This window comes from Hordeum vulgare, chromosome 1H (assembly GCF_904849725.1).
Source record: "Hordeum vulgare subsp. vulgare chromosome 1H, MorexV3_pseudomolecules_assembly, whole genome shotgun sequence".
NCBI lineage: Eukaryota > Viridiplantae > Streptophyta > Magnoliopsida > Poales > Poaceae > Hordeum > Hordeum vulgare.
Window position 1 is genome coordinate 43742960 of NC_058518.1, and position 72089 is coordinate 43815048.

Consider the following 72089-nt stretch of genomic DNA (forward strand, 5'->3'; position numbering starts at 1 on the left):
GTATTGACTTGACTCTGAGATAGTAGCTTCATTGTGTGAATCATTTGTTGCTCATTTTGATCTCCCTAAAGAGAAGTGGTTTAAATATCATCCTCCTTTAGAAGTCAATGTAGTTAAACCCAATCCAGTTGAAGAGAGAGTCATTGCCGATAATTATCCTGTTGTTCCCAGTGCTTACATTGAGAAACCACCTTTCCGTGTTAGGATAAAGGATCATTCTAAAGCTTCAACTGTGATACGTAGAGGCTATATTAGAACACCTACACCCCCTAAGAAAATTAGAGTTGAACCTAGCATTGCTATTATCAAATATCTTTTGTCCGACGATGTTGAGGGACATAATATTCACTTCTGTGAAGATGCTGCTAGAATTGCTAAACCTCACGCTAGAGACAAACATGGGCCTATTGTTGGCACGCCTGTTGTTTCTATTAAGATAGGAGATCAATGCTATCATGGTTTATGTGACGTGGGTGCTAGTGTTAGTGCACTACATCAATTCTTATATGATGAAATCAAAGATGAGATTGCACCAATTGAGATAGAGCCTATTGATGTCACTAGAGATACTATGTGCCCTGTGGGAATTGTTAGGGATCTTGAAGTCTTGTGTGGTAAAACGAAGTATCCTGCTGATTTCCTCGTTCTTGCTACTACCCAAGATAGCTTTTGTCCCATCATATTTGGCATACCTTTTCTTAATACTGTCAATGCTCATATTGACTGTGGGAAGAAGACTGTCACTGTTGGCTTTGAAGGTGTGTCACATGAGTTCAATTTCTCCAAGTTTGGTAGACAACCTCATGAAAAGGAGTTGCCTGGTAAGGATGAAAATATTGCCTTAGCTTCTATTGCCGTGCCTCCTACTGATCCCTTAGAGCAATACTTGCTTGAGCATGAAAATGATATGCATATGGATGAAAGGGATGAGATAGATAGAGTTGTCTTAGAACAATATCCTATCCTTAAGAATAATCTTCCTGTTGAACTGCTTGGGGATCCACCCCCACCAAAGGGTGATCCTATGTTCGAGCTTAAAAAGTTGCCTGATACTCTTAAGTATTCTTATCTTGATGAAAAAGAGATATATCCTGTTACAATTAGTGCTAGCCTCTCAGAGCATGAAGAAAAGAAATAACTAAAAACTCGGAGGAAGCACCGTGCTGCTATTGGATATACTCTTGATGATCTTAAGGGCATTAGTCTCACTCTATGCCAGCACAAGATCAAAACTGATCCTGATTCCAAACCAGTTGCTGATCATCAAAGGAGATTGAATCCTAAGATGAAAGAAGTAGTAAGAAAAGAAATACTAAAGCTCCTGGAGGTAGGTACTATTTATACTGTTGCTCATAGCGATTGGGTGAGTCCGGTGCATTGCGTCCCTAAAAAGGGAGGTATTACCGTTGTCCCTAATGATAAGGATGAATTGATCCCATAGAGGATTATTCCTGGTTATAGGATGGTGATCGATTTTAGGAAATTGAATAAAGCCACTAGGAAAGATCATTACCCTTTGCCTTTTATCGACCAAATGCTAGAAAGACTATCTAAACACACACACTTCTGCTTTCTAGACGGTTATTCTGGTTTCTCCCAAATACCAGTTGCACAATCTGATCAGCAGAAAACCACTTTCACCTGCCCTTTCGGTACCTTTGCTTACGGACGTATGCCTTTTGGCTTATGTAATGCACCTGCCACCTTTCAAAGATGTATGATGGCTATATTCTCCGACTTTTGTGAAAAGATTGTTGAGGTTTTCATGGATGACTTCTCTGTTTACGGGTCTTCTTTTGATGGCTGCCTGAGCAACCTTGACCGAGTCTTGCAGAGATGTAAAGACACCAATCTTGTCTTGAATTTGGAGAAGTGCCACTTTATGGTCAATGAAGGCATCGTCTTAGGACATAAATTTTCTGAAAGAGGTATTGAAGTCGATAAGGCTAAGGTTGATGTAATCAAGAAAATGCCATACCCCACAGATATCAAAGGTATAAGAAGTTTCCTTGGTCATGCTGGTTTCTATAGAAGGTTCATTAAAGACTTCTCTAAGATTTCAAGGCCTCTTACCAATCTCTTGCAAAAGAATATTCCTTTTGTTTTTGACGATGATTGTGAGGAAGCCTTCGAAATACTTAAGAGGCCTTTGATAACTACACCTATTGTTCAACCACCTGATTGGAACTTACCTTTTGAAATCATGTGTGATGCTAGTGATTATGCTGTTGGTGCTGTCCTAGGGAAAAGAGTTGATAAGAAGTTGAATGTTATTCACTGTGCTAGTAAAACTCTAGAAGAGTGCCCAAAGAAACTATGCTACTACGGAAAAGGAATTTTTAGCAGTCGTGTTCGCATGTGAAAAGTTCAGGTCTTACATAGTTGATTCCAAAGTCACTATTCACACTGATCACGCTCCTATTAAGTACCTCATGGAGAAGAAGGACGCTAAACCTAGACTTATCAGATGGGTTATCTTGCTACAAGAGTTTGATTTGCACGTTGTCAACAGGAAGGGTGTTGATAACCCCGTAGCAGATAACTTGTCTAGGTTGGAGAACATTCTTGATGACCCACAACCTATTGATGATAGCTTTCCCGGTGAGCAATTGAATGTCATCAATGCTTCACGAAGTGCATCGTGGTATGCTGATTATGCAAACTATATCGTTGCCAAATATATACCACCTAGTTTCACGTACCAGCAAAAGAAGAAATTCTTCTTTGACTTGAGACATTACTTTTTGGATGATCCTCACCTTTATAAGGAAGGAGTAGATGGTGTTATTAGATGTTGTGTACCTGAACTTGAACAGGGACAGATCCTACAGAAGTGTAACTCTGAGGCCTACGGAGGACACCATGCGGGAGATAGAACTGCACACAAGGTATTGCAATCAGGTTTCTATTGGCCCACTCTCTTCAAGGATGCTCGTAAGTTTGTATTGTCTTGTTACGAATGTCAAAGAATAGGTAATATCGGTAAACGTCAAGAAATGCCTATGAACTATTCACTTATCATTGAACCATTTGATGTTTGGGTATAGTCATATCCTAGTTGATGTTGATTATGTCACTAAGTGGGTAGAAGCTATCCCCACTAGTAGTGCTGATCACAACACCTCTATCAGGATGCTTAAGGAAGTTATCTTCCCTAGATTTGGAGTCCCTAGATATCTAATGACTGACGGTGGTTCACATTTCATTCATGGTGCTTTCCGTAAAACGCTTGCTAAGTACGATGTCAATCATAGAATTGCGTCTCCCTATCACCCTCAGTCCAGTGGTCAAGTAGAGCTGACGAATAGAGAGATTAAACTGATTCTGCAAAAGACTGTCAACAGGTCTAGAAAGAATTGGTCTAAGAATCTCGATGATGCACTGTGGGCTTATAGAACTGCCTATAAGAATCCCATGGGTATGTCTCCGTACAAAATGGTGTACGGTAAAGCATGTCATCTACCTCTTGAGCTAGAGCATAAATCTTATTGGGCAATTAAAGAGTTCAACTTTGATTTCAAACTTGCTAGTGAGAAGAGGTTATTTGACATTAGCTCGCTTGATGAATGGAGAAATTAGGCATATGAAAATGCGAAGTTGTTCAAAGAAAAGGTTAAGGGGTGGCATGGTAAGAGGATACAAAAGCGTGAGTTCAATGTAGGTGATTATTTCTTGCTATACAATTCTCGTTTAATATTTTTGCACGCAAGCTTCTCTCTAAATGGGAAGGTCCCTATATTGTGGAGGAAGTATATCATTCCGGTGCTATCAAGATCAACAACACGGAAGGTAATTCTCCGAGAGTGGTAAACGGGCAGAGAATCAAGCATTACATCTCAGGTACTCCCATAAATGTTGAGAGCAACATTATTAATACCATAACTCCGAAGGAGCACATAAGGGATATTTATTGATAAGCCCATTTTGCATCATGCTTTCATGTTGATATTTACCGCTTTATGGACTGTTATTATACTTTGTGGTACCATACTTATGACTTTTCTCTCTTATTTTGCAAGGTTTATTTGAAGAGGGAGAATACCAGCAGCTGGAATTCTGGACTGGAAAAGGAGCAAGTCTGAGTCCTCTATTCTGCGCAACTCCAAATGCCATGAAAATCAACGTGGATTTTTTTGGGAATATATAAAAAAATACTGGGCGAAACAAGTGTCAGAGGGGAGATGCCAGGGGCCCACAAGCCTGGTTGCCGAGGCCTACCCCCCTGGCCGCGGCAACAGGGCTTGTGGGCACCCTGGTGGCCCACTGGCCCCCCTCTTTTGCTATATGAAGGGTTTCGTCCGAGAAAAAATCAGGGTGGAGCTTTTTCATGGATTCTCCGCCGCCACGAGGCGGAACTTGAGCAGAACCAATCTAGAGCTCCGGCAGGACGATCCTGCCGGGGAAACTTCCCTCCCGGAGGGGCAAATCGTCGCCATCGTCATCACCAACAATCCTCTTGTCGGAGGGGAGTCATCTCCATCAACATCTTCATCAGCACCATCTCCTCTCCAAACCCTAGTTCATCTCTTGTAACCAATCTCCGTCTCGCGACTCCGATTGGTACTTGTAAGGTTGCTAGTAGTGTTGATTACTCTTTGTAGTTGATGCTTGTTGGATTACTTGGTGGAAGAGTTTATTTTCAGATCCTTGATGCTACTCATTACACTTCTGATCATGATTATGATTATGCTTTGTGAGTAGTTACTTTTGTTCCTGAGGACATGGGATAAGTCATGCTGATAATAGTCATCTGAATTTGGTATTCGTTCGGTATTTTGATATGCTCTATGTTGTCTTTTCCTCTAGTGGTGTTATGTGAACTTCGACTACATAACACTTCACCATCTTTGGGCCTACAGGAAGGCATTGGGGAGTAGTAAGTAGATGATGGGTTGCTAGAGTGACAGAAGCTTAAACCCCAGTCTATGCGTTGCTTCGTAAGGGGATGATTTGGATCCACTAGTTTAATGCTATGGTTAGACGTTGTCTTAATTCTTATTCCGTTGTTGCGGATGCTTGCGAGAGGGGTTAATCATAAGAGGAATGCTTGTCCAAGTAAGGGCAGTACCCAAGCGCCGGTCCACCCACATATCAAACTATCAAAGTAACAAACGCAAATCATATGAACATGATGAAACTAGCATGACAGAAATTCCCGTGTGTCCTCGAGAGCGTTTTTCCTCTTGTCGTGGGTATAAGCTTGACAGTAGATGTGTAGGGTACGAAAAGGATGGGCAGAGCCTTAGCTTCGGTGAGGTTGTATGAGTTCAGGCTCCTCTGCGGTGGAGGTAATAGCCCTACGTCTCAGTGCTCTGGGAGCTTGTTGTCGAGTGGAATAGGGAATACAATGTGTTGCTAACCCTTGCACCAGTGGAGGAGGGTGGCTTATATAGAGTGCGCTGCCCTCCACAACGGTTCGGTGCACAGGGGTGGAGTAGTGGCGAATAAATGCCTACGTTACAGGTAACGTACGTCTTGAATGCTAATAAAGGTGTGTGGAAACGTATGACCGTTTCTCCTCAGGGGGGTTACGATGCACAGAGTGGAATCCAGTCGGTTAGTTTGATATGCTCCGAATGCTCGTCTCCGACTCGATGGTTGAAGATCTGTCACCGACTGGATGATGGGAACTTCTTAGTTCAGTCGGAACTGACTAAGGGCCTTGTCCCTTATGAAGGGTAGTCCTTGGGTAGGACCTACAGGGCAGGCCTATGACCCTACCCTAGAACCATAACCCCATCACCTCTTATAAGACTTTGTTCAGGCTTGTCCCTTGCTACAAAAGGGATTGGGCCACTTTGCTGCACCGTTGCTACTACTTGTTACTTGTTACTTTTCGCTTGCTACATTTCACGTCACTACACCATCACTTGTTACCGCTACTTTCAGTGCTTGCAGTTATTACCTTGCTGAAAACCATTTATCAGAGCCTTCTTATCCTCGTTGGGTTCGACACTCTTACTTATCGAAGGGACTAGGATTGATCCCCTATACTTCTGGGTCATCAAGACTCTTTTCTGGCGCCGTTGCTAGGGAGGAAAGCGCCTTTGGTAAATGGAATTTGGTAAGGAAACATTTATATACTCTGCTGAAATTTATTGTCACTTGTCACTATGGAGACTATTCCTTTGAGGAATTTGTTCGGGGTATCTTCACCATGAACGGAAGCACGAGGGGTTGCTCCTCAACCTGAGGTATCTACTGAGAATATCTTTTATGAAATTCCTTCGGGTATGCTTGAGAAACTGCTGGCTAATCCTTTTACAGGAGATGGATCATCACATCCAGACTTGCATATGATCTATGTAGATGAAGTTTGTGGTTTATTTAAGCTTGCAGGTTTGCCCGAGGCTGAGGTAAAGAAGAAAGTCTTTCCTTTATATTTGAAGGATAAGGCGTTGACATGGTATAGGCTATGTGATGATACTGGATCATGGGACTACAATCGGTTGAAATTGGAATTTCATCAAAAGTTTTATCCTATGCATTTAGTACATCGTGATCGGAATTATATTTATAACTTTTGGCCTCGTGACCGGGAAAGCATAGCTCAAGCTTGGGGGAGGCTTAAATCAATGCTATATTCATGCCCCAATCACGAGCTCTCAAGAGAAATTATCACTCAAAACTTTTATGCTCGGCTTTCTCATGAAGTACCATGCTTGACACTTCTTGTACCAGTTCTTTTATGAAGAAGGATATTGACCACAAGTGGAATTTATTGGAAAGAATCAAACGTAACTCTGAAGATTGGGAGCTTGAAGAAGGTAAGGAGTCAGGTATGAATTTCCAGTTTGATTGCGTTAAATCTTTTGTTGAAACAAACACTTCTAGAAATTTTAGCGCGAAGTATGGACTTGACTCTGAGATAGTAGCTTCTCTATGTGAATCTTTTGCTGCTCATGTTGAACTTCCCAAAGAGAAGTGGTTTAAGCATCATCCGCCTGTAGAAGTCAACATAGTTAAACCCAATCTAGTTGAAGAGAAAGTCATTGCCTTTAGTGATCCTGTTGTTCCTTGTGCCTACGCTGAGAAACCACCATACCCTGCTAGGAAAAAGGATTATTCTAAAGCTCCAACTGTGATACGTAGGGGTTACATTAGACCACTTGCACCCCCTGAGGAAATTAGAGTTGAACCTAGTGTTGCTATTATCAAAGATCTCTTAGCCGAAGACATAGACGGGCATGTTATCAAATTCTGTGAGGACTCCGCTAGAATTGCTAAACCTCACGCGAAAGACAAATACGTACCTGTAGTTGGCCTGCCCGTTGTTTCTGTCAAGATAGGAGATCACTATTATCATGGTTTATGTGATATGGGTGCTAGTGTTAGTGCAATACCCGATCCCTATATGATGAAATCAAAGATGAGATTGCACCTGCTGAGTTAGAACCCATTGATATCACTATTACGCCAGCTAATAGAGACACTATCTGCCCTATGGGAATTGTGAGAGACGTAGAAGTCATGTGTGGTAAGATGAAGTATCCTACTGATTTCCTCGTCCTTGCTACTGCACAAGATAGCTTTTGTCCCATCATATTTGGTAGACCCTTTCTCAACACAGTCAATGCTCATATTGATTGCGTTAAACAGACTGTCACTGTTAGTTTCGAGGGTGTGTCTCATGAATTTAACTTCTCCAAGTTTGGAAGACAACCCCATGAAAAAGAGTCGTCTGGAAGGGATGAAATCATTGCTCTTGCCTCTATTACCGTACCTCCTACGAATCCTTTAGAGCAATATCTGCTTGAGCATGAAAATGATATGCATATGGATGAAAGAGATGAGATAGATAAAACAGTTTTAGAACAATATCCTATTCTCAAGAATAATCTGCCTGTTGAACTAGTTGGGGATCCTCCCCCACCAAAGGGTGATCTTGTGTTCGAGCTAAAACAGTTACCAGATACTCTTAAGTATGTCTATCATGATGAGAAGGAGATATATCATGTTATTATTAGTGCTCACCTCTCGAATCACAAAGAGAAGAAGTTATTAAAAACTTTGAGGAAGCACCATGCTGCTATTGGATATACTCTTGATGATCTTAAGGGTATTAGTCCCACTCTATGTCAGCACTAGATTAAAACCGGTCCTCATTCTAAGCCAGTTGCTGATCAACAACGGAGATTAAATCAGAGGATGAAAGAGGTCGTGAGAAAAGAAATATTAAAGCTTCTGGAAGAAGGAATCATTTATCCTGTTGCTCATAGTGATTGGGTAAGTCCAGTACATTGCGTACCTAAGAAGGGAGGTATCATTGTCGTTCCTAATGATAAGAATGAACTAATCCCACAGAGGATTATTACTGGCTATAGGATGGTGATAGACTTCCGGAAACTGAACAAGGCAACTAGGAAAGACCATTATCCTTTGCCGTTTATCGACCAAATGCTATAAAGGCTATCTAAACACACACACTTCTGCTTTCTAGACGGTTATTCAGGTTTCTCGCAAATACCTGTTGCACAATCTGATCAGGAGAAAACCACTTTCACCTGCCCCTTCAGTACATTTGCTTACAGACGTATGCCTTTTGGCTTATGCAATGCACCTGCCACCTTTCAAAGATGTATAATGGCTATATTCTCTGACTTCTGTGAAAAGATTGTTGAGGTTTTCATGGATGATTTCTCTGTTTATGATTCTTCCTTTGACGATTGCCTCAGCAACCTTGATCGAGCCTTACAGAGATGCAAAGATACCAACCTCGTCTCGAACTGGGAGAAGTGCCACTTCATGGTTAATGAAGGCATCGTCTTAGGACACAAAATCTCTGAGAAAGGCATTGAAGTTGATAAGGCTTAGGTTGATGCAATTGAGAAAATGCCTTGCCCCACAGATATTAGAGGTATAAGAAGTTTCCTAGGTCATGCTGGTTTCTATAGAAGGTTCATTAAAGACTTCTCTAAGATTTCTAGGCCTCTTACCAACCTCTTGTAGAAGGATGTTCCTTTTGTTTTTGATGAGGATTGTGAGGAAGCTTTCGAAATACTTAAGAAGTCCTTGATAACCGCACCTATTGTTCAACCACCTGATTGGAACTTGCCCTTTGAAATCATGTGCGATGCTAGTGATTATGCTGTTGGTGCTGTTCTAGGACAAAGAGTTGACAAGAAGTTGAATGTCATTCACTACGCTAGTAAAACTCTAGACAGTGCCCAAAGAAACTATGCCACTATGGAGAAGGAGTTTTTAGCAGTCGTGTTTGCATGTGAAAAGTTCAGATCTTATATAGTTGACTCCAAAGTCACTATTCACTCTAATCATGTTGCTATTAAGTACCTTATGGAGAAGAAGGACGCTAAGCCTAGGCTAATCAGATGGGTTCTCCTGCTACAGGAATTTGATCTGCATGTTGTTGACCAAAAGGGTGCTGATAACCGTGTAGCAGATAACTTGTCTAGGCTAGAGAATGTCCTTGATGACCCACGACCTATTGATGACAGCTTTCCTGATGAGCAACTGAATGTCATTCGCACTTCACATAGTGCATCGTGGTATGCTGATTACGCAAACTATATCGTAGCCAAATACATACCACCTAGTTTCACCTACCAGCAAAAGAAGAAATTCTTCTTTGATTTGAGACACTACTTTTGGGATGATCCTCACGTTTATAAGGAAGGAGTAGATGGTGTTATTAGACTTTGTGTGCCTGAACATGAACAGGGACAGATCCTGCAGAAGTGTCATTCCGAAGCCTACGGAGGACACCATGCTGGAGACAGAACTGCTCATAAGGTATTGCAATCAGGTTTCTGTTGGCCCACTCTCTTCAAGGATGCCCATAAGTTTGTCTTGTCTTGTGACAAATGCCAAAGAATAGGGACCATCAGTAAGCGTCAGGAAATGCCTATGAACTATTCACTTGTCATTGAACCATTTGATGTGTGGGGCTTTGATTATATGGGACCTTTCCCGAGTTCCAATGGGTATACTCACATCTTAGTTGTTGTGGATTACGTCACTAAGTGGGTAGAAGCTATACCCACTAGAAATGTTGATCACCACACCTGTTGGGGATATTACTTATTAAGTGACCCGCCCAAGATGGGCCGGGTTACCAATAAGGCGATTCATCCTTTAGGTTACTTGGGCTTCAGCCTGGGCGGTTCAAGGCCGCGGGACGATTATGATTTCTGGAAGGTCTCCGGGTTTTGAAGGACGGCGACTTAGAGACTACAATGGTCACGATTTGTAAGGAGGAAGGGACTCTTGTAAGCCCTAAGGCCTCGACCTATATATAAAGGTGAGTCTTAAGGAGGAGAGGGAGGTTAGAAAATCATCGAGTGCTAGGTTAGGCGAGTTACGCCTCCCTTGTAATCGAATCCACATCAATACACACAAAGCAGGACGTAGGCTATTACCTCCTCTCGAGGGGCCGAACCTGGGTAAATCTCCGTGTTCCTCCCGTTTAACCCCTTTGAGTCGGCACCAAGGTGCGATGGCTCCAGGACTAAGTCCTTTCACGAGGACATCTGCCGTGACAAAACCATGACAGTTGGCGCCCACCGTGGGGCCTACGCACGGTGGAGTTGAGTTCTCAAAGGGAGCCCTACCAGGGTTTGGGAGTTATGCGACGGCGCTCATGACTCGGAGCCGCCGCGGGATAACCTACATCGACAACCAACGATGGGGACCTGAAGCAAATTCTCTCGAATCGGGCTACAGGGTCCCCTTCGGCAAGATCAACATCTTCATCGGCATGATCGGATCATCCGTTCCTGAGCCGGACATGTCCACCGACATCGTCGAGCCGGCCAGGTACGTCCGCCCAGTCATAACACAGAATCTAACTCGCCCGGTCTTTGTGGGGTTCACGCAGGGGTCGGAGGAGCCAGAACACGTGGCGACTCAGGAGGTTACCCCGGTCAACTCTGACGATGAGTCATCCATGGGCGATTCAGATTCCATCCGGTCTCTCCATGGAAACGGCCTCAGAGGCTTGTCACTGGCCATGGATCCGGAAATCCTTGATCGAACCCGCCGCCAGATCGCCATCTACATGGCTGGGGCAACTCAACCCGCACAAAACCCCACCGGAGGCGATGGGCCCGGCGGGACATCCAGAAGTGCGTCCGCAATCCTGGTAGATTTAGCGGCGGAAATCACGAGACTAATGTCAACTCCCCTCACGCCAGAGAACCAAGAGAAGATAAATGCAGAGTTAGCAAAGCTGAGAGAGGCGGTGGCAAAGGCCCATCAGGATGCTGAGATGGAGTCCGTCAGGATCGAGACTCGACAAGCCCAAATCACGGCCGAAAGGATGCGATTGAAAACTGACAACTGGCGGCTCGAAAGACAGCAGCGCGCGTCCGACGCCGTCCATCAGCGGAGACACCAGGGTCGCCTACCCCATGACCTCAACCCGACCCGCCTATTCGACACTCCTCGAACCCCCGGGATGGGAGCCGCCCAAGTAGGAGGGCCGGGCCGCCCACCTAACCCGCCGGTTCAGCCGACTGAGGGTCAAATTCCTCGTTTCCGGACCCCTCAAGGCCACTTCTCCAACCCGGTGGATAACGTGCTTGCCGCAACTCGCCATTTGGAGTCTCTTCTGATTCACGGCAACACCCCAGCTGAGATTGAAGCGAGGAACGCCATCGAGATGTTGAAAACAGCGGTGGTTCAAAACGCACAGTTCTCACAAAGCCTTGAGAGATTGCACTCCACCCCTCAGGCGAGCTATACCAGGAGTAGGCCAGAGGATCAGCCAGCCGTCAACAGTGGCCCGCGACACGTCCCGCAGGACAACCCGCCCGAGCGGAACCCGCCGGGCAGAGATCCCCCCAACATTCAAGACGCCCAGGCCCCCCTCATAGGGACCGGAGGGCGAGTTGGGGTACCGTGCTTGTCCCTAGCCCTTCGGAACGAAAGAATGCCCAAGGATTTCAAAGGACCAAGAAAGGTGCCTAATTACACACCAGATCTCGAACCAACATCATGGATCGAGGGCTATGAGATTGCCATGGACATGCTCGACGTAAATGAGGCGGTTTGCGCCAGATATTTCACCATGATGCTCGAGGGATCGGCGCGCACTTGGCTGAAAAACTTACCTCCCAATTCTATCCAGTCCTGGGCCGAGCTGAAAGAGCGTTTCATCAAAAACTTCCAGGGAACCTGTAAACGACCGATGACGATCGTCGACTTACAACACTGCGTACAACGCCCGGATGAGTCGGCACACCATTGGTCATGGCGGGTCGCAGAAATTATTCATTCATTAGATGGCATCACGGCAGCACAAGCTGTGCTTATCCTCGAGCACAACTGCCACTATGAACCGTTGGTCCAGAAATTGGGGCGACTCAAACGGAAAGTTCAGGACATGGGCGAACTGATGGACACCCTCACTAGGTATGCCGAGGCCGATGATACCAAGGATCCCGACGAGGATGGTAAGGGTAACTCGCCCAAAAAGGGCGATTCGACAAAAAATCACACCCGTTTCCAGGGCCGCAACCGTCACAATCAGGGGACCAACGGCAAGCGTAGGCCACAGGAGGAGCCCTCGGATTTGGTTGCCAACACCAATGCCAATGACGGCAAAAAGAAGAATCGGGGTTTCAATGGGAAAAGGCCGCGTAATTATGAAGAGCTACTCAAAGGCCCTTGCCCGCACCACGCCACGGCCGACGGCCCGGCGGGCTACTCTTGGGAGAACTGTTTCGTGATGCGAGAATTTCGGGCGGAGGCAATCAAGAAGAGCCAAAACGAAGACCCGAACCGGCGCCAGGACCAACTCGCCGCGCCCAACCAAAGGCAGAACCCCTTCGGCGGCTTTCCCAAACAGGGGGCTCAGGGAGGCCCGCAACCAGGCGGCGGCCAGTACCCGGTGCACCACGAGTGGCGGTACAACCCGCCGGGAGTTTTCCAGCAGCCGCCCCCACAGGGGGCTCCACAGGACCAGGATGACAACGGGGGTTTCCGCAACAATCCCAAACAGCTAAGTAATGGGCAGTACCACGTTTTCACCACTAATGCTTGCAGGCGTGATAAAAAGGTAAATCACCGGGCGTACAGCGGAACTGAGCCAGCGATTCCCAGATATCTCCACTGGTCCGAGCAGACCATAACATGGAGTAGAGAGGATCACCCGCCAAGAATAGATAACCCGGGCGACCTGGCATTAGTCGTGGCTCCCCAAGTGGGGGGTTACACCCTGTCAAAGATGGTGGTAGCAGCATTAATATCCTATACTTCGACACCTTCCGGAGGATGAATCTATTGGAGAAAGACTTGATGCCTTCAACCACGGTTTTCCACGGCATTGTCCCGGGCAAGCCGGCTTATCCCATAGGCCGGGTCAGGCTCTCAGTAGCGTTTGGAACTGCGCAGAATTACAGGTCGGAGTCTCTAACCTTCGAGGTGGTCAAGCTGAAAAGCCCGTACCATGCGCTGTTCGGGCGACCGGCTTATGCCTGCTTCATGGCCCGCCCGTGCTACGTCTACCTCAAGCTCAAAATGCCTGGTCCTAAAGGACCCATCACGATTGATGGAGATAGAAGAATCGCAAAGGAGTGTGAGGAAGGGGACGCGGCTTATGCGGAAGTCGCCTGTGCGGCGGAAGAGCTCAAACATCATCGGGCCAATGTTGACCCGGCAGACATGTCACCACTCAAGAAGCCGACTACAGATTCTGAGTCGCCCCTCAAGTTCAAACCGACGGATGATACTAAGACAATCGGTTTCGCTCCTGGCGATTCATCCAAGCAGTTCACCATTGGGACGGGTCTGGACCCCAAATAGGAAAGCGCGCTCATCGAATTCATCCGTGAGAAACGGGACATCTTCGCATGGAAGCCCTCTGACATGCCGGGTGTACCGAGAGAATTCGCTGAGCACCATCTTAATATTGACCCAAAATGCAAACCTGTCCAACAGTACCTTCGCAGATTTAACGAGGAGCGACGCAAGGCGATTGGAGAAGAAGTCGCCCGTCTTTTCACCCCAAATGGCTGGCTAACCCGATGTTAGTACTCAAGAAGAATGGCACTTTCCGTATGTGTATTGACTATACGGATCTCAACAGAGCTGGTCCCAAAGATCCTTTTGCTCTTCCCCGCATCGACCAAATCATTGACTCGGTGGCGGGATGTGAACGATTGTGCTTTTTGGACGCCTATTCAGGTTATCATCAGATCAAGATGGCCGTGGAAGATCAGGAGAAGACGGCCTTCATAACCCCCTTCGGGGCCTTTTGCTATGTGTCCATGTCGTTCCGACTCAAGAGCGCAGGGGCGACTTATCAACGCTGCATCCAGAATTGTCTTCATAACCAAATTGGCAGCAACGTCCATGCTTATGTTGACGACATTGTGATCAAGACCCGCCGGGGGGAGACACTTTTGGAAGACCTTAAGGAAACCTTTGATAATTTACGAGTATATCAGATGAAGCTAAATCCTACCAAGTGCGTTTATGGTGTACCTGCAGGAAAACTACTGGGTTTCTTGGTATCAGAGCGCGGCATCGAGGCTAACCCAGACAAAATTGAAGCGGTTACCTCTCTCGGGAAGCCGACGAATGTTAATCAAGTTCAGCGACTGGTGGGCCGCATTGCGGCTCTAAGTCGTTTTGTGAGCCGCCTTGGGGAAAAGGCGATTCCTCTTTACCAATTGTTGATGATATACGACCGATTCGTATGGACAGAAGAGGCAGACGAGGCGCTTCAGGCCTTGAAACATCAATTGGTCAACCCGCCGGTCCTGGCAGCCCCAATTGAAAAGGAGCCTATGCTCCTGTATATCGCGGAAAATTCCAAGGCGGTCAGCGTGGCTGTGGTCGTCGAAAGAAAGGAGGAAGGAAAGGAATACCCGGTGCAATGTCCGGTATACTTTATCAGTGAGGTGTTAACTCTTTCCAAACAGCGATACCCGCATTGGCAAAAACTGGTCTATGGGGTGTTCATGGCGAGTCGAAAGCTTAAACATTATTTCCAGGAGCACCCGATCACTATGGTCACTTCCGCCCCCCTCGGTGACGTCATCCAAAATCGGGAGGCAATAGGGAGAATCGCCAAATGGGCAATAGAGCTTGGGTCTCATCACATACAATATACCCCCCGCACAGCCATCAAATCCCAGGCACTAGTCGATTTCGTTAACGATTGGACGGAACTACAGGTTCCGGAAGATCGGCCTGACCTTACCTATTGGACTATTTACTTTGATGGATCCAGGCAGTTGGAGGGCTCGGGGGCTCGTGTGGTGCTGATATCCCCTCAAGGAGATAAGTTCTGTTATGTTCTCCGACTCATGTTTCCCTACACGAATAATGCGGCAGAATATGAAGCTCTGCTTCACGGTTTGCGACTGGCAAAAGAGATGAACCTAACCTGAGTCAGATGTTTTGGGGATTCAGATTTGGTGGCGCAACAGGTTTCGGGTACCTGGGACTCTCGGGATCCTATGATGGCGGCTTACAGACGAGCTGTATCTGATGTGGCGGGTTATTTTCATGGATATCAGGTGGATCATGTTGATCGGCGACTCAACGAAGCAGCTGATGCCCTCTCGCGACTCGGCTCACAAAGAAAACCGGTCCCCCCTAATGTTTTTTTGGATATCCTGCATAAACCATCTGTGGCTGTACCCACGGAGGAGGAGTTGGTGATACCAGATCCCGAGTCTCAGCTCGTGGCGGCTCTCCATGTCACTCCGGACTGGGTTCTTCCTTATCTGGCTTATCTCACTCGCGGCGAATTACCCACCGATGAGGTTTTGGCTCGCCAGATCGTTCGACGTAGCAAATCCATGGTCATCATTAATGGCGAGTTATATAAACGGAGTTCTTCTGGGGTCTTTCAACGGTGTGTTTCCTCCGAGGAAGGATGCGCGATCCTAAATGACATTCATTCTGGAGACTGCGGGCATCACGCCGGGTCACGTTCTTTGGTCTCAAAGGCTTTTCGACATGGTTTCTTTTGGCTGACGGCTCATGCAGATGCGGAAGACATAGTACGGCGGTGCGAGGGGTGCCAACAATATGGGAGACATGCTCATGTGCCGGCTCAAGAATTGAGGATGATTCCCATTACTTGGCCCTTCGCGGTCTGGGGGCTGGACATGGTCGGTCCTTTCAAAATGTCCTCTAACAAGAAAACACATTTATTGGTGGCAGTTGATAAGTTCACTAAATGGGTTGAGGCGGAACCTGTTGGGACTTGCGATGCAGAGACAGCGGTCAAATTTCTGAAAAAGCTGATTTTCCGTTTTGGGTATCCGCACAGTATTATCACGGACAATGGTACTAACTTATCCCAAGGAGCGATGCTGGATTTTTGTCGTCAAGAACATATCCGGCTTGATGTTTCTGCAGTTGCTCACCCGCAGTCCAATGGGCAAGCAGAGCGGGCGAATCAGGAAGTCTTGCGAGGGATTAAACCTCGGCTCATGGTCCCCCTGGAAAGGACTCCACGGTGTTGGGTTGAAGAATTACCTTCGGTACTGTGGAGTATTCGGACCACCCCGAATCGATCCACGGGGTTCACTCCTTTCTTTTTGGTCTATGGAGCAGAGGCTGTCCTCCCTACCGACATAAGACATGATTCTCTTAGAGTCGCCGCATATGTGGAGCAAGATAATGAGTTGGCGCGTCAGGATTCCTTGGATTCCTTGGAAGAAGCGCGTGACCTGGCTGCGGCTCGTTCGGCTATCTACCAGCAAGATCTGCGGCGTTATCATAGTCGCTGGGTTAAGAGTCGGACTTTTCAGGAGGGCGACTTAGTACTTCGTCTGATACAAGATCGGGCAGGTATGCACAAGCTATCACCCCCTTGGGAAGGGCCGTTCGTCGTCAGTAAAAACCTTCGCAATGGCTCTTATTATTTGATGGATCTTCGGCCTAATCGACCGACTACAGAGGCTGAGTCAACTCGCCCTTGGAATATTGCTCATTTGCGGCCTTACTACACTTGAGCTCTTAAAAGCTCCACGTTTTGTAAGTTTTTCAGTTTCATGATGAAGTAATAAAACACTCCCCGACTTGGGGGCTTCTTTGTTAAAAAAGTGCAAATTGTGTCATCCTGTTGCGACCTTATGAGCCGACAGAACATGCATTTAGGGTGGGTGCACGAGCTTTCTGACTCGCCTCCCCCTGTTGCGACCGTATGAGCCGACGAAACCTGCATTTAGGGTGGGTTCACGAGCTTTCTGACTCGCCTCCCCCTGTCGCGACCGTATGAGCCGATGAAACTTGCATTTAGGGTGGGTGCACGAGCTTTCTGACTCGCCTCCCCCTGTCGCGACCGTATGAGCCGACGAAGTTACTTTTATTATGATTTTCCCCTTTCTACATACTTGTTGAATCTACCCATAGTTCATTTGTTTTCACAGATGATGTTTTCAAAGTTTACGACAGGAGGGTGCTAAGATTTGTTTCATCCTTGGCGGATTAAGCATTATAGAAGATTCTTATAAAGGCGGGCCAAATATTTCAAGTCGCCTTAAAAAGCGATATAAGGGTTTTTTCTCGCAGGAGATGTCATCAAAAAATAGTACTGACTATTACATGGCTCGCAGGCCAAATTCAGGAACGTCTACTTCGCTAAATCCTGGCGTGAGCTCTGACCAACTTCGATTTGTAAATCACCCAATACCCAATAGCACTTGGCCAAAGCAGCAAAGTCGTCTTCATCGGTCAAAATTGATGCCAGGTCTGCTTCCCAGTCGAAAGGATTCTTGGGTCGCCGAGGAATCAGGTTGGTCACCACGAAGGTTGGCGGGCTGACTTTCTTATTCTTACTGTCATAAGCCGCCTGGTATTTCGTTAAATCAAGGCTTGCGGCGAGTTGAGTTGCAGCCAGCCGAGAATCCTTGACAACTTTCTGGTAATCCTCTTCAACAAATTCCGATCCATCGTCTTTAAGCTCAGGGAAGCCAGCGGCTACTTCTTCTAAATTGATCTCCGGGGCATATGCTAACAGCGACTCAGGGCAGTCAGGACACCTTTCCGGGCGGCTGACCGAGTTAACTCGCCAATCTGGGGAGGAAGTGTGGACAAACATCCATGTACCTTCTTGATGGAGTAATAGGCTCTTTGGCACCCATCACAGCTTTGACGGTCAACACACTGCGTGTGTATAGTTGCTGTGTCAGTGTATAAATCGCCTTCAGCATCAACACACAGTCTTCTTGCAGGTTGGCGACTCTTGGACCTGGAATTTGATAATTAGTGACTTAACATCAGAAATTTGAGTACAAAAAAGGGGGGGATAAGGTTGAAGATTTAGGTAAGGGTTACCAAAGATGGCTTGCGTCATGTTATAGATATGACGTTTTAAGCCGGATAACTCCTGTTGAACAGTCACCAGCTTCGCTTCAGCTTTCTCTGCTCTCTTCAAAGCAGCGTTTTGGTCAGCTTGAGTTTTTTCTAACTCGGCTTTGAGTTTTTCCAGTTCGGCCAGAGCCAATTTATACTTCTCTTCCGACTGAGTTCGGGCGTCTTGTTGTTCAGCTAAGTTTTTCCTTAAATCGCCCAGCGCCAATTCGGTCTGAGCAAGGTTTTCCTATTGAAAGTTTAAAATAAAGACAAGTCTCAGAATTACTGCAAAGCAATATCCCTGACACTTGGGGGCTAATGTATAATTTTTTCAGGAGAAATTATACAGAAATCAAGACCCGGCTCATCTTTTTTTATTGATGACCCGGCCCTTGGGGGTTACTGGTCGCGAAGCTTTTTCTAAATTTTCAAGACCCGGCTCATCTTTTTTATTGATGACCCGGCCCTTGGGGGTTACTGGTCGCGAAGCTTTTTCTAAATTTTCAAGACCCGGCTCATCTTTTTACTGATGACCCGGCCCTTGGGGGTTATTGGGAATAGTATAAGTATAACAAAGTTTACCTCATGTTTGTTGTTTAACATCTTTAGCAGATTTTTCTCCATCTCATAGCTCGCCTCCAGGCGACTTGCAAAGCCAGAACAGAGTTCCTTAAACTCCAGATTTGCATAGTCGGAAAGTTTCGCCTTGGAGAGCCCAGACTCGGGAATGGTTTGAGAGGAGGATGCTACATGTTTGGACAAAACTGTCGCTGCCGGCTTGGAAAAGCCAGAGCCAGTAATGACTACAACATCTGGATCTTCTGTTGTCATCAATGGGTTCGGCGATTTAGAGACATCCATTGTTTCCTTCGGCGACTCAGGAAGATCCACTTGAATCGCAGGCTCAGCATGATCCGGATCGTCTTGAGTCGGAGTTGATTTCTTTGGAGGTTCTGAAGTTGCATCAGGAATTGATCCACTGGTTTTCCTTTTCTTGGCTTGTGCCCTAACAAAAGGGAATAAGCACGTTAAGGAATTGAAAAGATCGTTATTCTCAAAATTCAAGGCAAGAGACTTACCCCGGAACTCGAATCATCGGTGGAAGTGTTGACATCACTGAGTCGCCGGAAGTGGGAGGAGAATTCTGCAAGAATTATATATCAATGATACAAGCGGGTTACAAATGTGACCCAAAGAAGCATGAATAATGGTTACTCATAAAAGTACCTCGCTTGGCTTTCTTTTGTTCGTTGCTGGTAAACCAGATATCAGATCGCCGGAATGACTTCGTGTCTTCTGGTTTGAGGCGTGCTGTATTTTCTTCAGTAAGAAATTTGGGTCCAAATGAGCATTTGGATGTGAGAAGGGGACTTTCCCACATATTCGTCGGGCCGGCTTAGGTGGAGAAGGAGATGAATCAGAGGAAGCAGAAATTACCTCAACAGAGTCTTCTTGGCTTTCGTTATCTTCATTCTATTACAAGGAGAGAGAAAGATATAAATAAAAGGTCAAAAGTGATAGGTGGCGAGTGAAAAGAGGACGGATTTGTACCTCTAAAAGTGCATCGCCGACTTGAGATTCGTCGACTTCAGATGGCTCAGCCGCAGCAGATTTACCTTTGCCCTTGGCTTTCTTAGAGGGCGGCTTAGTAGTTTTCATGGCTTGCTTTTTAGGTCTCCTGGACAAGAACTATCGCCTTTCTGGAAAGGTATATATTATGAAATCATGATGGCAATAAAATAGAAGGGATAAATACCAAGGGCAGGTCAGTTTTGGTTACCTTGGGCGCCGGGTTAATCTTGCAAAAGGGCTTAAGGCCGATTTGGCCGCACTTTCCTGCAGGCTCGCCGGTCAACTTTTTGATGATGGAAACAATGTCTTTTTCTGTTAATGCTGTGTGGAAGTAGCATGGAGGATGATCCAGAGTGCCGTCAAACTCACACATCGGACCATCTCGGCGGATCAGAGGAAGAATCCGCCATTCGACCCAGCAGCGGATCAGGTCAACCCCTGTAAGACCATTGTTCGTCAAGGATCTCAGTTCAGATAATATTGGGATGAACTCCGACTCTTCTTCCTCGGTGAGCTTGTCTGGGAGCTTGAAGTTGACCGAAAGGCGGGTTGGCCTGTAACCCAGAAGCTTATTCTCACCAGCAGGGGACGTCTCTTGACAATAAAACCAAGATTCGCCCCAGCCTTGGGATGGCTAGGCATGATGAGTGAAGGGAACGGACTATCCCTACGGCGCTGGACGTTGACGCCGCCGAGTTCCAAACTGGGGCCATTGTGGAATTCCGTCTGGCGATTCAGATGAAAAAAATGCCAGAATAGAGGGACAGAAGGCTCGATCCGCAGATAAGCTTCGCAAAGAACTTGGAACTGGCTCAAATTGCTTATGGAATTGGGTCCCAGATCCTGCAGTCGGACGTTCATGAAGGTCAAAGCGTCCCTAAGAAATTTCGATCCGGGCGGCTTAAAACCCCGTTCCAAATGTTCAACAAAAACTACTATTTCCCCTTCTTTGGGGTTAGGGAGATCTTCTCCCAACCCGGTGCGCCATCCAATGACATCTTGAGGATCCAAACAGCCCGCTTTCACATAATTAGCTAAGACAGCGTCATCGACCTTGGTAGGAAGCCAGTCACTCTTGAAGACGGCGTCCATGCTACAAGTAGGTAAAAGTATGATATTACATGTCTTGAACATCTACTATATGGGATGGAATCGGTTCATTTAACCCGCTAGACCAAGAGGCCGGGTTGGGTTGCTATGGCGACTTACGGAAGTAGGGTTATTCCCAAAGGCTACGTTTCTGCGGATGGTAAAATCTATTCGTTCCGAAGCACTAAGGGGGGATGAAGGCTACAAACAGCTTTTCACAAACAGTAAATGAGGAATGGATCTACCAAAAAGATGTGAAAACCTACGAATATAACTGGGCACGAACAATTTATTATCAAGTGACGCCCCTCGTTGGGTGAAGACATTGTGTTCAAAAATTCGCGAATACAGCAGATAATTAAAATTATTCAGGGCACTGGCTACCCTATCGGTGCTCGGACTAATCGATTCGAGGGAGATGAATAACTGTGAGCGAAAAGCTTCGAAGCTACGGCAATGGCGAAAGCACAAGCAAGGAATGAACCTACTCCTAAGAAGGTGAATGAAGGCCTAACCTGATGCTCTCGATCGAAGAAGGCCGGCGGTGACGGAGATCGTTGAAGAAGCGCGGGGGTCTCGACGAACGAAGAGATCTTCGGCGGCGGCGGAGTTCGAGGCGAGCAACGAGGTGGTCGGTGATGATGCGATGGACAATGGCGGCGGACGGATCGTCCGAGGTGCGAAGCTTGACGACGGCAACGGCTTGCGGGCGGCGCTGAAGCTTCTCGGACGAGGGTGGAAGTTGCGGCCGGCGGCGGAGCCCTCGGTAAGCGATGAGGCCTTTTGCTATGATAATGGGGGGGGGGACTGACGAGACTGGTAGGTGGGAAGCGCCAGCCCTGTCCCTTTCGTGTATTTATCAGGACGGGCGCTGGAATCGAGGCGCCGTGAGTGGGAACCGTTGGGGAATAAAAAGATTCGCCATGATGACGTCCGAAGATTTTGGGATAACGATGCACTAAAGATCCATTGGGATTATGTTAATTTTCCCGAGAATCGAGGGATAAGAAGATGCCAACAGGAAATGGTTTGGCGACTCAAAGATTTTTTCGGTGCCAGATGGCGAGTTACAATTTCTGACGTATGGAGAAAGACGAAGGAGTGAATCACCTTCAACTGAGCGGAAGCATTGGCGTGAAAGTTCAAGTCAATCTGGGGCCTAATGTTGGGGATATTACTTATTAAGTGACCCGCCCAAGATGGGCCGGGTTACCAATAAGGCGATTCATCCTTTAGGTTACTTGGGCTTCAGCCTGGGCGGTTCAAGGCCGCGGGACGGTTATGATTTCTGGAAGGTCTCCGGGTTTTGAAGGACGGCGAGTTACGCCTCCCTTGTAATCGAATCCACATCAATACACACAAAGCAGGACATAGGCTATTACCTCCTCTCGAGGGGCCGAACCTGGGTAAATCGCCGTGTTCCTCCCGTTTAACCCCTTTGAGTCGCCACCAAGGTGCGATGGCTCCAGGACTAAGTCCTTTCACGAGGACATCTGCCGTGACAAAACCACGACAACACCTTTATTAAGATGCTTAAAGAAGTCATTTTCCCAATATTTGGAGTCCCTAGATATCTGATGACTCATGGCGGTTCACACTTCATTCATGGTGTTTTCCGCAAGATGCTCGCTAAGTATGATGTCAACCATAGAGTTGCATCTCCTTATCATCCTCAGTCTAGTGGTCAAGTGGAGTTGAGTAATAGGGAGATAAAATTGATCTTACAAAAGACTGTCAATAGATCTCGAAAGAATTGGTCTAGCAAACTTGACGATGCACTATGGGCTTATAGGACTGCTTATAAGAATCCCATGGGCATGTCGCCGTATAAAATGGTTTACGGTAAGGCTTGTCATTTACCTCTTGAGCTGGAACATAAAGCTTATTGGGCAATCAAAGAGCTCAACTTTGATTTCAAACTTGCCGGTGAGAAGCGGTTGTTTGATACCAGCTCATTATATGAATGGAGGGCCCAGGCATATGAGAATGCCAAGTTGTTCAAGGAAAAGGTTAAGAGATGGCACGATAAAAGAATACAAAAACGAGAGTTCAATGTAGGTGATTATGTCCTGCTATACAATTCTCGCTTAAGATTCTTCGCAGACAAGCTTCTCTCTAAATGGGAAGGTCCCTACATTGTCGAGGAAGTATATCGTTCCGGTGCCATCAAAATTAATAACATGGAAGGTAATTTTCCTTGAGTTGTAAATGGGCAAAGAATCAAGGATTATATCTCTGGTACTCCCATAAATGTTGAGACCAATATCATCAATATCATAACTCCACAGGAGTACATAAGGGATGTTTATCAGCCTATTTCAGACCCTGAAAACGAAGAGGTATGTGTTTCGGTAAGTAATTGGACTTCGAAACTTTTCTAATAGGAAATTTTCTCCATTTTGGAATTTATGGAAAATTAGAAAAATAAAAAGCAGTCCGGAGAGCGCACGAGGCGACCACAAGCTTGGTTGCCGCGGCCTCCCCTGGCCACGGCAACAGGGCTTGTGGGCACCTCGTGTGCCTCCCGGACTCCGTTTTCTTGCGGAGCAGTCCTTCTGGTCCAGAAAAAATCATTATATATACGCTCGAGGGTTTTGATCTCCGTATCGTGCAGTTTTCCTCTGTTTTTGTTTCGAGCCTGTTGTCTGCCGCAGATTTAGAGCAAAGATGTCTCAGGAATCTGTTGGGGAGAATAATCTCCCTCAAGTTCATGAAGAAGTAGATGCTGATCTGAAAAGAGTAGAAGTCACGGAAGCCAGGGACAAAGCTAAGGAGAAAACCCAAGCTAGGGAGGAAGTTCAACCTATGTTCAACATTGAAGACGTTGAAGGAGTGGATTTTGTCCAACCCTTCCTCCACGTGTTGTCTCCATCCTTGATTGAACTCTTGAGGTTTTGTGAAACAACTCGTGCTCGCAATATGTCCCTTTCTCGTGAAGTTGTTTTGCTGGGAAACCATGTCGCAGATCTCCAAGGTATAAATCAAAGATTGATAGCTCTCTTGGAATCAAAGGCAAATACTTCACCACCATCAGCACCAAAGGAAGACAACTAAGCATTGGTATGGGCAACTCCCTTGGCTTATGCCAAGCTTGGGGGAGTTTCCCTGGTATCGTATCACCTTTATATCTTTTGCTTTTACCTTTGTTTTAGTTCTTTCCTTTTCAGTTTTTATTTCTTCTCTTAGTGGAATAAGTCTTTAGTGTTTAGTTTGAGTCTTTTGCCTTGTGTCTCCCCCGATGTATTCGAGCTTGCGAGCTATATAATAAAGAGTATCTTAGTTAAGGGCTTTGTTTTGTGCCATGACCAAAAGTATGAAAAGAACGATAGCATGAAAGATCATGAGATGATCTTATGGAAAGTGATAGCTTCACATATAACAAGTATGATGATTGAAACTTGTTGAGATTAGACCAACATAGACCTCAGTCATTGTTGCAATTAATAAGAAGTAATAAGGAAAGAGAGGTTCACATATAAATATATCATCTTAGACACTTTCTATAATTGTGAGCACTCACCAAACTATTACATGCTTAGAAGTAGATGTTGGACAAGGAATACAACATAATGAATTGTGTTTGCTTGGTTCCAAACAATGTTATATGATTAGAGATCCCTTAGCATGTGACGATTGCTTCCACCTCATATTAGCCAAAACTCCCGCACCAAGTAGAGATACTACTTGTGCATCCATAAACCTTCAACCCAGTTTAGCCATGAGTGTCCACCATACGTACCTATGGATTGAATAAGATCCTTCAAGTAAGTTGTCATCGGTGCAAGCAATAAAAATTGCTCTCTAATATGTATGATCTATTAGTGTGTGGAAAATAAGCTTTATACGAACTTGTGATGAGGAAGACATAAAAGAGACAGACTGCATAATAAAGTTCTTTATCACACGGGGAAATATAAAGTGACGTTCCTCCGCACTAAGAGGACACGCATCCAAACCTCAAAAGTGCATGACAACCTCTGCTTCCCTCTGCGAAGGGCCTATCTTGTACCTTTACTTTTTTCCCTTGTAAGAGTCATGGTGATCTTTACCAATTCCTTATTTAGCCTTTTTTTTGTTGAACGTCATATGCTTGGGAAAGATCTATATTCATATATCAACTTGGAGATGAGTAATTATGCTTTATTATTGTTGACTTTACCCTTGAGGTAAATGGTTGGGAGGCAAAATTATAAGCCCCTGTCTTTCTCTGTGTCCAACTGAAACTTTGATACCATGAGTACCCCGTGAGTTGTAACAATTGTGGAAAACAAAAGAGATGATTGAGTATGTGGATTTGCTTTACAAGCTCTTATTTGACTCCTTCTGATGATATGACAAATTTCAATTGCTTCAATGACTATGGACTGTTTTTGGCTACTTCTCGGTAAGGTTTTTATTTCATGCTTTGCTTTGTGAACAAATTGTTACTTTCCCATAAGAATCTTTATGATGTATTGCCGTTCTATGTGTGATCATGATTCCCTCATGTCCGTATTATGTTTTATCGACACCTTCATCCCTAAACATGTGGACATGTGATGGGTCTTGGTTTGCACTTGAGGACAAGCGAGGTCTAAGCTTGGGGGAGTTGATACGTCCATTTTGCATCATGCTTTCATGTTGATATTTATCGCTTTATGGACTGTTATTATACTTTGTGGTACCATACTTATGCCTTTTCTCTCTTATTTTGCAAGGTTTATTTGAAGAGGGAGAATACCGGCAGCTGGAATTCTGGACTGGAAAAGGAGCAAGTCTGAGTCCTCTATTCTGTGCAACTCCAAATGCCCTAAAAATCAATGTGGAATTTTTTGGGAATATATAAAAAATACTAGGCGAAAGAAGTGTCAGAGGGGAGCTGCCAGGGGCCCACAAGCCTGGTTGCCGTGGCCTACCCCCCTGGCCGCGGCAGCACGGCTTGTCGGCACCCTGGTGGCCCGCTGCCCCCCCCCCTCTTTTTCTATATGAATTTCGTCCGAGAAAAAATCAAGGTGGAGCTTTTTCGTGGATTCTTCGCTGCCACGAGGCGGAACTTGAGCAGAACCAATCTAGAGCTCCGGCAGGACCGTCCTGCCGGGGAAACTTCCCTCCCGGAGGGGGAAATCGTCGCCATCGTCATCACCAACACTCCTCTCGTCGGAGGGGAGTCAAATCCATCAACATCTTCATCAGCACCATCTCCTCTCCAAACCCTAGTTCATCTCTTGTAACCAATCTCCGTCTCGCGACTCCGATTGGTACTTGTAAGGTTGCTAGTAGTGTTGATTACTCTTTGTAGTTGATGCTAGTTGGATTACTTGGTGGAAGAGTTTATGTTCAGATCCTTGATGCTACTCATTACACTTCTGATCATGATTGTGATTATGCTTTGTGAGTAGTTACTTTTGTTCCTGAGGACATGGGATAAGTCATGCTGATAATAGTCATGTGAATTTGGTATTTGTTCGGTATTTTGATATGTTGTATGTTGTGTTTTCCTCTAGTGGTGTTATGTGAACGTCGACTACATAACACTTCACCATCTTTGGGCCTAGACGAAGGCATTGGGGAGTATTAAGTAGATGATGGGTTGCTAGAGTGACAGAAGCTTAAACCCCAGTCTATGCGTTGCTTCGTAAGGGGTTGATTTGGATCCACTAGTTTAATGCTATGGTTAGAAGTTGTCTGAATTCTTCTTTCGTAGTTGCGGATGCTTGCGAGAGGGGTTAATCATAAGTGGGATGCTTGTCCTAGTAAGGGCAGTACCCAAGCGCCGGTCCATCAACATATCAAACTATCAAAGTAACGAACATGAATCATATGAACATGATGAAACTAGCATGACAGAAATTCCCGTGTGTTCTCGGGAGCGTTTTTCCTCTTATAAGACTTTCTTCATGCTTTCCCCTTGCTACAAAAGGGATTGGGCCACTTTGCTGCACCGTTGCTACTACTTGTTACTTTTCACTTGTTATGTTTCACCTCACTACACCATCACTTGTTACCGCTACTTTCAGTGCTTGCAGTTATTACCTTGCTGAAAACCGTTTATCAGAGCCTTCTTCTCCTTGTTGTGTTCGACACTCTTACACTACTGGAATCAGAGAATTTGCCGCCTGCCGGGTCTTTGCCGTCTGCTGGCTGATGGCAAAGAACCTCTTTGCCGTCAGCTACCAAAAAATAGATGGCAAAGATCTGACAGATGGCAAAGAAGTGCTTTGCCATGAGTCGCTTATTTGCCGTCCGCTAGCGGACGGCAAAGATGACCCATGCAGACGGCAAAGAAAATCGCAGTTGTAGCCATTACATTTGCCATCCGCCGTGTCTTTGCCGTCCGCCAAAAGCTCCTTTGCCGTCTGCCTTGGACCACAGCAGACGGCAAAGAAGTCAACCCCACGGCTGCCCACTAACGCTCCAACCGCCGTGTCTTTGCCGTCCGCCGAAAGCTTCTTTGCCGTCTGCCTTGGAGCGCAGCGGACGGCAAAGAAATCAACTTCGACTGCCCACTAACGCTCCAACCCCACCTCGTTGTTTAAAAAAAAAACCACCTCGTCGCCCTCCTCCCGCACGCTCCCTCCCCCATCTTGCGCCCACCGGCTGGCGCCTGCCAGCCCTCCCCACCGGCCGGCGCCTCCCCCATCAGCCGGCGCCTCCCCGCCCTCCACACCGGCCGACGCCTCCCCGCCCTCCCCACCGGCCGGCACCTCCGCGCCCTCCCCGCCCTCCCCACCGTCGCCACCTCCTCCCCCAGCGGCCGGCACCTCCACGCCCTCCCCACCGGCCGGCGCCTCCCCGCCCTCCCCACCGTCGCCACCCCCCTCCCTATCGGCTCCCTCCCCATCGGCTCCCCCCTGCAGGCCGCACCTCTCCCCCGATCCGGCCACGCCGTTAGGAGCACGAGCAGCCCCCCTGACGCTCCTCCTCGCCCCGGACGCCCTGGAGCCTCGTCGCCACCCCCCTCCGTCGCCCGCACCCTCCTCCGCCGCCTAGCCGGAGCAGCCAGCAAAAACGGTGAGATTATTTCCTTGTAAAAACGGTGAGATTATTCTGTATAGGAGAAAATGAAAAAAATGAGTTCGTACTGCTACTTACCATCAATTTGGTAGTAATTCTTGGACACATGACACATCATACCTACACAAAGAAAATATTCTCATGCTAATATCTATTCTCTTTGAATAAATGATACAAAATAAAGGAGGTGACACCTTCGAATATGTAGAATGGCACAATATTGTTATAGAAATTATGCAAATACAAATATCTTTTTGTCTGCTATGGAAATATGATTAACATATAAATGTCAGTTTTACTTAATGCGTTCTGTTAAACAAAGGCCATACCAAGTTCCCAAAATTTACAGTGACATGTGACAACTTTGGTTTAATTGATTTTCCTAATGATTTAGTGTTCAACAAAATAAATTCTGAGACTGCTTCGAATAATGGTGTGTGCCTGCATGTGGAGCATGTCATTAGCCCTCCATACCCTAGGGCGCTTAGTTTGTGTCATGGCTTTATGTTTGGCCGTTTTGATATGTGTGTGTTAACTTCCTATTGGTTGTATGCATATCAATTATATAGACCCTCGCATCGACTCTCTATATTTACACCAACTCAATGTGATGTTAAGATGGGTAAAAGTGCCCCTAATATTTGATGTTAAAGAGTTATACACTCATCGCGCATGTAGAGGACATCAAGTACTATCTATGCATCAATCCGAGCAGACGCACGTGCCCTGAATTCAGGAATCTAGTGAACAAAACCAATGTCTAAGTAGAGGTCATGGAAAAAAGTGCATCGTATATACAATAGAAGACTGAGTAAGTAATCTGGTTTATGAATAAAATAATTTAAAATTACTACCACGTCACATCTGAAAAGATTAGGAGAACATGGTTGGAGCTGGTTTATGTATAAGTAGAGGTCACATCTGAAAGCACGACACAATGGCCCTGTTTGGATGCCACCGCTAGAGCTAGTTTTAGCTAGTTGGAGCTGGAAAGTTTTATAGGTGACCTGGAAAGTTTTATAGGTAACCTCGACCCCCGACCCTCGACCCCCGACCCCCTACCCCGACCCCCGACGCCACTGACCCCCGATCCCCGACGCCCGACGCCACTGACCCTCGACCCCCGACCCCCGACCCCCGACAACACTCACCCTCGACCCCCGACCCCCTACCCCGACCCCCGACGCCACTGACCCCCGACCCCCGACCCCCGACCCCCGACCCCTGACAACACTCACCCTCGACCCCCGACCCTCTACCCCGACCCCCGACGCCACTGACCCCCAACCCCCGAGCCCCGACACCTCTTCGGCCTCTTGTTGACCGAAAAGACCCCAATCCCCGACGCCAGTGACCTTCGACCCGCGATGACACTGACCCACATAGTTATGAGTTAGGTCATATAGTTATGTTAATTATAAAAACATCATATTTGTGTTGATCGGGTGAATTTCAATGTGCAGTTGTTCGACGACCTCCACGTGCGTTGGACGAGCTCCGCCCTTGCGTTTGTTGGTGAGCACAAATGACTTCTCCTCCTACCCCCTTAATTTGCTCTGTCCCGGTCTTCGTGCCGATGAAACTTGCTAGCTATAGGTTTCTTCAATCATGAGTATGCGTGACCAGTATGCGTCTCCCATTCGAAAGGGCGACATCTATAAATATGCATTTCTTTGCATATTTATAACCGCCATCCTTTCGAATTGTCCAACATTATCCATGGACAGCCCGAGTATGTGTAGATTGGGTTTGTTTTCCCGTATGCTGTGCTCCGGATCCGATGCGGAATTTCGTCAGTGCCTCCCCTGTTGTTCTCCGGGTACACATCCTCTCTGCTTATTGCCGAGACGTGTATCAGGAGAACAGCGGGGAGGTGCTGTCGAAATTCTGCGTCGCATCTGGAGCAGAGCATGGGAAAACTAACCTAGTCTACACATACTCGGGTGGGATTAGGACCTATCTTTACCTATTAGCGTGTAGGTTGCATGGACGTAATAAAACTGACAAACTTGATTAGCGTATGAATATAGATGATGAATTATATATTTATTTCTTGTGCCCCCATAGGTAGCTAGGCAACATGAGTGATCGTGCTTGGATGTACACTGGTCACCCTAGTCAGAAAGACATGACCCATGAATGGTTAACAAAAACCAGGGGGTTTGTGAGAGCCGCATTTGCAAATGGCCAGCATAAAACATGGTGCCCCTGTCCCAACTGCGACAACTGGAAAAAGCAGACAGAGTTAGAAATGGGTAAACAGCTGCAGAAGTGGGGTTTTACGCCTAATTATACGGTGTGGACTTTTCATGGTGAGTCTGACCAATGTGCCAGAGCTGAGGTGATTCGTCGTCGCACCGACGAGCATGGTACCGGGATTGAAGACATGGTGCAAGACTTTGATGATGCTCGTGATTCGGACGATGAGATGGAGGAATCTGCAAAGGCCTTCTATGAAATGCTGGAGTCTTCAAAACGTCCTCTCAACGAGCAGACTGAGCTTTGTCAGCTGGATGCCATCGCGCAAGTAATGGCTCTGAAGGCTCAATTCAACCTAGGCAGAGAATGCTACGACGCGATGATTACGATATTTGGACGCTTTCTACCCAAAGGCCATGTACTGCCTGCAAACCTGTACCAGTCAGAGAAAATCCTCCGTGTACTTAAGATGCCCTATGAGAAGATACATGCCTGTGAGAATGGATGTGCCTTATTTAGGCTAGAGTATGCGGCCTTGAACTATTGCCCCATTTGCAATTCTTCCAGGTATATTGTGGTAGACAACGGCATGGGTGAGAAGAATCAGACCAAAATCCCCATTAGTGTTCTTTGATATCTGCCAATCGTACCAAGACTTCAACGTCTTTTCATGGTCGAAGAGACGGCCAGACAGATGACATGGCACAAATTGGGAAAAAGAACCGAACTAGATGCATATGGGAACAAGATGCTGGTACACACTTCAGATGGTTTTGCGTGGAGGCACTTCGATGCATTACATAAGGATAAATCGGAAGATCCAAGGCAACCTAGAGTTGCCATCAGCACGGATGGGTTCAATGTGTATGGTATGACGGCAGCACAATACAGTTGTTGGCCTGTATTTATCATTCCACTAAATTTGCCACCCGGAGAGATTATGAAAAGAACGAACATTTTCCTGACGTTGATAATTCCAGGGCCCAACTATCCGGGGAAGAATATGAATGTGTACATGGAGCCGCTTAAGGATGAGTTGCAAGAAGCCTGGGATAATGGGATCAAGACCTACGACGCGGCTACCAAAACAAATTTTAAAATGCATGTGTGGTACATGTACTCGATGCATGATTATCCGGCGTTTGCGCTATTCGCTGGCTGGTGTGTGCATGGAAGGTTTCCGTGCACCACATGCAAGGCAGCTCTTCAGTTCCGTTGGCTACAGGCTGGTCGCAAGTATTCTTGCTTCGACATGCATAGACAATTCCTGGATCCTGACCATAAGTTCAGAAAAGACAAGAAGAATTTCATCAAAGGTAGAGTTGTCAAGAACACTGCACCAGTTGCGTTGACAGGCCAACAGACCCTTGATCAGTTAAACGCTCTCGAGCCCGATCCTTTGCGTCCAGGATACTTCAAAGGGTATAATACGGAACACGCCTGGACTCACAAGTCATGCTTATGGGATCTCCCTTACTTCAAAGACCTCCTTTGCCCACACAACATTGACGTGATGCACACTGAAAAGAATATTGCGGAGGCCATTTTTGGTACATTGTTCGACATAGAGGGGAAGTCAAAATATAATCCTAAGGCTATAATCGACCTGGAGGCTCTATGTGATAGACCGTTGCAAAACTTGCGACAACGGAAAGGAAAGCAAAGCATAGCGAAGCCAAAGGCATGGTTCAATCTTGAAAGGCCAGCCATGAGGGAAATGCTATTGTGGGTGAAAATGCGGTTGATGTTCCCCGATGGGTATGCTGCGAATCTAAAGAGGGGAGCGAGTCTTGAGAAATTGAAAATATTTGGGCTCAAGAGTCTTGATTGGAACATATGGATTGAGCGGGTAATGCCGGTGATGTTGCGTGGCTTTATCCCTGAGGATGAATGGCTAGTACTGGCAGAGCTGAGCTATTTCTTCCGTTCTCTTTGTGCGAAAGAACTATCGCCTGGCGTGCTAGATGAAATGGAAGAGTTGGCGCCGGAGTTGGTCTGCAAATTAGAAAAGATCTTTCCACCGGGCTTCTTAAATCCAGTGCAACATTTGATTTTGCATCTCCCGACCGAGGCAAGAATGGGGGGGCCCGTTCAAAATCGATGGTGCTACTCAACTGAGAGGATGCAGAAGACGCTTCGAGCTAAGTGTAAAAATAAACGTAGAATTGAAGCATCGATGGCCGAGGCATTCATTACTGAGGAGGCGGCAAACTTCGTGACAGCACACTACGAAGCCAAAAATCATCATTTGCATAACCCGAAGCCTCGGTACAATGATGGCGATCGAGAAAAAGTTCGATCCAACCTCAGCCTATTCAAAGGTAAGCTCGCACCATCCGGTGCTTCGAAAGGGAAATCGTTGGATGTCGAAGAATGGCGGACCATTTCATTGTATATCTTCACCAACCTAACAGAAGTGCGGCCGTACATCGAGTAAGTTCTCGGTAATTTATTGTTCCGCAACTTCTAGTTGCTTTGAACTACTCTTATTCCCGGATATTTGATATAGTCGATACGTCGCCGAATTCTCGGATGGAGCGATCATCGAAAAGGATTCCGTCGAAGAGTATGAGCTTCTCGCAAAGCATGGAGGCGACTATCCTGGATTCATCTCTTGGTTCAAACAAAGGGTAATTAATTACCATTAAGGGCCCATTTGATTTATTGGTCTAATTTGCGGCTAATGCATCCATTCTTTCGTATTAAACTTGTAGGCTGATGCAGAGTCTATGGACGCCGAGTTGAGACAAGTCGCTAATGGTTTTGACTATAAGGTCCGTTCATTTGACAAATACAACATCAACGGGTATCACTTTCGTACCTTTGGCAAAGAGCTATCTATGCCCGACCTAAAGACTACAAATTGTTCTGTCTCTGCTATCGGCGAAGGAGACACCGAGTATTATGGAAGGGTTGAAGCAATTTATGAACTTCTATTCTATGGTGAAAACCCACCAACCGTCGTAGTCTTCAAATGTTATTGGTTTGAGACTAGAAGGACTCATGAACATATAGGACTAGTCGAAATCAACCAAAACTCCCAGTTAGATGTTCCCGATGTCTATATTATGACTCAACAGGCGACACAAGTTTTCTATCTACCGTGGGCCTGCCAAACTGATCCAAATCTCAAAGGTTGGGATGTCGTTTATGAAGTGCCACCACATTTTAGACCACCTACCCTCAATGAAGAGGATTACGAACCTCACATTAACCCAGACACATATGAAGGAGAATTCTTCCAAGAAACACGTATGTCCAAGAAACGTTTCAAGAACCGCTCTACTTCACCCCAGAACATTGAAGTAGACAGCGACAGTGAATCCGTCTTAACCCCTGAGCCCGAACAGGAAGAGCTGGAAGAAGAAGAGGTTACTGCTGCGGATGACCTGTCACTTCTTGACCGATTACATAATGGTGGCCTTCCACATGTTCTTCTAGATAGTGATGATGATGATGCATTTATTGATGATAGTGATGATCATGATGCATTTATTGACCCCGAAGCATATATAGACGAGGACGATTGTTATTAGTTCATGTCAGGTATTCAACTATTATACTATATATAAATTTTGAGTTCATGTTAGGTATTCAATTTTTATTAGTCATGTTGGTATTTATGTTGTACTAATTTCATTTACTCTTTGTCATGACAGGTGTTGAAAGATGGTGGGAGAGGGTCGAAAGCACGCCGCGGCTGCTTCTTCGTCGGCGGGTGATGGGATGGGTACTTCCATTCCTGCCTCGCCTCTTCGGAGAGTGTTGCTCTCTACTATGCAAGGAGCGCCCCCCGTGAGAGGAGGTGGACCACCCGCGAAGCCGAGAGGCACTAAAGGTACACGTTGTATTCATGTTGGTATTTATGTTGTACTCATGTTGTATGCATATTGGTATTTATATACATTTTATTACTCATGTTGGTATTTATGTTGTACTAAAGGTACACGTGGCCGCGGGAGAGGTAGGGCTACACGGTCTCCGCAACCACCCCAAGCTGATTCACCTGAGCACAGGAGGACTTCTAGGGTGGATTCGTCTGAGGTGGAGGCTACACGGTCTCCGGTTCACGAGCCTCGGGTCAACGAGCCTCAGGTCGACGAGCCTTCGACCCACGAGACTCGTGTCCCAGAGGCTTCCTTCCAGACGACTGCGGAGCACAGCAGGGATGAGGGTACGTCCCAAGAGACCCAGTGGGATACCTGGCCTGAGCCAACTGGCCATGCTGGTAGCGACGAGGAGCTGGGTGAGGGGGATACTGTCTACCAGCGTGGTAGTTCGGGGCTCCCGCTCGTGCCAGCGACCCCCGAGCAGAGGTGGTCGATTAGGCCAAATGGGGACAAGTAAGTTAATTTACTCTTATTTAACCTTTTGCCTTCGCGTTTTCTCAAATATCTAATGTTTTGGCTTCAATTTGTCATACTGTAGGGGTTGGATTGTTGCCAAGGGTGTCCGCAAGCCCAACAGCGTCCTTGGTGTTCTTTGCCGTCAAAACTTCCCAGGGTTTGTTACGTTGCCCGGTCGGGAGCGAGAGGTAGGGATGACCTGGGAGCACTACTTGGGTGCCCCGGCCCCGCCGGAGGTGGAGATCGACGGTGTTTTGTGTGACACGAGGACGGACATGGTGATCCGAAAGTTCTGGGTAATTTCTCTTTCACACAATTATAAATTAATCATAGCTATTTATTGTACTAATCGGTGTTGTCTCGTTTTCAGACCTTCTACAGGTGTGATGAGGGATACGAGGACGACGCGGCAAAGGTTATCGAAACCGAATGTCGCCGCCTACTTCAAAACTTTCGGCACGAGGCTCAGGTGTAGGCTGTTCGAGACTACTATGCTACGCGGCGTATTAGGATTGATAAGGCGAAGTGCCGTGATGCTAAGATGGAGAAGGAGCATTACATGAAGGTAATTACATATTATTAAGGCTTTGTAGTTAGTTTCCTTGATTTGGTTCTTACGCACTCAAATTTCTCTTTATTAACTTAGGTGCCCCCGAGATGGTGTGTGGATAAGATGGATTGTTGGGAGGCCTTGGTGGATCAGTGGTGCTCCGAAACGTGGGAGACCAGCCACAACAACGCCAAGGAGAGGCGTGGCAAAATGGTTGGCGTGCCACACCATCAAGGGAGCGTCAACTTAATCCAATTTGGCGAGAACTGGGTATGTGGTTTGCTTCATGCCTCATGCAATTCATTCTTAATGCTATCTTGAGCCCTTTACCAATACAATTTTCTGCTCTCTCTCTTTTAGGCGCGTCACAATAAGACGGAGGCGCCACAGATGTACGACCTGTATGCGATGGCTCATACTGCCTCGTACAAGAAGGTCAAGGCATTCTCTGAGTCTCACCTCGAGCATCCAGAAAACTTCACCAACATCTCCTCCCACGACAAGCTCGTGAAGTACAGAGATCACGGGAAGGCGAGGAAAGGGGAGGACTTTAACCCGAGCGAGGGGCCTATTGATCCAGAGCTGGTGATGATAGCTGGCAACGGGAGGCCCCATGGCTCCATCGCCATTGGAGATGGCCTTATACGTTGTCCTAGCACTCTCCGGCAGATAAAGGCACGCCAAACGAGCTCTTGTCCGGAGATAACACGTCGTCCACGGCCAGTCGAGCTCGCCATCGAGGTTAGTTTAATGGACTCAACTATCTTTCCGCATTATGTTGTGCGTTGGAACCAATATGATTACATTGCTAACAATGAGTTGTGTTGCAGGCTGCTATTCAGAAAGAGAGAGCGGCAATGCAGGCGGCTATGGCGGAGAAGGATAAGGAAATTAGGGAGCTGGAGGAGAGGACGACTGCATTGGTGGAGGCGGAGAGGGGACGGAATGAAGCGTCTACCAGGGCCATATACGAGCTCTTCGTGGTAAGTTTCTTCTTCATGTTATTTCAAATCTTGCATTTGAATGTCTGTTTCATTAATAAGTAAAAAGTTTGACCTGTCGAAACCAAATGTACAGTCTATGTGCGAGAAGAACGGCCAAGTCCCTCCGCCGATGCCAGTCATTAACGTGGCGGGGACGGTGAGTTTCATTTCAGTGGAGTGATCTTAAGAGTGTCCTCATGCTAACTACACATTGCAAACGATGTTTGGTGCAGAATATGTCCTGAAACGCATCGCACGACCCTTCTACAGTCGAGCCTTCTCCAGGGCAGCCTTCTCCAGGTGAAACAAGCCAGAGCCACCGTGCTTCACCCTAACTTAGGTATGTTATTTCTAGTGTTTTAATAAAAAATAGCAAGACTTCCATCTAATGACATAATTAGCTTAGTTAGCTCCAAAATAGCTAGACTTCCATCTAATGACATAATTAGCTTAGTTAGCTCCAAAACGGCCTATTTAATAAAAAATGACCTATACTTAGCTAATTATCCTCGAAATGACATAATTAGCTCCAAAAAGGCAATCTTAGCCAATTGAGCCCGAAGAAGGGGACAAGAAGAGAAAAAGAGGAAAATGAAAGGAAGGAAGAGGAAAAATGAGGAGAAGAAGAAGGAGGAGAGGGAGGAGGAGAAGAAGAAGGAGAAGAAGGAGAAGAAGGAGGAGAAGGAGAAGGAGCTCCTCCTTCTCCTTCTTCTTCCTCCTTCTTCCTCCTTCTCCTTCTCCTTCTTCTCCTTCTCATTCTTCTTTTCTTCTTCTTCTCCTCTTCCTTCTTCTTCTCCTCCTCCTCCTCCTCCTCCTTATTTTACTTCTTCTTCTCTATCTCTTCTTCTACATAGCTTAGACTCATCCAAGAAAGGCTAAATTGGCTAATTATCCTACAAAATGACATAATTAGCTTAGTTAGCTCCAAAATGGCCTATTTAATAAAAAATGACCTATACTTAGCTAATTATCCTTGAAATGACATAATTATCTCCAACAAGGCATTCTTAGCCAATTTAGCCCAAAGAAGGGGACAAGAAGAGAAAAAGAGGAAAATGAAAGGAAGGAAGAGGAAAAATGAGGAGAAGAAGAAGGAGGAGAGGGAGGAGGAGAAGAAGAAGGAGAAGAAGGAGGAGAAGGAGAAGGAGCTCCTCCTTCTCCTTCTTCTTCCTCCTTCTTCCTCCTTCTCCTTCTCCTTCTTCTTCTCCTTCTCCTAATTCTTTTCTTCTTCTTCTCCTCTTCCTTCTTCTTCTCCTCCTCCTCCTCCTCCTCCTTATTTTACTTCTTCTTCTCTATCTCTTCTTCTACGTAGCTTAGACTTATCCAAGAAAGGCTAAATTGGCTAATTATCCTACGAAATGACATAATTAGCTTAGTTAGCTCCAAAATGGCCTATTTAATAAAAAATGACCTATACTTAGCTAATTATCCTCGAAATGACATAATTAGCTCCAAAAAGGCAATCTTAGCCAATTTAGCCCGAAGAAGGGGACAAGAAGAGAAAAAGAGGAAAATGAAAGGAAGGAAGAGGAAAAATGAGGAGAAGAAGAAGGAGGAGAGGGAGGAGGAGAAGAAGAAGGAGAAGAAGGAGAAGAAGGAGGAGAACGAGAAGGACCTCCTCCTTCTCCTTCTTCTTCCTCCTTCTCCTTCTCCTTCTTCTTTTCTTCTTCTTCTCCTCTTCCTTCTTCTCCTGCTCCTCCTCCTCCTCCTCCTTATTTTAGTTCTTCTTCTCTATCTCTTCTTCTACGTAGCTTAGACTCATCCAAGGAAGGCTAAATTCGCTAATTATCCTACGAAATGACATAATTAGCTTAGTTAGCTCCAAAATGGCCTATTTAATAAAAAATGACCTATACTTAGCTAATTATCCTCGAAATGACATAATTAGCTCCAAAAATGCATTCTTAGCCAATTTAGCCCGAAGAAGGGGACAAGAAGAGAAAAAGAGGAAAATTAAAGGAAGGAAGAGGAAAAATGAGGAGAAGAAGGAGGAGAGGGAGGAGGAGAAGAAGAAGGACAAGAAGGAGAAGAAGGAGGAGAAGGAGAAGGAGCTCCTCCTTCTCCTTCTTCTTCCTCCTTCTTCCTCCTTATCCTTCTTCTCCTTCTTCTTTTCTTCTTCTTCTCCTCTTCCTTCTTCTTCTCCTCCTCCTCCTCCTCCTTATTTTACTTCTTCTTCTCTATCTCTTCTTCTACGTAGCTTAGACTCATCCAAGAAAGGCTAAATTGGCTAATTATCCTACGAAATGACATAATTAGCTTAGTTAGCTCCAAAATGGCCTATTTAATAAAAAATGACCTATACTTAGCTAATTATCCTCGAAATGACATAATTAGCTCCAAAAAGGCATTCTTAGCCAATTTAGCCCGAAGAAGGGGACAAGAAGAGAAACTAGAGGAAAATGAAAGGAAGGAAGAGGAAAAATGAGGAGAAGAAGAAGGAGGAGAGGGAGGAGGAGAAGAAGAAGGAGAAGAAGGAGGAGAAGGAGAAGGAGCTCCTCCTTCTCCTTCTTCTTCCTCCTTCTTCCTCCTTCTCCTTCTCCTTCTTCTTCTCCTTCTCCTTCTTCTTTTCTTCTTCTTCTCCCCTTCCTTCTTCTTCTCCTCCTCCTCCTCCTCCTCCTCCTTATTTTACTTGTTCTTCTCTATCTCTTCTTCTACGTAGCTTAGACTTATCCAAGAAAGGCTAAATTGGCTAATTATCCTACGAAATGACATAATTAGCTTAGTTAGCTCCAAAATGGCCTATTTAATAAAAATGACCTATACTTACTAATTATCCTCGAAATGACATAATTAGCTTCAAAAAGGCAATCTTAGCCAATTTAGCCCGAAGAAGGGGACAAGAAGAGAAAAAAAGGAAAATGAAAGGAAGGTAGAGGAAAAATGAGGAGAAGAAGAAGGAGGAGAGGGAGGAGGAGAAGAAGAAGGAGAAGAAGGAGAAGAAGGAAGAGAAGGAGAAGGAGCTCCTCCTTCTCCTTCTTCTTCCTCCTTCTTCCTCCTTCTCCTTCTCCTTCTTCTTCTCCTTCTCCTTCTTCTTTTCTTCTTCTTCTCCTCTTCCTTCTTCTTCTTCTCCTCCTCCTCCTCCTCCTTATTTTACTTCTTCTTCTCTATCTCTTCTTCTACGTAGCTTAGACTCATCCAAGAAAGGCTAAATTGGCTAATTATCCTACGAAATGACATAATTAGCTTAGTTAGCTCCAAAATGGCCTACTTAATAAAAAATGACCTATACTTAGCTAATTATCCTCGAAATGACATAATTAGCTCCAAAAAGGCATTCTTAGCCAATTTAGCCCGAAGAAGCGGACAAGAAGAGAAAAAGAGGAAAATGAAAGGAAGGAAGAGGAAAAATGAGGAGAAGAAGAAGGAGGAGAGGGAGGAGGAGGAGAAGAAGGAGAAGAAGGAGAAGAAGGAGGAGAAGGAGAAGGAGCTCGTCCTTCTCCTTCTTCTTCCTCCGTCTTCCTCCTTCTCCTTCTTCTTCTCCTTCTTCTTTTCTTCTTCTTCTCATCTTCCTTCTTCTTCTCCTCCTCCTCCTCCTCCTCCTCCTCCTTCTTATTTTACTTCTTCTTCTCTATCTCTTCTTCTACGTAGCTTAGACTCATCCAAGAAAGGCTAAATTGGCTAATTATCCTACGAAATGACATAATTAGCTTAGTTAGCTCCAAAATGGCCTATTTAATAAAAAATGACCAATACTTAGCTAATTATCCTCGAAATGACATAATTAGCTCCAAAAAGGCATTCTTAGCCAATTTAGCCCGAAGAAGGGGACAAGAAGAGAAAAAGAGGAAAATGAAAGGAAGGAAGAGGAAAAATGAGGAGAAGAAGAAGGAGGAGAGGGAGGAGGAGAAGAAGAAGGAGAAGAAGGAGAAGAAGGAGGAGAAGGAGAAGGAGCTCCTCCTTCTCCTTCTTTTTCCTCCTTCTTCCTCCTTCTCCTTCTCCTTCTTCTTCTCCTTCTCCTTCTTATTTTCTTCTTCTTCTCCTCTTCCTTCTTCTCCTCCTCCTCCTCCTCCTCCTCCTTATTTTACTTGTTCTTCTCTATCTCTTCTTCTACGTAGCTTAGATTCATCCAAGAAAGGCTAAATTGGCTAATTATCCTACGAAATGACATAATTAGCTTAGTTAGCTCCCAAAATGGCCTATTTAATAAAAAATGACCTATACTTAGCTAATTATCCTCGAAATGACATAATTAGCTCCAAAAAGGCATTCTTAGCCAATTTAGCCCGAAGAAGGGGACAAGAAGAGAAAAAGAGGAAAATGAAAGGAAGGAAGAGGAAAAATGAGGAGAAGAAGGAGGAGAGGGAGGAGGAGAAGAAGAAGGAGGAGAAGGAGAAGAAGGAGGAGAAGGAGAAGGAGCTCCTCCTTCTCCTTCTTCTTCCTCCTTATTCCTCCTTCTCCTTCTTCTTCTCCTTCTTCTTTTCTTCTTCTTCTCCTCTTCCTTCTTCTCCTCCTCCTCCTCCTCCTCCTCCTCCTCCTTATTTTACTTCTTATTCTCTATCTCTTCTTCTACGTAGCTTAGACTCGTCCAAGAAAGGCTAAATTGGCTAATTATCCTACGAAATGACATAATTAGCTTAGTTAGCTCCAAAATGGCCTATTTAATAAAAAATGACCTATACTTAGCTAATTATCCTCGAAATGACATAATTAACTCCAAAAAGGCATTCTTAGCCAATTTAGCCCGAAGAAGGGGAGAAGAAGAGAAAAAGAGGAAAATGAAAGGAAGAAAGAGGAAAACTGAGGAGAAGAAGAAGGAGAAGGAGGAGAAGGAGAAGGAGCTCCTCCTTCCCCTTCTTCTTCCTGCTTCTTCCTCCTTCTCCTTCTCCTTCTTCTTCTCCTTCTCCTTCTTCTTTTCTTCTTCTTCTCCTCTTCCTTCTTCTTCTTCTCCTCCTCCTCCTCCTCCTTATTTTACTTCTTCTTCTCTATCTCTTCTTCTACGTAGCTTAGACTTATCCAAGAAAGGCTAAATTGGCTAATTATCCTACGAAATGACATAATTAGCTTAGTTTGCTCCAAAATGGCCTATTTAATAAAAAATGACCTATACTTAGCTAATTATCCTCGAAATGACATAATTAGCTCCAAAAAGGCATTCTTAGCCAATTTAGCCCGAAGAAGGGGACAAGAAGGGAAAAAGAGGAAAATGAAAGGAAGGAAGAGGAAAAAGGAGAAGAAAGAGGAAAAATGAGAAGAAGGGGACAAAAGGATAAGAAGAAGAAGGAGAAGAAGGAGAAGAAGAAGGAGAAGAAGGAGAAGAAGAAGGAGAAGGAGCTCCCGCTCCTTCTCCTTCTTCTTCTCCTTCTTCTCCTTCTTCTCCTTATTCTTCTCCTTCTTATCCTTCTTCTTCTTCTCCTCTTCCTTCTCCTTCTCCTCCTCCTCCTCCTCCTCCTCATTTTTCTTCTTCTTCTCCTCTTCCTTCTCCTTCTCCTCCTCCTCCTCCTTCTTTTACTTCTTCTTCTCTTTCTATTCTCCTATAGTTAGCTAGGGTTCCACCTAAATGACATAATTAGCTTAGTTAGCTCCTAAATGGTCTATACTTAGCTAATTTCTCTCGGAAATAACCTATATATACACTACTTCATCTAGTATTATTTTTCTAACTTTCTTATTTGTCATTTTGCAGATTACCTTCACTTCACGGGAAGCTTGGTTGATGGAATGCTTGAAGATGATTTCTTGTACCATGGGTTGTATTGAAACTATTGTAGTATATGAATATATGAAACTTTGTATGCACGTGGATGAAACTCGTGTAGTATATGGTTTGGTACGGATGTAACTTCCATAATATGTATGCACTATGGATGAGAGTTATTTTAATATGGTTATATGTACAGAAAGAAATTTATTTATGTCAAATATATATATATATCCTGATTATTGTTAAAAATGCTGGATATAACAAAAAATAAATAAAAAAGGGGTTGGTTCCCCTCTTTGCCGTCTGCCAACACATGGCAAAGGGGGGGAGGCACATGGCAAAGGCGGAATCTGCCCCCTCTCTCTCCCCTCTTTGCCGTCTGCCAACACATGGAAAAGGGGGGGAGGCACATGGCAAAGGGGGAATTTGCCCCCTCTCTCTCCCCTCTTTGCCGTCTGCCCCCACATGGCAAAGGGGGGGAGGCAGACGGCAAAGGGGGAATCTGCCCCCTCTCTCTCCCCTCTTTGCCGTTTTCCCGCACATGGCAAAGGGGGGGAGGCAGACGGCAAAGAGAGAATCTGCCCCCTCTCTCCCCCCTCTTTGCCGTCTGCCCCCACATGGCAAAGGGGGGAGGCAGACGGCAAAGAGAGAATATGCCCCCTCTCTCTCCCCTCTTTGCCGTCTGCCCCCACATGGCAAAGGGGGGGGGGGGCAGACGACAAAGAGAGGAGGCCTGCCGTTAACACTTAACGGGGACGTTGCAATATATGCCGTCCCATTTATTTTGCCGTCTGCCCCCTCATGGCAAAGATTCTTTGCCGTCCGCTTTGTGAAAGCAGACGGCAAAGAGCCTATTCACCGGATTTTTTTTACCGTCTACTTTGCCATGAGGGGGCAGACGGCAAAGCCTTTGCCGTCCGTGGTTGCCCCCTTTGCCGTCCACCTTGGCAGACGGCAAATTTCTGAATTTCAGTAGTGTTACTTATCGAAAGGACTACGATTGATCCCCTATACTTGTGGGTCATCATTTATCAGCCAGTTTCAAACTTCGAAAATGAGGAGGTATGTGATTCGGTAAGTAAACCGACTCCAAAACTTTTCCCGTAGCAATTTTCCTCCATTTTGGAATATTTGAAAAAATAGAAAATTTAAAGTAGTCCGGAAAGTGCACGAGGAGGCGACAAGCCTGCTAGGCCCGGCCTACCCCCCTTTCCGGGCCTAGAGGGCTTGTGGCCACCTCGTGCGCCTCCCGGACTCCGTTTTTGTGTGGAGTACTCCTTCTGGTCTGGAAAAAATCATTAAATATTCTCCCAAAAGGTCTGACCTCTGTATCATGCAAATTCCCTTTGTTTTCGTTTTGAGCTTGTTTCTAGTGCAGATCTTGATCGCTATGACGCCCCGAAAAGCTCCGAAGGACAAGGTCTTCAAGAAGGTCATCAATCCTTACCTCGCGGGAGTGCTGCAACACGCTCAATCTATTGAGATGCGTGAGGGGATGTTGCACATCCGTGATGTTGAGGGACCCAAGAAGACCGGAAGCGTGGAGGCGAGGCTCGAGGCAATGGAGCAACAGGTCTTCAAGTGCCAAGGGATGGTTTAGCGAGGACTCAATGCCAACCACATGATGATCACGGAGTTCACAAACAAGCACAAGATTGATGCCAATGACATTGGGAAGCACCTCTCCAGGCTCTATGACAGGATTGATCACCTCCAAGCCTAGATCTATGACCTGCATAACCAAAATTGTGAGTATGAGTATAGATTTAAATCAATACGGTTGGCTGCAGATTTGAGGATTTCGGAGACTCGTTCATCTTTCCATGATGGAGCACCTATGCCTTGGAAGACGGAGGATCAAACTCATGTTGCATCAACTCCACCACCATCACCTCCAAAGGAAGACAACTCAGCATGGGTATGGGCAATCCCCTTGGCCTGTGCCAAGCTTGGGGGAGTTGCCCCGGTATCGTATCACCATCATATCTTTTGCCTTTACCTTTGTTTTAGTTTGTTCCTTTTCAGTTTTCTCTTTCTCTAGTGTAATAAAAGTATTAGTGTTTTAGGCTGGAGTTTTGCTTTGTGTCACCCCCGATGTATTCGAGCTCGTGATCCATATAATAAAGAGTATCTTAGTTGAAGGGCTTTGCCTCTTTCCATGATCAAAAGATCGAGAAAGAACAAAAACATGAAAGATCATGTAGTGATCTTCTGGGAAGTGATGGCTTCACATATAAAAAGGATGATGATTGAAACTTGTTGAGGGTAGACAAACGTAGACCTTGGTCATTGTTGCAATTAATAGGAAGTGATAAAGAAGGAGAGATTCACATATAAATATATCATCCTTGACACCATCTATGATTGTGAACACTCACTAAACTATTACATGCCTAGAAGTAGATGTTGGACAAGGAAGACAACATAATGAATTGTTTTTCTTGGTTCCGAACAACGTTATATGATTAGAGATCCCATAGCATGTGACGATTGCTTCCACCTCATATTAGCCAAAACTCCCGCACCAAGTAGAGATACTACTTGTGCACCCATAAACCTTCAACCTAGTTTTGTCATAAGAGTCCACCATACCTACCTATGGATTGAATAAGATCCCTCAAGTAAGTTGTCATCGGTGCAAGCAATAAAAATTGCTCCCTAATATGTATGATCTATTAGTGTGTGGAAAATAAGCTTTGTACGAACCTGTGATGAGGAAGACATAAAGGCGAGAGACTGCAAAATAAAGTTCTTTATCACAAGAGGCAATATAAATTGACGTTCCTCGGCACTAAGAGGACACGCATCAAAACCTCAAAAGCGCATGACAACCTCTGCTTCCCTCTGCGAAGGGCCTATCTTGTACCTTTACTTTTTTCCCTTGAAAGAGTCATGGTGATCTTAAGCAATTCCTTGTCTCGCCTTTATCTTGGCTAACGTCACATGCTAGGGAAAGATCTATATTCGTATGTCAACTTGGAGGTAAGTATTCATGAATTATTATTGTTGACATTACCCTTGAGGTAAGCAGTTGGGAGGCAAAACTATAAGCCCCTATCTTTCTCTGTGTCCAGCTGAAACTTTGATCTCATGAGTACCACGTGAGTTGTAGCAATTGTAGAGAACGAAGGGATGATTGAGTATGTGGATTTTCTTTACAAGCTCTTATTTGACTCTTTTTGATGTTGTGATAAATATTTATTGCTCCAATGACTAAAGGCTATCGGTTGTTACTTCTCGGTAAGGTTCTTGATCCATACTTTACTCTGTGAAGGAATTGTCACTTTAGCATGAGAGATTATATGTTGGTATTGCTGTTCTGATCATGATCATGATGCCTGCATGTTCGTATCTTGTTTTGTCGACACCTCTCTCCCTAAACATGTGGGCATGTTTATTGATTTAGGACTTTGCTTGAGGACAAGCGAGGTCTATGCTTGGGGGAGTTGATACGTCCATTTTGCATCATGCTTTCATGTTGATATTTATCGCTTTTTGGGATGTTATTTCACTCCACGGTACAATACTTCTGCCTTTTCTCTCTTATTTTGCAAGGTACTTGAAGAGGGAGAATGCCGGCAGCTGGAATTCTGGCCTGAAAATGAAGCAAGTTTGAGACGCCTATTCTGCGCAACTCCAAAAGCCGTGAAAATCAACGGGGAATTATTTTGGATTTTATGAAAAATACTGGGCGTAAGAAGTACCAGAGGGGCGCCACCTGGAGGCCACAAGCCTGCCAGGCCCGGCCTACCCCCCTGGCCGGGCCTAGGGGGCTTGTGGGCACCCTGTTGCCCCTCAGGCGCTCATCTTTTGCTATATGAAGGGTTTCGTCCGGAAAAAAATCAGAATGTAGCTTTTTCGTGGATTCGCCGCCGCCACGAGGCGGAACTTGAGAAGAACCAATCTAGAGCTCCGTCAGGACGATCCTGACGGGGAAACTTCCCTCCCGGAGGGGGAAATCGTCGTCATCGTCATCACCCACACTCCTCTCATCGGAGGGGACTTGTCACCATCAACATCTTCATCAGCCCCATCTCATCTCCAAACCCTAGTTCATCACTTGTAACCAATCTCCGTCTCACGACTCCGATTGGTACTTGTAAGGTTGCTAGTAGTGTTAGTTACTCCTTGTAGTTGATGCTGGTTGGATTATTTGGTGGAAGAGTTTATGTTCAGATCCTTGATCCTACTCATTACCTCTCTGGTCATGAATAGGACTATGCTCTGTGAGTAGTTACTTTTGTTCCTGAGGACATGGGATAAGTCATGCTAATAGTAATCATGTGAATTTGGTATTCGTTCGATATTTTGATGTGTTGTATGTTGTTTTTCCTCTAGTGGTGTTATGTGAACATCGACTACATAACAGTTCACCATTATTTGGGCCTAGAGGAAGGCATTGGGAAGTAGTAAGTAGATGATGGGTTGCTAGAGTGACAGAAGCTTAAACCCTAGTTTATGCGTTGCTTCGCAAGGGGCTGATTTGGATCCATTAGTTTAATGATATGGTTAGACTTTGTCTTAATTCTTCTTTCATAGTTGCGGATGCTTGCAAGAGGGGTTAATCGTAAGTGGGATGCTTTTCCAAGCAAGGGAAGTACCCAAGCGCTGGTCCACCCACATATTAAACTATCAAAGTAACGAACGCGAATCATATGAACATGATGAAAACTAGCATGACAGAAATTCCTGTGTGTCCTCGGGAGCGTTTTTCCTCCTATAATACTTTGTCCAGGCTTGTCCCTTGCTACAAAAGGGATTGGGCCACTTTGCTGCACCATTGCTACTTTTGTTACTTGTTGCTTGCTACGAATGACCTCACCATACAATCACTTGCTACCGATAATTTCAGTGCTTGCAGATATTACCTTGCTGAAAACCACTTATCAAATCCTTCTGCTCCTCGTTGGGTTCGACGCTCTTACCTATCGAAAGGACTATGATAGATCCCCTATACTTGTGGGTCATCACCGCCACCCAGTGATCCACTCCTGGATTACTCTGAAACCTGCCTACCATAGTTATGGCCAAGCTGACGTCTGGTCTAGTGCACAACATTGCATACATGATAGAACATATGGCTGAAGCGTAGGGGACGGAACTCATTTGTTCTCTATCTTCCGCAGTTGCTGGGCATTGAGTCTTACTCAATTTTATACCTTGTAATACTGGCAAGAACCCTTTCTTGGACTGATCCATTTTGAACTTCTTCAAAACTTTATCAAGGTATGTCCTTTGTGAGAGTCCTATCAGGCGTCTCCATCTATCCCTATAGATCTTAGTGCCTAGAATTTAAGCAGCTTCTCCTAGGTCCTTCATAGAGAAACTTTTATTCAAGTAATACTTTATGCTCTCAAAAATCTCCACGTTGTTTCCAATCAGCAATATGTCATCCACATATAATAGTAGAAACGCCACAGAGCTCCCACTCACTTTCTTGTAAATACAAGATTCTCCAACCACTTGTATAAACCCAAATGCTTTGATCACCTCATCAAAGCACTTATTCCAACTCCGAGATGCTTGCACCAGTCCATAAATGGATCGCTGGAGCTTGCATACTTTGTTAGCATTCTTTGGATCGACAAAACCTTCGGGTTGCATCATATACAGCTCTTCCTTAAGAAAACCGTTAAGGAACGCCGTTTTGACATCCATCTGCCAGATTTCATAATCATAAAAGGCAACTATTGCTAACATGATTCGGACGGACTTAAGCATTGCTACCGGTGAGAATGTCTGATCGTAGTCAACTCCTTGAACTTGTGAAAAATGCTTTGCCACAAGTCGAGCTTTATAAACAGTCACATTACAGTCCGCGTCTGTCTTCTTCTTAAAGACCCATTTGTTCTGAATAGCCTTGCGGCCTTCAGGTAGTACTTCCAAAGTCCACACTTTGTTCTCGTACATGGATCCTATCTCGGTATTCATGGCCTTCATCCATTTGTTGGAATCCGGCCCCACCATTTCTTCTTCATAATTCGCAGGTTCATTGTTGTCCAAGAACATAATTGATAAGACGGGATTACTGTACCACTCAGGAGAAGTACGTGATCTTGTCGACCTGCGAGGTCCGATAGGAACTTGATCCGAAGTTTCATGATCATCATCGGTAACTTCATCCTCAACCGGCGTCGCAACGACAGGGGTTTCCCCTTGCCCTGCGCCACCATCTAGAGGGATTAGAGGTTTGACAACCTCATCAAGTTCTATCTTCCTCCCACTCAATTCTTTTGAGAGAAACTCCTTCTCAAGAAAAGCTCCGTTTTAGCAACAAACACTTTGCCCTCGGATTTGAGATAGAAGGTATACCCAACTGTCTCTTTTGGGTAACCTATGAAGACACATTTTTCCGCTTTGGGTTCCAGCTTTTCAGGCTGAAGCTTTTTGACATAAGCATCACATCCCCAACCTTTAAGAAATGACAGTTTTGGTATTTTGCCATACCACAGTTCGTATGGTGCCGTCTCAACGGATTTTGATGGTGCCCTATTTAAAGTGAATGCAGCTGTCTCTAATGTATAACCCCAAAACGATAACGGCAAATCGGTAAGAGACATCATAGATCGCACCATCTCTAATAAAGTAAGATTACAATGTTCGGACACACCATTATGCTGTGGTGTTCCAGGCGATGTCAGCTGTGAAACAATTCCACATTATCTTAAGTGAGCACCAAACTCGAAACTCAGATATTCACCCTCACGATCAGACCGTAGGAACATGATCTTCTTGTTACGATGATTTTCAACTTCACTCTGAAATTGCTTGAACTTCTCAAACGTTTCATACTTGTGCTTCATCAAGTAGACATAACCATATCTACTCAAATCGTCAATGAAGGTGAGAAAATAACGATATCCGCCGCGCGCCTCCACACTCATCGGACCGCACACATCGGTATGTATGATTTCCATCAAGTCACTTGCACGCTCCATTGTTCCTGAGAACGGAGTCTTACTCATCTTGCCCATGAGGCATGGTTCGCACGTGTCAAGTCAATCAAAGTCAATTGACTCCAAAAGTCTATTGGAATGGAGTTTTTTGATGCGCTTTACACCAATATGGCCTAAGCGGCAGTGCCACAGAAACATGGCGCTATCATTGTTAACTCTAACTCTTTTGGTCTCAGTGTTATGTATATGTGTATCATCGCGATCAAGATTCAATATGAACAATCCTCTCACATTGGGTGCATGACCATAAAAGATATTAATCATAGAAATAGAACAACCATTATTCTCTGACTTAAACGAGTAACTGTCTCGCAGTAAACAAGATCCAGATATAATCTTCATGCTTAACGCAGGCACTAAATAACAATTATTTAAGTTCATAACTAATCCTGATGGTAACTGAAGTGAAACTGTGCCGACGGCGATTGCCTCAACCTTGGAACCATTTCCCACGCGCATCGTCACTTCATCCTTCGCCGACCTTCGCTTATTCCACAGTTCCTGTTTTGAGTTGCAAATATGAGCAACAGAACCGGTATCGAATACACAGGCACTACTACGAGATCAGGTTAAGTACACATCAATAATATGTATATTGATTATACCTGATTTTTCCTTGGCCGCCTTCTTATCAGCCAGATACTTGGGTCATTTGCGCTTTCAGTGACCCATACCCTTGCAATAATAACACTCTGTTTCAGGCTTAGGTCGAACTTTGGGTTTCTTCGTCGGATTGGCAACAGTCATGCCGCTCTTCTTGGAGTTACCCTTTTTTCCTTTGTTGTTTCTCTTGAAACTAGTGGTCTTATTCACCATCAACACTTGATGCACTTTATGGAGTTCTGACTCTGCGACTTTCAGCATCACGAATAACTCGCCGGGTGACTTGTTCATCCCTTGCATGTTATAGTTCAACACAATGCTCTTGTAGCTTGGTGACAGTGATTGAAGAATTCTGTCAGTGATAGCCTCTTGCGGGAGTTCAATCCCTAGCTCAGCTAGACAGTTTGAGTACCCAAACATTTTGAGCACATGTTCACTTACAGATGAATTCTCCTCCATCTTGCAAGCATAGAATTTATCGAAGGTCTCATACCTCTCGATCCAGGCGTTATTCTGTAAGATAAACTTCAACTCCTGGAACATCTCAAATGCTCCATGACGCTCAAAGCGACGTTGAAGTCCCGGCTCTAAGCCATACAAGACTGCACATTGAACTACCGAGTAGTCCTCCTTACGTGTTAACTAAGCGTTCTTAACATCTTGGTCAGCTGTAGCGGGTGGTTCATCTCCTAGCGCAACATCAAGGACATAATCCTTCTTCCCAGCTTGCAGGAGCAACTTAAGATTACGAGTTGAGTCTACAAAGTTGCTTCCATCATCTTTCAACTTAGCTTTCTCTAGGAATGTATTAAAATTCTGGGTGACTCTCGCGTAAGACATTGATCTACAACACAAATATTTCATAGTGGACTTAGACTGATAATTAGAGTTTAACTAATAAAATTACTTGCTAAACTCCCACTCAAAAAGTACATCTATCTAGTCATTTGAGTGGTACATGATCCAAATCCACTAACCCAAGTCCAATCATCACGTGAGTTGAGAATAGTTTCAGTGGTAAGCATCTCTATGCTAATCATATCAACTATACGATTCATGCTCGACCTTTCGGTCTCGTGTGTTCCGAGGCCATGTCTGCACATGCTAGGCTCATGAAGTTTAACCCGAGTGTTCCCCGTGTGCAACTGTTTTGCACCCGTTGTATGTGAACGTTGAGTCTATCACACCCGATCATCACGTGGTGTCTCGAAACGACGAACTGTAGCAACGGTGCACAGTCGGGGGAACACAATTTCGTCTTGAAATTTCAGTGAGAGATCACCTCATAATGCTATCGTCATTCTAAGCAAAATAAGGTGCATAAAAGAATTAACATCACATGCAATTCATAAGTGACATGATATGGCCATCATCATGTGCTTCTTGATCTCCCTCACCAAAGCACTGGCACGATCTTCTTGTCACCGGCACCACACCATGATCTCCATCATCATGATCTCCATCAACGTGTCGCCATCGGGGTTGTCGTGCTACTTATGCTATTACGACTAAAGCTACGTCCTAGAAATATAGTAAACGCATCTGCAAACACAAACGTTAGTTTAAAGAAAACCCTATGGCTCCTGCCGGTTGCTGTACCATTGACGTGCAAGTCGATATTAACTATTACAACATGATCATCTCATACATCCAATATATCACATCACATCATTGGCCATATCATATCACAAGCATACCCTGTAAAAACAAGTTAGAAGTCCTCTAATTTCTTGTTGCATGTTTTACGTGGCTGCTATGGGTATCTAGTAGGATCGCATCTTACTTATGAAAAAACCACAACGGAGACGTGCAAATTGCTATTTAACCTCTCCAAGGACCGCCTCGATCAAAACCAATTCAACTAAAGTTGAAGAAACCGATACCCGCCAGTCATCTTTATGCAACGGGGTTGCATGTCAATCGATGAAACCAGTCTTTCGTAAGAGTACGAATAATGTCGGTCTGGGGCGCTTCAGTCCAACAATACCGCTGAATCGAGAAAGGACTAAGGAGGGTAGCAAATCGAACATCACCGTCCACAAGACCGTTTGTGTCCAACTCGAGAAAACATCTACGCATGAACCTAGCTCATGATGCCACTGTTGGGGAATGTTACATGGGAAACAAAAATTTCGTACGCACACGAAGACCTATCATGGTGATGTCCATCTACGAGAGGAGATTTGGATCTACGTACCCTTGTAGATCGCACAGCAGGAAGCGTTAAGAAACGCGGTTGATGTAGTGGAACGTACTCACGTCCCTCGATCCGCCCCACGAACCGTCCCGTGATCCGCCGCATGATCCGTTCTGATCTAGTGCCGAACAGACGGCACCTCGCGTTCAGCACACATACAGCTCGACGATGATCTCGGCCTTCTTGATCCAGCAAGCAAGACGGAGAAGTAGATGGGTTCTCCGGCAGCGTGACGACACTCCAGTGGTGGTGATGATCTACTCCTGTAGGGCTCCGCGCGAGTTCCGCAGAAATCCGATCTAGAAGAAGAAATATGGTGTCTAGATCTGAGTTGCACGTGGCAAAAGTTGTCTCAAATCAGCCCTAAATCACCACTATATATAGGAGGGAAGGGGAGGAGGCTTTCCTTGAGGGCCAAGCCCTCAAGGGTGCACCGTCCAGGAGGAGATGAAGAATCCTACTCCAATTAGGATTGGAAAGTGGACTCCTTCTTTTCCTTCCCTCCTCCCCTTTTTTCTCTTTGTTTTTCTTCTCTTGGCACCAAGGCCCTCTTGCGCTGTCCCACCAGCCCACTAAGGGCTGGTGTGCTACCCTAAAGCCATTGGGCTTTCTCCGGGTGGGTTGGCCCCCCTCCCGGTGAACTTCTGGAACCCATTCGTCACTCCTGATACAATGCCGGTAATGCCCGAAAACTTTCCGGTAACCAAATCAAACCATCCTATATATCAATCTTCGTTTTCGAACCATTCCGGAAACCCTCGTGACGTCCTGATCTCATCCGGGACTCCGAACAACATTCGGTAACCACACATATAACTCAATTATACTAAAACATAGCTGAACCTTAAGTGTGCAGACCCTGCGGGTTCGAGAACTATGTAGACATGTCCTGAGGCACTCCTCGGTCAATATCCAATAGCGGGACCTGGATGCCCATATTGGATCCTACATATTCTCCGAACATCTTATTGGTTGAACCTCAGTGTCGAGGATTCATATAATCTCGTATGTCATTCCCTTTGTCCTTCGATATGTTACTTGCCCGAGATTCGATCGTCGGTATCCGCATACCTATTTCAATCTCTTTACCGGCAAGTCTCTTTACTCGTTCCGTAATACAAGATCCCGTGACTTATACTTAGTCACATTTATTGCAAGGCTTGTGTGTGATGTTGTATTACCGAGTGGGCCCTGAGATACGTCTCTGTCACACGGAGTGACAGATCCCAGTCTGGATCCATACTAACTCAACGGACACCTTCGGAGATACCTGTAGAGCACCTTTATAGTCACCCAGTTATGTTGTGACGTTTGGTGCACACAAGGTATTCCTCCGGTGCCAGTGAGTTATATGATCTCACGGTCATAGGAATAAATACTTGACACGCAGAAAACAATAGCAATAAAACAACACGATCAATATGCTACGTTCATAGTTTGGCTCTAGTCCATCACATGATTCTCCTAATGATGTGATCCAATTATCAAGTGACAACACTTGCACATAGCCAGAAAACCTTGACTATCCTTAATCAACTGGCTGACCAACTAGAGGCTTGCTAGGGACATTGTTTTGTCTATGTATCCACACATGTATTTATGTTTTCATTCAATATAATTATAGCATGGATAATAAACGATTATCTTTAAACAAGAAATATAATAATAACTATTTATCATTGCCTCTAGGGCATATTTCCAACAAGAGCGTATCATGTCATGGGTTTGGATGCACCTGCGAAGTTTGCACCAACTCTCAATGTGAGAAAGGGCAATGCACGGTACCGAAGAGGCTAGCTAAATATGGATGGTGGAAGTGCCAACAATCGAATACTCACATTAGTCTGAAGAACTCATACACTTATTATCGGTAACTCCCTATCTAGTTAGGAAATTCTCAAAAAGACAAGTACCCCAAGGGGGAATGTTTGGGGGTTTGGTTATCCTTGCGCATCCTCGACACATGGTAACGTGAGGATACTCTATATATTCCAACCCCTCCACAGGTTACCGATTAATTTAGTAGCTAGAGTTCTCAACTAATTTTAGTTTTTGAAAAATACACGGATTTCCCAAAATACGACACCTATCACTAATAGGCTCAAGCTCTTGGCACCAATAGTCCAAACATTACTCAAATCAATACCTCAAAACACTACAGGAATCTGAGACTTTGTCGTCTGCCATGGCTGACGGCAAAGGGGGGAACCCCAGACGGCAAAGGCTTTGTCATCCGTCAGCTGACGGCAAACTAGACGGCAAAAAAATATCCGGTGAAGAGGTTATTTGCCGTCTGCTTTCGGATGGTGGACGGCAAAGAATCTTTGCCATGGGGGCAGACGGCAAATAAAATGGGATGCCAGATCCGCAAACGCTCCTGTTAAGTGCTAATGGCAGGCTGCTCGGCCCACCTTTTCTTTGTCGTCTGCCCTCCCCCTTTGTCTTCTGCCCTCCCCTCTTTGCCATCATCCATGTTTGAGGCCGACGGCAAAGGGGGCCACCCAGCCCCTCTCTCCCTCCACCTTTGCCATCAGCCCCTCCCCCCTTTGCCGTCAGCCCCTCCCCCCTTTGCCGTCAGCCATGGTTGAGGCTGACGGCAAAGGGGGCACTCCTAGCGTGTTTCAGCCAGGATGTGGAGTCTTTGCCATTTTCCACAAGGCCTTTGCCGTCGGTGGGCGGACGGCAAAGGCTCAAAACAGCCCCTATTTATTTTATTTTCTATTATATGCAACAATTTTCACAATAATTAGGATATATATATATATATATATATATTACAGATATAATTTTGTTTCCGTACTCATAACCATATTAAAATAACTTTCATCCATAATACATACATATTAGGCAAGTTGCATCCGTACCAAACCATATATTACACCAGTTTCATCCATGCATACAAAGTTTCATATATATCCATATACTACAATAGTTTCAATCCAAGTTTCCGTGAAGCCATGGTAGAAGAAACCATATTCAAGCATTCCATCAATATAATCCAAGCTTCCCGTGAAGTGAATGTAATCTGCAAAATGGCAAATAAGACAGTTAGAAGAAGAAGACTAGATGAAGAAGAGAAGTATAGGTTATTTCAGAGAGAACGTAGCTAAGTATAGGCCATTTAATAGCTATGTTAGGTGTAATAGGTCATCTTGGATCTACATAGCCTTATTATATCATTTAGGAGAGAACTTAGCTAACTATAGGTCATTCTAGAGCTAACTTGGATAAAATATGTCATTTTGTAGCCAACTATGATTATTAAGCCATTTTGACCTTATTATGTCATTTTGGAGCTAAATTAGTCATTTTAATGAGCTAACCAAGGTTCTTATGATATTTTTACCTAACTAAGCTAATTATGTCATTTTGGAGGATAATTAGCTAAGTATGTCTTTGTTGGGGAAACTAAGCTACGTAGAAGAAGAAAGAGAAGAAGCAAGAAGAGAAGAAGCAAGAAGAGAAGAAGAAGGAGAAGAAAAAGAAGAAGGAGGAGGACGAGGAGGAGGAGAAGGAGAAGGAGAAGGAAGAGGAGAAGAAGAAGAAAATAAGAAGGAGAAGAAGAAGGAGAAGAAGGAGGAGAAGAAGGAGAAGGAGCTTCTCTCCTTCTCCTTCTTCTTCCTCCTTCTCCTTCTTCTTCTCTTCTTCTTCTTCCTTATTTTCATTTTTCCTCTTTCTTCTCCTCTTGTCCTCTTCTTCAGGCTAAATTAGCTAATTATGCCTTTTTGGAGCTAATTATGTCATTTTGGAGGATAATTAGCTAAGTATATCTCATTTTTTATTAAGTAGGCCATTTTGGAGCTAACTAAGCTAATTATGTCATTTAGTTGGAAGCCAAGCTAAGTATATGCCATTCTAGAGCTAACTTGGGTAAAATATGTCATTTTGGAGCCAACCATGATTATTAAGGCATTTTGGATCTAAATTAGTAATTATATCATTTAGGTGGAAGCCAAGCTAAGTATATAATATTCATGAGCTAACCGAGGTTCTTATGCCATTTTGAGCTTATTATTTCATTTTGGAGCTAAATTAGTCATTTTAATTATCTAACCAAGATTCTTATGATGTTTTCACCTAACTAAGATAATTATGTCATTTTGTAGGATAATTAGCTAAGTATGTCTTTGTTGGATGAATCTAAGCTACGTAGAAGAAGAAAGAGAAGAAGCAAGAAGAGAAGAAGAAGGAGAAGTAAAATAAGAAGAAGAAGGAGGAGGAGGAGGAGAAGGAGAAGGAGAAGGAGAAGGAAGACGAGAAGAAGAAGAAAAGAAGAAGGACGAGAAGAAGGAGAAGAAGGAGTAGAAGAAGGAGAAGGAGCTTCTCTCCTCCTTCTCCTTCTTCCACCTCCTTCTCCTTCTCCTTCTTCTTCTCTTCTTCTTTTCTTCTTCTTCTTCTTCTTCCTTCTTTTTATTTTTCCTCTATCTTCTCCTCTTGTGATCTTCTTCAAGCTAAATTAGCTAATTATGCCTTTTTGGAGCTAATTATGTCATTTTGGAGGATAATCAGGTAAGTATAGGTCATTTTTTATTAAATAGGCCATTTCAGAGCTAACTAAGCTAATTATGTCATTTAGGTGGAAGCCAAGCTAAGTATAGGCCATTCTAGAGCTAACTTGGGTAAAATATGTCATTTTGGAGCCAACTATGATTGTTAAGGCATTTTCGAGCTAAATTGGCTAATTATGTCATTTAGATGGATGCCAAGCTAAGTATATAATATTCATGAGCTAACCAAGGTTCTTATGTCATTTTGAGCTTATTATTTCATTTCGGAGCTAAATTAGTCGTTTTAATGAGCTAACCAAGGTTCTTATGATGTTTTCACCTAACTAAGCTAATTATGTCATTTTGTAGGATAATTAGCTAAGTATGTCTTTGTTGGATGAGTCTAAGCTACGTAGAAGAAGAAAGAGGAGAAGCAAGAAGAGAAGAAGAAGGAGAAGAAAAAGAAGAAGAAGAAGGAGGAGGAGGTGGAGGAGAAGGAGAAGGAGAAGGAAGAGGAGAGGAAGAAGAAAAGAAGAAGGACAAGAAGATGGGGAAGAAGCAGAAGGAGCTTCTCTCCTCCTTCTCCTTCTTCTTCCTCCTTCTCCTTCTCCTTCTTCTTCTCTTCTTTTTCTCTTCTTCTTCGTCTTCCTTCTTTTCATTTTTCCTCTATCTTCTCCTCTTGTCCTCTTCTTCGAGCTAAATTAGCTAATTATGCCTTTTTGGAGCTAATTATGTCATTTTGGAGAATAATCAGGTAAGTATAGGTCATTTTTTATTAAATAGGACATTTTCGAGCTAACTAAGCTAATTATGTCATTTAGGTGGAAGCCAAGCTAAGTATAGGCCATTCTAGAGCTAACTTGGGTAAAATATGTCATTTTGGAGCCAACTATAATTATTAAGGCATTTTCGAGCTAAATTGGCTAATTATGTCATTTAGGTGGAAGCCAAGCTAAGTATATAATATTCATGAGCTAAGCAAGGTTCTTATGCCATTTTGAGCTTATTATTTCATTTTGGAGCTAAATTAGTCGTTTTAATGAGCTAACCAAGGTTCTTATGATGTTTCTACCTAACTAAGCTAATTATGTCATTTTATAGGATAATTAGCTAAGTATGTCTTTGTTGGATGAGTCTAAGCTACGTAGAAGAAGAAAGAGAAGAAGCAAGAAGAGAAGAAGAAGGAGAAGAAAAAGAAGGAGGAGGAGGAGGAGAAGGAAAAGGAGAAGGAGACCATTATGGAGCTAACTTGGGTTAAATATGTCATTTTGGAGCTAAGTATGCTAAATAAACCATATTGTACCATTATGCGGTTGTTAAGCAAAACGCTAGAAATAACATACCATTATCGTCATGACGACGGTGAAGCACGGTGGCTCTGGCTTGTTTCACCTGGAGAAGGCTGCCCTGGAGAAGGCTCCAGTGTACAAGGGTCGTGCGATGCGTTTCGGGAGATATTCTGCACCAAACATCGTTTGCAATGTCCCGTTAGCATGATGACACTTTTAAGATCACTGCATTGAAATGAAACTCACCGTCCCCGCGATGTTAATGACTGGCATCGTCGGAGGGACTTGGCCGGTCTTCTCACACATAGACTGTACATTTGGTTTCGACAAGTCAAACTTTTGAGTTATTAATGAAATGGACATTAAAATGCAAGATTTGAAATAATATGAAGAAGAAACTTACCACGAAGATCTCGTATATGGCGCTGTTAGACGCATCATTCTGTGCCCTCTCCGCCTCCACCAATGCAGTCGTCCTCTCCCCCAGCTCCATCATCTCCTTATCCTTCTTCGCCAAAACCGCCTGCATTGCCTCTCTCTCTCTTTTAGAATAGTAGCCTACAACACAACTCATTGTTAGCATTGTAATCATATTGGTTCCCACGCACAACATAATGCGGAAAGATAGTTGAGTCAATTAAACTAACCTCGATGGCGAGCTTGACTGGCCATGGACGAGGTGTTATCTTAGGACAGAAGCTCATTTGGCGTGCCTTTATCTGCCGAAGAGTGCTAGGACAACGTATAAGGCCGTCTCCATCGAGCCACGGGGCCTCCCATTGCTAGCTATCATCACCAGCACTGGATCAATAGGCCCCTCGCTCGGGTTAAAGTCCTCCCCTTTCCTCGCCTTCCCGTGATCTCTGTACTTCACGAGCTTGTGGTGGGAGGAGATGTTGGTGAAGTTTTCTAGATGCTCGAGGTCAGACTCAGAGAATGCCTTGACCTTCTTGTACGAGGTAGTATGGGCCATCGCATACATGTCGTACATCTGTGGCACCTCCGTCTTATTGTGACGCGCCTAAAAGAGAGAGAGGAAAATTGTATTAGTAAAGGGCTCAAGATAGCATTAAGAATGTATTGCATGAGGCATGAAGCAAACCACATACCTAGTTCTCGCCAAATTGGATTAAGTTGACGCTCCCTTGATGGTGTGGCACACCAACCATTTTGCCACGCCTCTTCTTGGCGTTGTTGTGGATGGCCTCCCACGTTTCGGAGCACCACTGATCCACCAAGAACTCCCAACAATCCATCTTATCCACACACCATCTTGGGGGCACCTAAGTTAATAAAGATAAATTTGAGCGTGTAAGAACCAAATCAAGGAAACTAACTACAAAGCCTTAATAGTATGTAATTACTTTCATGTAATGCTCCTTCTCCATATTAGAATCGCGGCACTTTGCATTGTCCTTCCTAATACGCCGCGAGGCATAGTAGTCTCGACCAGCCTGCACCCGAGCCTCGTGCCGAAAGTTTTGAAGTAGGCGATGACATTCGGTTTCGATAACCTTTGCCGCGTCCTCCTCGTATCCCTCCTCACACCTGTAGTAGGTATGCAAACGAGACAACATCGATAAGTAAAATAACTAGCTATGGTTGATTTATAATTGTGTAAAGGAGAAATTACCGAGAACTGCCGGATCACCATGTCAGCCCTCGTGTGGCACAAAACACCGTCGATCTCCACCTCCGGCAGGGCCGGGGCACCCAAGTAGTGCTCCCAGGTCATTCCTACCTCTCGCTCCCGACCGAGCAACATAACAAACCCCGGGAAGTTTTGACGGCAAAGCACACCAAGGATGTTGTTGGGCTTGCGGACACCCTTGGCGACAATCCAACCCCTGCAGTATGACAAATTAAAGCCAAAACATTAGATATTTGAGAAAACATGAAGGCAAAAGGTTAAATAAGAGTAAATTAACTTACTTGTCCCCATTTGGCTTAATCGACCACCTCTGCTCGCGGGTCACCGGCACGAGCCGGAGCCCCGAACTACCACGATGGTAGACAGTAGCCCCCTCACCCAGCTCCTCGTCGCTATCAGCATGGCCAATTGGCTCAGGCTGACCCAGATCAACGCAGGTATCCCACCGGGTCTCTGGGGACGTACCCTCATCCCTTCTTTGCTCCGGAGTCGCCTGGAACGAAGCCTCTGGGATACGAGTCTCATGGGTTGAAGGTCATCGACCTAAGGCTCGCGAACCGGAGACCGTGTAGCCTCCACCTCAGACGAATCCACCCTAGAAGTCTTGTGCTCAGGTGAATCAGCTTGGGGTGGCGGCGAGGAAGGCGTGGCAGCCACCGCCCTACCTCCCCAGCGGCGACGTCTACCTTTTGTTGGAATTATGCCCTAGAGGCAATAATAAATATAGTTATTATTATAATTCCTGTATCAAGATAATCATTTATTATCCATGCTACAATTGTATTGAATGAAGACTTATATACAAGTGTGGATACATAGACAAAACACTGTCCCTAGCAAGCCTCTAGTTGGCTAGCCAGTTGATCAATGTTAGTCAGTGTCTTCTGATTATGAACAAAGTGTTGTTGCTTGATAACTGGATCACGTCATTAGGAGAATCACGTGATGGACTAGACCCAAACTAATAGACGTAGCATGTTGATCGTGTCATTTTATTGCTACTGTTTTCTGCGTGTCAAGTATTTGTTCCTACGACCATGAGATCATATAACTCACTAATACCGGAGGAATACTTTGTGTGTATCAAACGTCGCAACGTAACTTGGTGACTATAAAGATGATCTACAGGTATCTCCGAAGGTGTTCGTTGAGTTAGTATGGATCAAGACTGGGATTTGTCACTCCGTGTGACGGAGAGGTATCTCGGGGCCCACTCGGTAATACAACATCACACACAAGCCTTGCAAGCAATGTGACTTAGTGTAAGTTGCGGGATCTTGTATTATGGAACGAGTAAAGATACTTGCCGGTAAACGAGATTGAAATAGGTATGCGGATACTGATGTTCAAATCTCGGGCAAGTAACATACCGAAGGACAAAGGGAATGACATACGGGATTAAATGAATCCTTGGCACTGAGGTTCAAACGATAAGATCTTCGTAGAATATGTAGGATCCAATATGGGCATCCAGGTCCCGCTATTGGATATTGACCGAGGAGTCTCTCGGGTCATGTCTACATAGTTCTCGAACCCATAGGGTCTGCACACTTAAGGTTCGACGTTGTTTTATGCGTATTTGAGTTATATGGTTGGTTACCGAATGTTTTGGAGTCTCGGATGAGATCACGGACGTCACGAGGGTTTCCATAATGGTCCGGAAATGAAGATTGATATATAGGATGACCTCATTTGATTACGGGAAGGTTTTCGGAGTTACCGGGAATGTACCGGGAATGACAAATGGGTTCCGGGAGTTCACCGGGGGGGCACCCACCCCGGGGAAGCCCATAGGTGTTGGGGGTGCCGCACCAGCCCTTAGTGGGCTGGTGGGACAGCCCAAAAGGGGCCTATGCGCATTGGGAAGAAAATCAAAGAGAAAAAGAAAAAAAAGGAGGAGGTGGGAAAGGGAAGAAGGACTCCACCTTCCAAACCAAGTAGGACTAGGTTTAGGAGGGGAATCCTTCCCCCCTTGGCTCGGCCGACCCCTTGGGGGTTCTTGGACCCCAAGGCAAGGCTTCCCCCTCTCCCTCCTGTATATAGTGGGGTTTTAGGGCTGATTTGGTACAATTTTTGCCACGGCAGCCCGACCACGTATCTCCATGGTTTTACCTCTAGATCGCGTTTCTGCGGAGCTCGGGTGGAGCCCTGCTGAGACGAGATCATCACAAGCCTCCGGAGCGCCGTCACGCTGCCGGAGAACTCTTCTACCTGTCCGTCTCTCTTGCTGAACATGTGCTCAACGAGATCAAGAAGGCCGAGATCATCATCGAGCTGTACGTGTGCTGAACGCGGAGGTGTCGTCCGTTCGGCACTAGATCGTGGGACTGATCACGGGATAGTTCGCGGGGCGGATCGAGGGACGTGAGGACGTTCCACTACATCAACCGCGTTCACTAACGCTTCTGCTGTACGGTCTACAAGGGTACGTAGATCACACATCCCCTCTCGTAGATGGACATCACCATGATAGGTCTTCGTGCGCATAGGAAAAATTTTGAGTGGGAGTTTAGCGTGTAATTTGATTAAGTTAAACTCTAATTATCTTGAACATAGTCTAAGTCCACTTTGAATATATTTGTGTTGTAGATCATGGCTCACGCGACAGTCACCCTGAATTTTAATACGTTCCTAGAGAAAGCTAAGTTGAAAGATGATGGAAGCAACTTTGTAGACTGGGCTCGTAATCTTAAGCTAGTCTTACAAGCTGGGAAGAAGGATTATGTCCTTAATGCTGCGCTAGGAGATGAACCACCCGCTACGGCTGATCAGGATGTTAAGAACGCTTGGTTAGCACGTAAGGAGGACTACTCAATAGTTCAATGTGCAGTCTTGTATGGCTTAGAACCGGGACTTCAACGTCGCTTTGAGCGTCATGGAGCATTTGAGATGTTCCAGGAGTTGAAGTTTATCTTTCAGAAGAACGCCCGGATCGAGAGGTATGAGACCTCCGATAAATTCTATGCTTGCAAGATGGAGGAGAATTCGTCTGTCAGTGAACATGTGCTCAAAATGTCTGGGTACTCAAACCATCCAGCTGAGCTAGGGATTGAACTCCCGCAAGAAGCTATCACTGACAGAATCCTTCAGTCACTGCCGCCAAGCTATAAAGGCTTTGTGTTGAACTACAACATGCAAGGGATGAACAAGTCTCCCGGCGAGTTGTTTGCGATGCTGAAAGTCGCAGAGTCTGAACTCCGTAAAGAACATCAAGTGTTGATGGTGAATAAGACCACTAGTTTCAAGAGAAACGGCAAAGGCAAGAAGGGTAATTCAAAGAAGAGCGGCAAGTATGTTGCCAATCCAACGAAGAAACCCAAAGCTGGACCTAAGCCTGAAACAGAGTGTTACTATTCCAAGGGTATGGGTCACTGGAAGCGCAATTGCCCCAAGTATCTGGCTGATAAGAAGGCGGCCAAAGAAAAATCAGGTATATTTGATATACATGTTATTGATGTGTACTTAACCGGCTCTTGTAGTAGCGCCTGGGTATTCGATACCGGTTCTGTTGCTCATATTTGCAACTCGAAACAGGAACTGTGGAATAGACGAAGGCTCGCGAAAGATGAAGTGACAATGCGCGTAGGAAATGGTTCCAAGGTTGATGCAATCACCGTTGGCACAGTTTCACTTCAGTTACCATCAGGATTAGTTATGAACTTGAATGATTTTTATTTAGTGCCTGCGTTGAGCATGAACATTATATCTGGATCTTGTTTATTGCGAGACGGTTACTCTTTTAAGTCAGAGAATAATGGTTGTTCTATTTCTATGAGTAACATCTTTTATGGTCATGCACCCAATGTGAGAGGATTGTTCAGATTGAATCTTGATAGTGATACACACATACATAACATTGAGACCAAAAGAGTTAGAGTTAACAATGATAGCGCCATATTTTTGTGGCACTGCCGCTTAGGTCATATTGGTGTAAAGCGCATGAAGAAACTCCATGCCGATGGACTTTTGGAGTGACTTGACTTTGATTCACTTGACACGTGCGAACCATGCCTCATGGGCAAGATGACTAAAACTCCGTTCTACGGAACAATAGAGCGTGCAAGTGACTTGTTGGAAATCATACATACCGATGTGTGTGGTCCGATGAGCGTAGAGGCACGCGGCGGATATCGTTATTTTCTCACCTTCACTAACGATTTGAGTAGATATGGTTATGTCTACTTAAGGAAGCACAAGTCTGAAACATTTGAAAAGTTCAAGCAATTTCAGAGTGAAGTTGAAAATCATCGTAACAAGAAGATCAAGTTCCTACGGTCTCATCGTGGGGGTGAATATCTGAGTTTCGAGTTTGGTGCTCACTTAAAACAATGTGGAATTGTTTCACAATTGACACCGCCTGGAACACCACAGCGTAATGGTGTGTCCGAACGTCGTAATCGTACTTTATTAGAGATGGTGTGATCTATGATGTCTCTTACCGATTTGCCATTATCATTTTGGGGTTATGCATTAGAAACAGCTGCATTCACTTTAAATAGGGCACCATCAAAATCCGTTGAGACGACACCATACGAACTGTGGTATGGCAAAAGGCCAAAGTTGTCGTTTCTTAAAGTTTGGGGATGTGATGCTTATGTCAAAAAGCTTCAGCCTGAAAAGCTGGAACCCAAAGCGGAAAAGTGCATCTTCATAGGTTACCCGAAAGAGACAGTTGGGTACACCTTCTATCTCAAATCCGAGGGCAAAGTGTTTGTTGCTAAAAACGGAGCTTTTCTCGAGAAGGAGTTTCTCTCGAGAGAATTGAGTGGGAGGAAGATAGAACTTGACGAGGTTGTCGAACCTCTCATCCCTCTGGATGGTGGCGCAGGGCAAGGGGAAACCTCTGTCGTTGCGACGCCGGTTGAGGAGGAAGTTAATGATGATGATCATGAAACTCTGGTTCAAGTTTCTATCGAACCACGCAGGTCGACGAGACCACATGCTCCTCCAGAGTGGTACGGTAATCCCGTCTTGTCAATCAAGTTGTTAGACAACAATGAACCTGCAAATTATGAAGAAGCAATGGTGGGCCCAGATTCCAACAAATGGCTAGAAGCCATGAAGTCCGAGATAGGATCCATGTATGAGAACAAAGTGTGGACTTTGGAAGTATTACCTGAGGGCCGCAAGGCTATTCAGAACAAATGGATCTTTAAGAGGAAGACGGGCGCTGACGACAATGTGACCGTTTATAAAGCTCGACTTGTGGCAAAGGGTTTTTCAAAAGTTCAAGGAGTTGACTACGATGAGACATTCTCACCCGTAGCGATGCTTAAGTCCGTCAAAATCATGTTAGCAATAGCTGCATTTTTCGATTATGAAATCTGGCAGATGGATGTCAAAATGGCGTTCCTTAACGGTTTCCTTAAGGTAGAGTTGTACATGATGCAACCCGAAGGTTTTGTCGATCCTAAGAATGCTAACAAAGTGTGCAAGCTCCAGCGATCCATTTATGGACTGGTGCAAGCATCTCGGAGATGGAACAAACGCTTTGATGAGGTGATCAAAGCATTTGGGTTTATACAAGTGGTTGGAGAATCCTGTATTTACAAGAAAGTGAGTGGGAGCTTTGTGGCGTTTCTAATATTATATGTGGATGACATATTGCTGATTGGAAACAACGTGGAGTTATTGGAGAGCATAAAGGATTACTTGAATAAAAGTTTCTCTATGAAGGACCTAGGAGAAGCTGCTTACATTCTAGGCATTAAGATCTACAGGGATAGATCAAAATGCCTGATAGGACTTTCACAAAGCACATACCTTGATAAAGTTTTGAAGAGGTTCAAAATGGAACAGTCCAAGAAAGGGTTCTTGCCAGTTTTACAAGGTACGAGATTGAGTAAGACTCAGTGCCCAGCAACTGATGAATATAGAGAGCATATGCGCTCCGTCCCCTATGCTTCCGCCATAGGTTCTATCATGTATGCAATGTTGTGCACTAGACCGAACGTTAGCCTAGCCATAAGTATGGCAGGTAGATTCCAGAGTAATCCAGGAGTGGATCACTCGACGGCGGTCAAGAATATCCTGAAGTACCTGAAAAGGACTAAGGAGATGTTTCTCGTGTATGGAGGTGACAAAGAGCTCGCCATAAAAGGTTACGTCGATGCAAGCTTTGACACAGATCCGGACGACTCTATGTCGCAAACCGGATACGTATTTATTCTTAATGGGGGTGCGGTAAGCTGGTGCAGTTCCAAGCAGGCGTCGTAGCAGATTCTACATGTGAAGCGGAGTACATGGCTGCCTCGGAGGCGGCTAAGGAGGGTGTCTGGATGAAGCAATTCATGACGGATCTTGGAGTGGTGCCAAGCGCACTGAATCCAATAACCTTGTTCTGTGATAACACGGGTGCCATTGCCCTAGCAAAGGAACCACGGTTTCACAAGAAGTCCAGACACATCAAACGACGCTTCAACCTCATCCGCGACTACGTCGAAGGGGAGGACGTAAATATATGCAAAGTGCACACGGATCTGAATGTAGCAGACCCGCTGACTAAACCTCTTCCACGGGAAAAGCATGATCAATACCAGAACTGTATGGGTGTTAGATTTATTACAATGTAATTCGCATGATGATGTGAGGGCTAGATTATTGACTCTAGTGCAAGTGGGAGACTGTTGGAATTATGCCCTAGAGGCAATAATAAATATAGTTTTTATTATAATTCCTGTATCAAGATAATCGTTTATTATCCATGCTATAATTGTATTGAATGAAGACTTATATACATGTGTGGATAATTAGACAAAACACTGTCCCTAGCAAGCCTCTAGTTGGCTAGCCAGTTGATCAACGATAGTCAGTGTCTTCTGATTATGAACAAAGTGTTGTAGCTTGATAACTGGATCACGTCATTAGGAGAATCACGTGATGGACTAGACCCAAACTAATAGACGTAGCATGTTGATCGTGTCATTTTATTGCTACTGTTTTCTGCGTGTCAAGTATTTGTTCCTATGACCATGAGATCATATAACTCACTAACACCGGAGGAATAATTTGTGTGTATCAAACGTCGCAATGTAACTGGGTGACTATAAATATGCTCTACAGGTATCTCCGAAGGTGTTCGTTCAGTTAGTATGGATCAAGACTGGGATTTGTCACTCCATGTGACGGAGAGGTATCTCGGGGCCCACTCGGTAATACAACATCACACACAAGCCTTGCAAGCAATGTGACTTAGTGTAAGTTGCGGGATCTTCTATTACGGAACGAGTAAAGAGACTTGTCGGTAAACGAGATTGAAATAGGTATGCGTATAGTAACGATCAAATCTCGGGCAAGTAACATATCGAAGGACAAAGGGAATGACATACGGGATTATATGAATCCTTGGCACTGAGGTTCAAACGATAAGATCTTCGTAGAATATGTAGGATCCAATATGGGCATCCAGGTCCCGCTATTGGATATTGACCGAGGAGTCTCTCGGGTCATGTCTACATAGTTCTCGAACCCGCAGGGTCTGCACACTTAAGGTTCGACGTTGTTTTATGCGTATTTGAGTTATATAGTTTGTTACCGAATGTTGTTTGGAGTCCCGGATGAGATCACGGATGTCACGAGGGTTTCCGGAATGGTCCGGAAACGAAGATTGATATATAGGATGACCTCATTTGATTACCGGAAGGTTTTCGGAGTTACCGGGAATGTACGGGGAATGACGAATGGGTTCCGGGAGTTCACCGGGGGGGCACCCACCCCGGGGAAGCCCATAGGTGTTGGGGGTGCCGCACCAGCCCTTAGTGGGCTGGTGGGACAGCCCAAAAGGGGCCTATGCGCATTGGGAAGAAAATCAAAGAGAAAAAGAAAAAAAAGGAGGAGGTGGGAAAGGGAAGAAGGACTCCACCTTCCAAACCAAGTAGGACTAGGTTTGGGAGGGGAATCCTTCCCCCCTTGGCTCGGCCGACCCCTTGGGGGTTCTTGGACCCCAAGGCAAGGCTTCCCCCTCTCCCTCCTATATGTAGTGGGGTTTTAGGGCTGATTTGGTACAACTTTTGCCACGGCAGCCCGACCACATATCTCCACGGTTTGACCTCTAGATCGCGTTTCTGCGGAGCTCGGGCGGAGCCCTGCTGAGACGAGATCATCACCAACCTCCGGAGCACCGTCAAGCTGCCGGAGAACTCTTCTACCTCTCCGTCTCTCGTGCTGGATCAAGAAGGCCGAGATCATCGTCGAGCTGTACGTGTGCTGAACGCGGAGGTGCCGTCCGTTCGGCACTAGATCGTGGGACTGATCGCGGGATAGTTCGCGGGGCGGATCGAGGGACGTGAGGACGTTCCACTACATCAACTGCGTTCAGTAACGCTTCTGCTGTACGGTCTACAAGGGTACGTAGATCACACATCCCCTCTCGTGGATGGACACCACCATGATAGGTCTTCGTGCGCGTAGGAAATTTTTTGTTTCCCATGCGACGTTCCCCAACACCTTTAGTACAACATAAATACCAACATGAGTAATAAAATGTATATAAATACCAACATGACTACAACATAAATACCAACATGAGTACAACATAAATACCAACATGAGTAATACCTTTAGTACCTCTCGGCTTCGCGGGGGGTCTACCTCCTCTCACGGGGGCCACGAGAGTCGAAGAAGCGGCCACTCCATGCAGAGTAGAGAGGAACACTCTCCGAAGAGGCGAGGCAGGAATGGAAGTACCCATCCCACCACCCGCCGACGAAGAAGGAGATGCGGAGTGCTTTCGACCCTTTCCCACCATCTTTCAACACCTGTCATGACAAAGAGTAAATGAAATTAGTACAACATAAATACCAACATGAGAAATAAAATGTATATAATTTAAGTGTATCATTGTCATAAATACCAACATCACTAATAAAAATTGAATACCTAACATGAACTCAAAATTTATATATAGTAATAGTTGAATACCTGACATGAACTAATAACAAACGTGCTCGTCTATATATGCTTCCGGGTCAATAAATGCATCATGATCATCACTATCATCAATAAATGCATCATTATCATCACTATCAGGAAGAACATGTGGAACGCCACCATTATGTAATCGGTCAAGAAGTGACAGGTCATCCGCAGCAGTAACCTCTTCTTCTTCCGGCTCTTCCTCTTCGGGCTCAGGGGTTATGACGGATTTACTGTCGCTGTCTACATCAATGTTCTATGGTGAAGTAGAGAGGTTCTTGAAATGTTTCTTGGACATACATGTTTCTTGGAAGAATTCTCCTTCATATGTGTATGCGTTAATGTGAGGTTCGTAATCCTCTTCATTGAGGGTAGGTGGTCTAAAATGTGGTGGAACTTCATAAATGACATACCAACCTTTGAGATTTGGATCAGTTTGGCAGGCCCAAGGTAGATAGAAAACTTGTGTCGCATGTTGAGCCGTAATATAGACATCGGGAACATCTTAGTGGGTGTTTTGGTTGATTTCGACTAGTCCTATATGTTCATGAGTCCTTCTAGTCTCCCTCGGCTCAAGCCAATAACATATGAAAACTACGACGGTCGGTGGGTTTTCACCATAGAATAGAAGTTCATAAATTGCATCAACTCTTCCATAATACTCGGTGCCTCCTTCGCCGATAGCAGAGACAGAACAATTTGTAGTCTTTAGGTCGGGCATAGATAGCTCTTTGCCAAAGGTACGAAAGTGATACCCGTTGATGTTGTATTTGTCAAATGAACGGACCTTATAGTCAAAACCATTAGCGACTTGTCTCAACTCGGCGTCCATAGACTCTGCATCAGCCTACACGTTTAATACGAAAGAATGGATGCATTAGCCTCAAATTAGACCAAGAAATCAAATGGACCATTAATGGTAACTAATTACCTTTTGTTTGAACCAAGAGATGAAATCGGGATAGTCGCCTCCATGCTTTGCGAGAAGCTCATACTCTTCGATGGAATCCTTTTCGATGACCGCTCCATCCGAGAATTCGGCGACGTATCAACTATATCAAATATCCGGGAATAAGAGTAGTTGAATGGAATTAGAAGTTGCGGAACAATAATTTACCGAGAACTTACTCGATGTACGGCCGCACTTCTGTTAGGTTGGTGAAGATATACAATGAAATGGTCCGCCATTCTTCGACATCCAACGATTTCCCTTTCGAAGCACCAGATGGTGCGAGCTTCCCTTTGAATAGGCTGAGGTTGGATAGACCTTTTTTTGGATCGCCATCATTGTACCGAGGCTTCGGGTTATGCAAATGATGATTTTTGGCTTGGTAGTGTGCTGTCATGAAGTTTTTCGCCTCCTCAGTAATGAATGCCTCGGCCATCGATGCTTCAATTCTACGTTTATTTTTTACACTTAGCTCGAAGCGTCTTATTCATCCTCTTAGTTGAGTAGCACCATCGATTTTGAACGGGCCCCCAATCTTGCCTCGGTCGGGAGATGCAAAATCAAATGCTGCATTGGATTAAAGAAGCCCGATGGAAAGATCTTTTCTAATTTGCAGATCAACTCCGCCGCCAACTCTTCCATTTCATCTAGCACGCCAGGCGATAGTTCTTTCGCACAAAGAGAACGGAAGAAACAACTCAGCTCTGCCAGTACTAGCCATTCATCCTCAGGGATAAAGCCACGCAACATCACCGGCATTACCCGCTCAATCCATATGTGCCAATCATGACTCTTGTGACCAAATATTTTCAATTTCTCAAGACTCGTTCCCCTCTTTAGATTCGCAGCATACCCATCGGGGAACATCAACCGCATTTTCGCCCACAATAGCATTTCCCTCGTAGCTGGCCTTTCAAGATTGAACCATGCCTTTGGCTTCGCTATGCTTTGCTTTCCTTTCCGTTGTCGCAAGTTTTGTAATGGTCTATCACATAGAGCCTCCAGGTCGATTCTAGCCTTAGGATTATCTTTTGACATCCCCTCTATGCCGAACAATGTACCAAAAATGGCCTCCGCAATATTCTTTTCAATGTGCATCACGTCGATGTTGTGTGGGCAAAGGAGGTCTTTGAAGTAAGGCAGATCTCATAAGCATGACTTGTGAGTCCAAGCGTGTTCCGTATTATACCCTTTGAAGTATCCTGGACTCAAAGGATCAGGCTCGAGAGCGTTTAACTGATCAAGAGTCTGTTGGCCTGTCAACGCAGCTGGTGCAGTGTTTTTGACAACTCTACCTTTGATGAAATTCTTCTTCTCTTTTCTGAACTTATGGTGAGGATCCAGGAATAGTCTATGCATGTCGAAGCAAGAAAACTTGCGACCATCCTGCAGCCAACGGAACTGAAGAGCTGCCTTACATGTGGTGCACGGGAACCTTCCATGCACATACCAGCCAGCGAATAGGGCAAACGCCGGATAATCATACGTCGAGTACATGCACCACACATGCATTTTGAAATTTGTTTTGGTAGCGGCGTCGTAGGTCTTGATGCCATTATCCTAGGCTTCTTGCAACTCATCGTTAAGCGGCTGCATGTACACATTCATATTCTTCCCCGGATAGTTGGGCCCTGGAATTATCAACATCAGGAAAATGTTCTTTCTTTTCATAATCTCTCCGGGTGTGAAATTGAGTGGAATGACAAATACAGGCCAACAACTGTATTGTGCTGCCGTCATACCATACACATTGAACCCATCCGTGTTGATGGCAACTCTAGGATGCCTTGGATCTTCCGATTTATCCTTATGGAATGCATCGAATTGGCTCCACGAAAAACCATCTGAAGTGTGTACCAGCATCTTGTTCCCATCCGCATATAGTTCAGTTCTTTTGCCCAATTTGTGCCATGTCATCTGTGTGGCCGTCTCTTCGACCATGAAAATACGTGGAAGTCTTGGTACGATTGGTAGATACCGAAGAACACTAATGGGGATCTTGGTCTGATTCTTCTCACCCATACCGTTGTCTACCATTATATACCTGGAAGAATTGCAAATGGGGCAATAGTTCAAGGCCGCATACTCAAGCCTAAATAAGGCACATCCATTCTCACAGGCATGTATCTTCTCATAGGGCATCTTAAGTACATGGAGGATTTTCTCAGACTGGTACAGGTTTGCAGGCAGTACATGGCCTTTGGGTAGAAAGCATCCAAATATCGTCATCATCGCGTCGTAGCATTCTCTGTCTAGGTTGAATTGCGCCTTTAGAGCCATTACTTGCGCGATGGCATCCAGCTGACAAAGCTCAGTTTGCTCGTGAAGAGGACATTTTGAAGACTCCAACATTTCATAGAAGGCCTTTGCAGATTCCTCCATCTCATCCTCCGAATCCCGAGCATCATCAAAGTCTTGCACCATGTCTTCGATCCCGGTACCATGCTCGTCGGTGCGACGACGAATCACCTCAGCTCTGGCACGTTGGTCAGACTCACCATGAAAAGTCCACACTGTATAATTAGGCGTAAAATCCCACTTCTGTAGGTGTTTACCCATCTCAAACTCTGTCTGCTTTTTCCAGTTGTCGCAGTTGGAACAGGGGCACCATGTTTTTTGCTGGCCATTTGCAAATGCGGCTCTCACAAGCCCCCTGGTTTTTGTTAACCATTCATTGGTCATGTCTTTCTCACTAGGGTGACTAGTGTACATCCAAGCACGATCACTCATGTTGCCTAGCTACCTATGGGCGCACAAGAAATAAATATATAATTCATCACATATATTCATCCGCTAATCAAGTTTGTCAGTTTTATTACATCCATGCAACCTACACGCTAATAGGTAAAGATAGGTCCTAATCCCACCCGAGTATGTGTAGATTGGGTTCGTTTTCCCATGCTCTGCTCTAGATGCGATGCAGAATTTCGGCAACACCTCCCCGCTGTTCTCCTGATACATGTCTCGACAATAAGCAGAGAGATGTGTACCCAGAGAACAACAGGGAGGCACTGACGAAATTCCGCATCGGATTCGGAGCACAGCATACGGGAAAATGAACCCAATCTACACATACTCGGGCTGTCCATGGATAACGTTGGACAATTCGAAAGGATGGCGGTTATAAATATGCAAAGACATGCATATTTATATATGTCGCCCTTTCGAACGGGAGACGCATACTGGTCACGCATACTCATGATTGAAGAAACCTATAGCTAGCAAGTTTCATCGGCACGAAGACCGGAACAGAGCAAATTAAGGGGGTAGGAGGAGAAGTCATTTGTGCTCACCAACAAACGCAGGGGTGGAGCTCGTCCAATGCACGTGGAGGTGTCGAACAACTGCACATTGAAATTCACCAGATCAACACAAATATGATGTTTTTATAATTAACA